Source organism: Taudactylus pleione, unplaced genomic scaffold (assembly GCF_031769625.1).
Source record: "Taudactylus pleione unplaced genomic scaffold, aTauple2 ptg001314l, whole genome shotgun sequence".
Lineage (NCBI taxonomy): Eukaryota > Metazoa > Chordata > Amphibia > Anura > Myobatrachidae > Taudactylus > Taudactylus pleione.
Genome location: NW_028285714.1, coordinates 5,872,000 through 5,944,088, shown reverse-complemented (window position 1 = coordinate 5,944,088; position 72,089 = coordinate 5,872,000).

The window sequence follows — 72,089 nt, the reverse complement described above, 5'->3', positions numbered from 1 at the left end:
GACAATTGGATTTCATAGGACCATCGGACAATTGGAGCGCCGGTGGTCAGATTTACGGCGCCGGTCCCCACACCTGCTTGCGCATCTTCGGAAGAGGATCCATTGGCGTAAGTGGATATTTAAATGTTTATATATCTATGACAATCTGTTGTTACTTTTTGTATTTGCTAATTTAAATTTGCATTAATGCGTGTGCATGTGGCATTATGCATTTTTTTTTGGCCTAAATGAGATCTTGTTAATGAGTTTGTTTTTTTTTTCTTTTGGGTTAATGTTTTACATTTTAATTTTTTTTTTGAATACATAATTGCTAATATTCCAAACTATACATCATTTAGGTGAGGATCGGATCCAGAGACGGAGTCGGAGGCCTGCACAACCCCTCTCCCCAACTCCGACCATCTCCTCCCCTGCCCACTCCTCCCAAATTTCTCCACCCTCCCCTGACCTGGACATCCCTATTTCCCCTCCCTCTCCTGCTCCCCATATCCAAATAACCCCTCCCTCCCCTGTCCTACCCATCCACATTCCCACACCCTCCCCTGATGCTTCCACTCTGGTTTATACTCCCTCCCCTTTATACCCCCTGGAAATAAACCCACCTTATTCAGATGTCCACTGGCCCACTTCATCTGAGGATGAGGATCAGGGCCAACCTGGCCCTGAAGCTGCAGGTATTTTGTTTTTCATGTGTGCAATTAATGTGTGAAAAGGTGCCCTATATGCATACACTGTGGTATCCCTGAATACAATCTAAGGCCAGCCCATTTTTTTTGGGGGGGGGTTAAATCATCCTTTGTTTTTTTTTGTTGGGTGCTAATTATTTAAATTTTGCAATTCAAATTTTAACATTGAAATGTATTCATTTTTTATGAGTTGTTTTTTTGGTGTTATTAAATTTTGCCGATTGTCTGCATTTTTCATAACAAAATAATTTATTAAAAATCCACATATGCCAAAGCCAAATACAAGTTTCATTGTGCTTTTTAGATTTTTGGTCTAAAATTAGAAATCAAATTGTGTAAGGATTATTTCAGATGCCAAAGTGATTGTTCAACCCACTATTCTCATGTTCATGTTGTTGTTTTTTAGTGCCAATTGGCAATTTAGGCAAGTTCATGTAACCACTATATTTGTGTTCAAACTTTAGCATGGTATGTTAACTAATTTTCGTTGAAAATCATACTTTTTTTTTTTTGTGTATTTTATTTAAAATTTTAATTAAAACACAGATTTTTCTTTCAACAGACCCAAGGAGGCAGGAGCATCACATTTTGGGCCACATTTTAGCCATGAGGGGTCATTTGGTGCAGCTACTTGTTTCAATGGACCATTTAATTTCTTTTTTGCGGCATTAATATGTTTTTCTTTTTCGTTTTTGTTAATAAAAATCAAAAATCTTATTTATTTGACTCAAACATTAGCTCACAAGGTCAATCAATGTGTTTGGTTTTGTTTTTTCTTATTGGGTTTTTGAATTTGCATATGAAAATGCAAACAATGTTCCAGACTAAAACATTTTTATTCTAAAAAATAAAAGAGGGGATTACCAGAAATTGTAGACATTTTTTGTCATTCCAAAAATTGGGTAAATTGACATTAACTCCATAATGTTTCGCTAGAATACCCTTATGTAGTTATTTAATTGTTAAAAATGTATAAATGCAACTCCCAAAATATGAAAATAAAGAGGAATAAAGGTTGGGCAAACTATGCCAACATGTTGTTAATTTTTAGGTTAAAATTACAAAAATACCAAACCCAAAAAATTAAAAAAAAAACTTGGAAATTAATTCCAAAGGTACTGTCCATTTGTGCAAGGCTTTTGTGGTTTTTTCATGTCAAACAAATTAAATGTTAAAACAAAATTGTTTATTACACATTAGCTCATGAACCAAAAAATATACACACAAAATTTTGCAAAAGAAAATCAAGAACTGGTTGAAGATGGTGCATGCCAACATGTTGTCCAAAATCAGGTAAGAAACACATTTGTCCAGGTGTAAAGGTGATTTGTGAGTCATTATTGTCACAGGCGATCAATTTCAGGAAGTAAGCAGGTTGTTCTTTGGATTTTGCCCAAAAAAAAATAAAAAGGTTAAAAAGCAAAACATAGGATAGTTAACACACATAATTTTCCTTATTCCCAATGTCAACAAATGAAAAAAAATGGAAAATCAAATACCTGAAAAAGCATGTAACTACCTCATCACGTATGGCCCCCCCTGACACTTTCCTCCAACCAACCTCGGGGGGGCCATTCACAGGCAAGGCATCCTCTGGCTGCATTGGGACACCACTCCTTATGGCGATGTTGTGAAATATCCCACACAGGATGACAATTTTGGAAACCATACCCGGCAAATACATGAGGTCGCCACCAGAGAAGTGGAGGCATCGAAATCGTCCTGTTAAAAGGCCAATGCAACTCTCCACCACCTGCCTGGTGGCAGTAAGTGCAGAATTATATTGACTTTGTGGCCCTGGTGTAGGAACCAAAGTCGTGAGCAGCCAGTGCATGCAAGGGTAACCACTGTCTCCAGTGAAAATAAAAAAACATTCAGTACCATTTCTAAGTCAACGGTGTTTGTTTTAAAAATTAAGGGTACCACTTACCCAGAAGCCACGCATCACCAGCTTGTAGGTTGTTTAATTTGTGCCAAATCCCTGATTGCCGGATGACAAATGAATCATGCGCACTTCCTGGAAATTTGGCATTCAGGGACAGGATCTGGAGGGAGGCATCACATACCACCATTACATTCATTGAATGGAAATGTTTTCAGTTCCTAAATATTTCCTCCAGCGCTGCTGGAGGCTGAAGTGATATGTGAGTGCTATCCACAACCCCTATGATGTGTGGGAAGCCTGCAATTTTGAAAAATTTCTGCTTCAACACATTAAGGGACCCCATATCCAATGGCATATTAATAAAATGATGGAGGTGCTTAAAGAGTGCACAGACAGGAGATGAGCAAAATATACGCAATACATTTCGCATTTATTATGGCAAAAAAATAATTTGCCAAAAAAAACAAAATTATGTACACCTATCTGCATAGTGTGACCCCTTAAATAAACATGAAAAATTAATAAAAATAACAGGGTCTAATGTATGACAAAAAACACTTACCGCACAAAGACGGTCACAACAAAATAAACGCGATCCACAACACGAAAGGAAAAAAAAAAAAACTAAAAAAAAAAAAAGAAACTCGTATTAACATTAAAAAAGAATAAAATATTTGCAAATATAAATCGACCAAAAAATCGACCCAAAAAACTTACCTCTCAAAAAAAAAACTGTTAGAAAAAAAACGCAAAAATACGAAAGAAAAAAACAAACAACAGAAAACTCGCACAAAATCCAACAAACTCCGCAACCAACCACTGCTCCGAAACAATCTCAAACTCCAACCACTTCAAACAACCCACCCCGAAACAAGGTCACAAAAAAGCTTTAAATAGACCGAACTTTCCCGCTCAAATCAATGACGCACAATAGACGCGCCCGTATAATGCACACGCATCTATAAAACATCACGAGAGCCCACAATGGGTCTGCTGAATTCAAGGGTTTAATCATGTCCACTGAACAGCAGCAAAGCCAAAATCCAGGACCTCACGGTAAGTAGCTCCAAAATGAAAGTTACCACACACAAAAGAAAAAAAAAAAATTTTTGTCATTTTTTTGTAAGGTGTTGAAACTGACAATGAGGAGGCTGCAGGGCCTAGTACCCAGGCCAGGGCCAAACACAAAAGGCAGCCGCAATTCACAAGAAAGGAGATGGAGGCTTTGGTGCAAAAGTGCATTGATAACCTGGCACAGGCACCCCGAAATATGGGTGCAACCCAGAGATGGAAACTGTGGGAGGAAATAGCTAGTGCTGTCAATGGGGTTGGTGATTTTGTTAGTTCAACCAAAGAGGTCAAACGCTGGTACGTAAATGCTGTAACCAATTTCCTAATTTTTAAAAACTTAGGGAAAAATCTAACCATACATTATTAAACAACAGATGGAGCAACTTCAAATATCGGCTCAAACATAAAATGGCTGATAGGGCTAGGCATGCAGGGGGGACAGGTGGTGGGTCAAACCCTGTGTCATTGGAGCTAACAGATTTGGAGGAGCTGGCATAGGGGTGTGTGCAGGAAGAGGAGGTGTTTGGCGTGTCCAACATGAACACAGACATGCCTGACTTTGCGGCTCCATATGTTGCTGCAGGTAATTTAGTTAAAAATGATTGAAAAACTTGTTTAAGTAAATTTACAAATGTACTAATATTTTTATAATCTCTCTTTTTCACACAGGCACAGAAGAGGACGAGTCTGATCCAGAAATGAGGTTTGGCTGCAGTAGATCTGCTGGCTCCGCAGGGGAGGAAGCAGTATTTCTGGCTGGGGACCCTGTGGCAGACAGTCCAGGGCCTTCCCCCTCGCAGGCAGTGGCCCTACTCACAGATCTCAATGATAAAACGGATAAAAACACCGAGATTCTAATGAGGATGGATGCCAATCTGCTACGGGTGGCGGACACCCTGGAGGAAAATGCTGCGGCCAATGTAAGAATAGCTAATGCCCTGGAGCGGCTCGTCCGCCTGCGCATGTTGGAGCAGGCCTCCCTTTCTGCCAGAACATCAGGGCCGTCCACCTCTGGTGCAACATCGGCCATCCCTCCAAATGTGCCTAGCGCTATGCCTAGGCCAGAGGAAACACCAGCTACCTCTGGCCAGGCATGCCGTACAACCAGACAGACAAAGTCATGCTCCCTCCTACATCAAGCCAAGCGGGGGAGAAGGCGTTGACAGCACTGACTAATTTCCCCAAATTCCATCTCTGTGTTTGCCCCATATTTTTGCACCACAAAACCTCCCTCTCCTTTCTTGTGAACTGTTTTTTTTAACATCACTTTATATTTGGGATGTAAAAACAAAACAAAACATTTTGCTGATAAAAAAGCCACAAATTCCTACCAAAATGTGAACATTAAAGTTTTGAAAAATAAAAATCCCTAAAAAAAATTGTGTGTCAAATTCATTAGCTAATGGCTAAAAGGGACAGGACTATACAAATATAAAAAAAACATAACAAAGGTCATATACTTTAAAAAATGTTTAATTTAAAAAAAACATAAGGTAACAGGTAGGTAAACAATAACACAAGCAAAGCAATTAGTAGCTGATTGTCTTTCTGTATTGTAACCAAAATGTAAAAAAAAATATAAAAAAAAAAGGTGTTGGGCTTTTTAAAAACAAAATAAATCTGACAAATACATGCGAATGGAATATAGCAAAAACATCAAGCATTTTTACCTTTATTTAAACATTTATTTTGTGATTGCTGTGATTTCAAAACACAAACAAATAGGAACACAGCATGCGTTCCAAATTTAGCTAATAAATCATGGCCATTGCAAATCACCTTCTTGCAAGTGAACCAATTATTAGGTGATTGGTCTTGAGCCTTGTAAAGGAGAATAGCAAAGCATCGATTCGCTAAGGGAGCTACGAAGAGACCATCGTCTTGGCGAGATCCAATACCCTACCACAAGCTGAACGAGCAGTCATAATGTAAACTGGATCACACAGTGACGTATCCAAAAGACCGTCCAAATTGGACTTTCGCACAAGGTAATACATGTACGCCCAAAATACGGCTTGCCACGCCTGCGTTTTCTCATCTCCACCCCCGTTACCACCCGTAAACGGAACATTCTGTCAATCAAATTACATAGGTCACTTCCTGTTCGCTGTGTATACGAGCGAACAAAAAATTACCTCAATGATCAGGCCGCACATGCGCAATGATAACTGGATGCATGCGTGGTTTAAAACAATCGAATGCGTACGAGCGAACGGCTGATTGCATCCGGCTCTGAATCAGGCCCCTAATTCAGAGTCTCTCACTAGCGCTGTGTGCTTGCAAGCGGCCCGATGGTTTGCATACACGTATGTGCATGCTTCGTTCTGCACGTGCGTGAACTACTCTGTGCGATGGCAGGCTGTTCGCTTGCCCAGCAAAGACAGCCCAGTCAAATGAGTGACAGGGAGGCCGTTTGTGTGTGGTAACAGGGGCATGACACTAATAATGGGGAAGTGGAGGTGCGAACGCAGACGTTCCTGAGTGTTTCAATGCCATTTTAGAGGCGTGCATAATTAAAATGCAACACCATTGTACACGTCACATGCCTGTTTTTTACACTGAAGTCCTCCCAGTGCTTTCGGTAGGGTAAGGCAACCACAAGCGCTGCGATTGCTTCCGATTGTCCTCGATGTACCAATGTTTTAATACACTTCCTGGAGATGATGTGTGCTGGAGGGTGGCTCTGCCTGTGCGATTGGGCATACACTTGCCACTCACTGAGACATGGTGGGCATGCTTATACCTTGGTGAGCGATCACTTCCGTGGCATCACTTTGACAAATATGCATAGGCTGGGGGTGAGCAATCGCATCTAGTGAGAGGCTCTGAATGAGGTCCAAAGTCTGTGACACCACCACCACCTCAGATGCTGCACTTGTCACATGGCAGCCAGGTAACAGCACAGGCAGCTACTCACTGAAACTCTGCCTTAATTACACAAGTCACAACTCTCAGTGCTGTCACTGGTTGTGACTGTCATGCATTATATTGCATACAATTACAGAGAGAGTTTGAATTTTATACATAATGCTGCCTTGCCAGGAAATGCTGAATAAACCACACAGGGCACCAGGCTGCATGCCAAATAGTTGCCAGCCTCTGTGGCTTACTGTGGTGATGGTGAAGCATATAGCACAGTCTCCTGGAAACTAACAGTGTTATTTAAATCATCTTTGCACTTTTATATTCCTTGCTATACCTCCTAGGCCAGTAGTGTATTTCCAAACAACCTTCCAATAACCTGGACCAAGTATCTAGTGAGTGAAGATACTGTGTGGCATAATGTTATAAGGGACATTATTGTGTGGCTTAATGTGCAAGTGGCATAACTGTGTGGCATAATGTGTTATAAGGGGCATGACTTAGTGTTCAGAAAAAAACCTTCCATTGGCCTCGGCCAATGTGCAGCAAGTGATTCGTTTGTGGGGCACTCTTTTATAATAAATTAATTGATTTAATTGATATCAGGAAATATACATAATTACAGTATAACTTTTAATCGGATCCTTCTTTACAATAAATTGGGAATTATTATGACTCTGATTCTGAAAATATGATAGAGTCACCCATCAATAAACACACATAAATATCCTATCCATCAATAAGCAAACATAAACATATTAGACATTCTGTAATGGTGTCTGAAATAATTTCCTTGTGGTGATTATATTTTATCATTAACAATATATCTCCTAATGGGTAAAATAGGCAGGTTTAGCAGTTAGTATATTCACTCCCTTTCTTCATTTATTAATTTATGTAGTAGCACTATATGCAACCAACATACACATAAATTAGAATTTAAACACAATAATGCTTCTAAAAATGGTTTTGATAAATGTTGCAGGCATAGTATATACATACAGGACAGATATATTCTCAATATACTTTTGTTATATGATAGTTTGTTTTATCTCTGTCTTTCTCTCAACCATAAATGCCAGCAATTCAGTATAATGTATTAGAAACAAATAATATACATTAAATAATAAATAAATGACACATTTAGTCATGTATACAATGTTGCAGCCCCTGTCTCCTGTGATTATTAATTATACTTCATGGAAAAACATTTTGGGGAAAATACATGAACACTGCTATTCATAAATGAGCTGGTAGCAAGAACTAAAAAGGTTCAAAAAGGACAGATAAATGGTTAGGTATGGTGTGAGGGTCCAGTTCCTTCTGCTTTCCCAGGTCTTCAAATTGAGCGGACCTGGGATGTGATAGGAACACACGGCAGCACTGTTGGAAACAAAAGAGAGTCGTGGGGGACAGTGTGCCCATGTATGGTGTTAGTTGGGCCCTGTTACTTAAAGTATTGCAGGAGCTGGAAGTACCATCGGGGTAAGTCGTGACCCACATGAAAGAGAAATACCTGACTTGAAGAGAATCCATCTCAAAGTAGCCTAATGCCTTCCGCAAACACTCTCCCTCTGCAGTGGAGAAGTGTTAGAGAGACATTATGTATGTTTCTCCACAGTTTGGCTTTTTTACTTGAGGCTGACAGGTGAACAAGCCCAACTGTGGTGAAACACCTTCTTTTCTCCAAACTTATACAATGATCCAGACAAGGCAGCTATGGCCAAAGCTAGCCTTTGATCATTAAGGCAGCGATAGAAAGTAGCAGAAGACTACTGCATAGAGTTCCACAAGTGGTAAGTGGATTAAGAGTAAAATGACCCAGCACTTTGTAGCAATTTTCATCTGGGCCTTTCTGATCAGATAAAAGACATCCTTGTTCAGTACTCAGTTCCCAAAATCCTGGATGGACTAATTCACCTGGCCATCCATATTGACCATCGGACTGGAGAAAGAGTTGCCGACCACTTCTCCACGATTTCAAGTATGGGTATTTCCTCCTGATCAAAAGGACCGTATGCAGCTAGGGGCTTTCCATCCTTCATCTGAGGGAAAGCACATGAGACAGTCTCTTGGATTATGTCTGTTCTGCGATGGAAAAGGACATACCGCTGGTGCTTACCCAGGCAAGTCGATAAAAGGCAAGCTCTAGATGTACTTGGGGAGCTACATCTAGGCTTTGCATTAGTCTCTCCCAGTAATTATGTTCTTATCCCCACAGTAATCCGGGTTTCTGATATAGAGATGTCCATTACCTCTTTCCTGGACAGTGGTTTAGCGGAAAACTCTATGGATGTTTCATTTTTTAACTCTTTAGGTTTAGTCCCTGAATCCTTGCCTCAAGCAGTCTCTGTTATTGGATTAGATGGCAATCTCATATAAAACGGTGCAGTCAACTCCCATTCAACTCCCATCCAACTCTCTATTGGAGCACTACACTCAGAAAGCATAACATTCCTTTTGCTTCATTGTCCCCTGGCTCCTATTTTGGGGTTGCCATGGTTTAGGAACCATAATCCAGTAATCAACTGGAAATCTGGTGAGATTCTTTAAATGGGGTCCTTCTGTTCATCACAGTGCCTTGGACTTCCTGTACAAACTGTTCTCATCATTCAATCTGATTCCTCTTCTGCTATTCTTGCCTCATATCCTGACCTTTCTGAAGTCTTCTCTAAGAAGAAAGCTAATTCTCTTCCGCCTCATCACCCTTATGACTGTGCTATCGAATTACAATAGGGAGCCAAACTACTTAAAGGCAGGTAATATGCTTTGTCCTTGCCGGAGAGTAAATCCTTGAAGGAGTATGTCCAAGATGCCTTACATAAGGGCTTCATACATTCTTCCAAATCTCTGGTAGGTGATGGATTATTTTTTGTGCAGAAAAAGATGGGTCTCTGTGACCATGTATTGACTACCGGGGATTAAATAAAATTACCCTAAAAAATTCATACCCATTACCATTAATATCAGTCCTTTTTTACCAACTTTGTAAAGTATCTATCTTTTCTAAAGTTTACCTTTGAGGGGCCTACAACAAGATCTGGATTAAAGAAGGAGATGAATGGAAGACCGCCTTCAATACTCATTCAGGCCATTATGAGTACCTGGTTATGGCTTTTGGTCTCTCAAACACTCCTGCTGTCTTCCAAGACCTCATAAACTATGTACTTTGAAATTTCCTTGGAATTATTATTAGTTTACCTAGACAACATTTTCATCTATTCTAAGTCTCTTGAATAAGTGTGAGTTTGAGTTGAAAGAGGTCTTCTTCTTGGGATATGTCATCTCCTCACAGGAATTCTCCATGGACCCTAGTAAAATTAAAACCATCTTGGATTGGGTCCAGCCAACCACACTAAAAGCCATCCAACACTTTCTCAGTTTTGCAAACTACTATCGTAGATTTATTAAAATCTTTTCTTCCATTATGGCACTTATTGTGGAACTGACTAAAAAGGGGCTAACAGTACTAACTGGCCCATAAAGGCAATACAGGCCTTTATTTCTTTGCAATTAGCTCTCATCTCTGCTTCTGTACTTCATCATCCAAATCTGGATCTTCCATTTATTGTAGATGTGGTTGCTTCCGAAGTTGGAGTTGGCACCATTTTATCCCAAAAGGACCCCAGGATAACAACTTTCATCCATGCACCTTTTTTCTAATGCAAATTTGCTGTTGCCAAAAATAATTATGATGTAGGTAATTGGGAATTGTTAGCCATCAAGTGGGCTTTCAAAGACTGGAGGCACTGGTTAGGAGCAAAGCATCTGATTACTGTCTTGACCGACCATAAGAACTTATCGTATATTGAGACTAAAAAAGAGTAAATGCTAGACAAGCACATTTATTTTTTAGCCATTTCAATTACATTATTTCTTTTTGGCCCGGTTCCAAAAATATCAAAGTAGATGCTCTTTCATGAAGTTTCCAACCAACTTCAGCTTCTGAAGAAACCATCTCATATTCATTTGGCCTTGGCTCATAATCTAGCCAATGCTCTTCATGCCTGTCAGTCTGAAGCTCCTTCTGGAAAGTCACCAGGATTACTCTTCATTCCTGAGAAATTTTGTAAAGCAGTTTTGACATACTTCCATTCCACTAAAGCCATTGGTCACCTGGGCATTTCCAACTACTGAACTACTCTCCCGCTCGATATGGTGACAATCTTTATTTCAGGATGTTCGTGAATTTGTCTTGACCTGTGATGTCTGTGCCCATAATAAATCTCCTTGTACTGCTCCTTCTGGCTTCCTTCTTCACCTTTATAATTTGTCTAAACCCTGGACTCATATTGCAATATATTTTTATTGTTGATCTGCCTTCTTCTCGATGTTTGGTCATTTGGACTGTAGTAGACCATTTTAGTAAAATGGCACATTTTGTTCCACACTCCAAACTGCGTTCTGCCAAAGAATTATCTGTTTTATTCATCCAACATATTTTTTGACTTTATGGACATCCAGTGGACATTGTTTCAGACCGAGGAACTCAATTTATTGCTCGTTTTTGGAAAATATTTTGTTCTTCTCTTGGCATCATCCTCAGTCTTTCCTCCAGATATCATCCTCAATCCAATGGAGCAGGTCAATCAGTCCTTGGAGCAATATCTCTGGTGTTTTGTCTCCAAATACCAAAATGACTGGGTCTCACATTTTCCATTGGCAGAATTTGCTTTCAATAACTCTTGTAATTCATCTTCCTCAATTTTCCTTTTTTCTGTAACTCCGGACTGCATCCTATAGTTAACTTTTTCAAAACTAATTCTAGAAGAACTTTATTTTCAACTTCATTCTCTAGGCTCTGTTCCTTTTGAAAGAAGGTTTGTCCTTGTCTTCTCAATGCAACATTCTGCTGTAAGACATTGCCTGATAGACAATGCAAGCCATGCAGGTTCAAGGTTGGAGATTTGGTATGGCTGTCCTCAAAGAACATCAAGATTTGCCAACGTTCACAGAAGCTGGGTCCTAGATAGATTGGTCCTTTCAGAATCATCTCTCAGATCAACCCTGTTGCCTTTCAGCTGAAGTTGCCTAATACATTAAAATTAACAATACCTTCCATTGCTCCCAACTCAAACAATTTTTTCTACCTCAAGGTTCAGTTGCAGATGTCCAGCTAGACTTTCTCCTGTACTTATCCAGGGTCATCAAGAGTTCATTGTGGAGAAAATCTTAGATTCCAGATTCTCACGTGGAAGTTTACAATGTTTGGTGCCATCGTGTCTTGTATGACATCAGTGCTCTGGGCATCTTTTTGCACCTTTTGCTAGGAGACAAGCATGCCAGAATGCTATTCTGTGAGGTCCTCCCACCTGACTGCCCTGTCAAATCTGCCTTGCTGTGATTGGATCCTCTTCATTTTCACCACTGCTGGTTCTCTGCTCTGATGCCAGCTATAGAGTCCTGTACATGTCTTCAGGTTCCTGTATGTGGAATTCATCCTCGTGTTGTGTTCCTGCTCCTCCTTTCCAGCTTGTCTCCTAGCCATCTCAGCTGCACTGCTGCATCTGAGTGGACTTTGTCATACCACCTCAGCAATCTCTGCTGTACTGCAGTGTCCAAATGTACCCACGGTAATATTACATTACGGCAGCACCATAGCTTGCCCTAACCTACAGTGTATGCCATCACTGGTTGTCTCAGCCGCACTGCAGCATTAAGTGAAGTTTTTTATTTACCATCACTGAGCCTTTGATGCACAGCAGTGTCTGATTACCTATATACATCATGGAGCCTCAGTCGCATTGTGGCATCTGTCTACCAACTATCCTCCATCACGATAGTCTCAGTCGCACCACGACTGTAAGGCCATACCTTAGTAAAAAAAACTCTCATGACTGTCTCAGTCACAAATTGGCCCAAGGCCACACCTCTGCCAAGTGCACATCAGCCCTCAAGGCTGCAACTTGGTCTCAAAGCTGCACCTCAGCCTCAAGACCACACCACAGCCCAGTATGCATCAGCCCTATAGGCTACAATTTTGCCTCAAGGCACACCCCGGCCAAGCTCACTTCAACCCTTACGGCTGCAACTTGGCCATATGGCCACACCTCAACCTAGTCATCATTAGGCCTCCTGGGACTCATTATTAACTCTAGTCTGTGTGAATCTCCCCAGGGATTCTTAACAGAGATAATGTGAAGTGTCCTGGAGGCTTAGCCATAGTTTTGCAAATATCTGCAACTGATATCTCTGAATTATCTACCACCATGTAGTTTTTCAAATCTTATTGCTGGAGAAATACTTTTTTCTGTTTATTGTATAGAATAGCCCCTCTCTTACATGCACCTGAGTGATGTTACTGATGTGATTGAGCAGCTACCAACATGTATTGCTGTTCTGAGAGGCATAGATGGAACCAGCATTTGGAGGGCATGCTGGTTCTTGTAGTGCCATTAGGAGGACTTAGAGGTGACTCCAAGGTAAGCTGGCTCTCAATTCAGATATAGTTGTGTATGTGCCATTATCATGTGGCCATATATTGGACAATTGCATGACCCAAATTGGATACTGTTATTAGTTTTGGGGATGAGTTTGGGGTGTGGCTGGTCTCCTCTGGGGTGGCACACTGTAACAATTTGTTTAGCACTTTAACACCTTCAAACTATTTTTCTGCGAATACTACATACTGTTATTTTTTCTTCTTAGCATTTTTTTCTTAGCATTTTAATTACACCTTTTATGTGTGCATCATCTTTTTACACACAGTTTTTGCTTTATTCTTATAAACACTTTCAAACACTTTAGTCTCTCACTGGTATGCTTCCCTGGGATGGCTGGCCTTTGCTGGCTTTTTGTGGTTTTGCACCCCAGACTTTGACTAAGTATTAGGGACCTCCAGTAAGCAGAGATGCCGTGAATGGCCTTTAGGCTTAGCCATATTTTTACAAATATATGCAACTCAGATCTCAGAATTATCTACAACCATGTTGTTTTTAAAATCTTATTGCTAATTTCATTCTGAGTGCTGGGGGGTATGAGCCATGAGACAGAGATATGGAAAGTGGCATCTACTGTATTAGTAGCTCGGTCAATTTAATTTAACCACCTTGACTCAAGCATGGATATCCTTAAAATGTACACTGTAATGGTAGAGTTTGAGAACCTCTGCATTACAGTACCCTCCACAGTATGATGCACTTAAAAAACTGTACCTTTTTTATTGATGTGTGTATAAAGACCATGAACTGTTTGTCCTTCTCCACATAACAGCACTGTTAAGTTGTTCTGAGGCAGTGTTGGGTATGGTACTGTCAGAAGCTTGCTCTATTGTCTGTTTGATTACATTCATTCATGCCTGTATTCTTAGCAACCATAGCAGAGCATTCAAAGAATATTTTATCTTCTTTATTTTCTCCTTTCCAATCCTGAACCACTTCTGGCATCTTGATAGTATCCCTTCCTTTAAATTGTTGGGTATGGAGGTTTTGTTCTGCTAACAACAAAGTTGACATGCTTGGCCCACTTCAAGTACAGGTAAAATGGCACATGTTCTTGGAAGAGGATTTGTGCATATCTATTTCTACTTGCCCTGTGATGCACTGTACAGGCTGTTGTCCATATCAGTGAAGATGATATTTAGGTAGATATAAGATATATGGCCAGTGGTGCAGGTGTGCTAAACTCATGGGTTCTACAAGTGTGGTCTTCAAGCCTTCTTTGAGACCAGCTATTTCTGCCTGATGAAGACTTACCTTTTCAAGACGTTATCTCACCATCTTAGCACAGCTACATGTACAGTCATTCCGCTCTTTGAAGGAGTGTCCTACAAGGTAAATGTACCATGTTTTATGCATGTGTAGCATCAAGCTCCAAGAAGAAACCTTCTTGATCCTTCCTATTCAGCACATCCATTAGTGTTGATGTTTCCTCATGAATAACTGGGATCTGAATGTTAATTGCTGGGTCGATATCAATGCTAGCAAAAGAAGGCACTGCAGAAAGCAGTGACCTTTTCTTTGCCAATTTTTCTCTGCTTGACCATGTTTTTCTTACCTACCTTCTTAGAAGACTTTTTATCGCAACCAGTGGTACTGTTGCAGCCAGTCTCTGTGCTAGTGAGAGTACACTGGAACTTACTCCATGGTAGAATCTTGCAGAATTCATCTTTTAGCTGTATATTACAGTCTAAAATAAAGAAGTACCATATAAGGATAAATATCAAGCACAATATGGGACAAATTAACTTTGCAAACTATTAAAAACAAGTGCACATACAGTGCTATACTTTACAGTACTTTGTTACAAGTCCGTCAGCATACAGTAACTTACAGTAGATGAAGTTAATAATGTACATTTAACAACAAGGCAAGTCGACTATTACCCGAGGCACCTGCCATGTTGAGCACACTTTTCCGCTGGACACACAGTATATGGTAAACCTACGCTATTGTATACCTCATAAAATCTCCTACTTGTTATCTCCACTGTGATATGAAAAAATGTACTAATGGTTGCAGAGACCAGCAAAATTCAAATAGAACAAAATGGCCATGGACCGTTATGACCAGCTATAAGGCAACAAACCACAGGGAGCTATAATCATTATATAGTACATTACCAAAATGTGTCATTACTCAGTGCATCTACTGTAAGTAGCAGTTAATTCCATAATATTGTGTCTACAGTAAGTACATGTGCCTTTTAAATTATGAGGATGGCTATTGGTGGGATTAAATATTTAGTTTTTTTCACCGCTCTAATTAATGGGCACCATACTGTATGCAGCAATTCTATTGTTTCTAATATTTTGCATATTCCACCAGGAAGATGAACTCTACTAAAGGAGAATTTATTTAGGAAGACAGGTGATGAATGCTTTGGTGCACAGAATAGACAGAAAAGCAGCTGGTATGGTAGATAACAGTAAGAAGGTTTCCTCACTCCTTCACCTACAGAAATGCAATATAAAAATAGAAATCATTCAACCAGCACTAATATAAATATACAGCAAAAGGATGTTTCCCAGCCAATTTCAATGTACAGTATCATCCACCAACAGTATTATGGGATGGTCTTCCGATGTAGTACCCTCATAGGCCCATAATCAAGTACCAAAAAACAGAGGAGAAAATAATATAGTGAAGTACAATTTAATATATCCTATAAAAACAATCAGGCATTCAACACATCAACATGTATCCCTAAATGGCTGAAAGGGTAACAATTACCTGGTAGAGGAAAGAAATGTCAATTGACAGTCCTTAGAGCACTTGTAGTAAAGTATAGTGTGGCAGTGCTGGTCCTGGATCTTTCACAGGTCCAATTTCCAATCACCTTATGCCGAATTCTGTATTTCAATTGCTACCTGGTTTCTCCTTTAGAAAAACCTATGTGTTTCAACCCTCAGATAGGGTCTTTTTCAAGGTTAGTCCGAAGTGTGAAATACATTAAGAGCTCTAAGGACTGCCCATTGACAGTTCTTTCCTCTACCCAGTAATTTTTACCCTCTCGGTCATTTAGGGAAATTCATTTTTTTCGGGTGCCACTCTAATAAATTACATTCTCCACAGCAATTCTATTGTTTCTATGCACTAAGTCGCACCAAATGTATTAGCAACACACTGCTGAAATTTATACTGAAGGTGGCTCCATGGCTGGCCCTAAAAGTTGGTGGCCATTTTGTCACTGTTGATTCACCCTATTGTATTGCTGCATAGGCCTGTACTGCTGTTAACCCTATCCTTACCTTGTACACATTTCTGTATTCAGTCGCATCTGTATGTACAAAGTCAAAACCACAGTTCTAGTGACACCTGTCTGAAATATATGCCGACAGGAGCTCCATTACCCTTGGTTGACTTGTGGCTGGCCTTAATGGTTGGTGGCCATTTTGTCCCTGTTCATTCACCCTTCTGTATAGCTGCATAGACCAGTATCGCTGTTAGCCATATCTGTACCCTGTACACAGCCCCTTTATTTAGTCACATCTGTATGTTCTAAGGCCCTGATTCAGACAAGGACGCTAAGCTGCGATCGCTCTCTATAGGCAATTGTCGCCCATCTCCTCATGCGTATGCATCACAGTGCGCTTGCATGAGCCAGTCACGGTAATCAGGAATTGTGTGCTCATAGCTCAAAGACTGAGTGCTACCTTGAGTGACAGATAGTGCCGTTTGTGGGTGGCAACAGGGGAAGCTGCTTGTGAACAAGGGAGTGGTGGTGCGAATGCAGGCATGTCTGGGCGTCAAAATGGTGTTTAAAGGGCGTGCATAATTTGCATGGAGGCATCATTGTACACTTCACCTGGTCGTATTTCATTCAGTACTGATTGCAGTGCTTGCAGCTGGGAAGGGTCTACCTCAAGCGGTGTGTGCAGCTCTGATGGCTCTCAGTGTTACCGATTAATCATACACTTCCTGGAGATGACGTGTGTTAAGAAAGGAAAGTGGGCATCTTTATACACCAGCATTCGCTCACTGCTGTCACTCTTTAAGTCATAGAGGACAGCCTTACGCCACACCGTGCGATCTCGGAATTTGCATACCCATCCCCTTTTGGCAGCGAGCGATCGCAGATTAACGTCCGGGTCTGAATCAAGCACTAAATCACACCCACAGTACTACACATTATTCACAGACTTTATTTAATATTTTTAATTTGTTTTTATTTTTATATAACTGCTGCAGCATACTATATAGTTCACTTGCTGATATATCTAAAATTAACATTTAAAAAAAATACTGTATATAGTATTTATAACAAAATCAAGATAAAATTATTCTTCAAAAGCCCTGTTCTCAACAGGAATCATACCATAGGTTAAGGCTATGCTATGCAGTCAAAAAACAAGTTTACCACAGAAGCCAATCACTGTATTCAAGTGCTGCGCACTCGCGATACCCGCAGTTTACAATAAAAGAAAGTCAATTGCTAAATATTATTGGGCAAATCACTGCGGGGAGTGTTTTTTAAAAAAATGGGGTAAAGCCTGTACCCTAAAAAAATAAATATTGGTTAACAATACTAATGGTATTACTGTCCCAAAGAAAAATATATTTTTTAAAAATGCATAAATGGATGTTTAGTGCAATTTTTTTTAAATACAAAAAACTAAAAAGCTAACTTTTTCCAGTTTATTACAAACAAATAAAATGAAAAATACAAAAAAATTTAGAAATTTTGGGATACTGTGAGGCCAAAAAAAAATTAGATACTAAAGCAATTATTTTTCATTTAAATAAATGTTTTAATTAAATTTGGGGTACAAAAATTAATGAACATTTTTAATGTTATGTAACCTATGGCCATTTTTGGTTTTAACAACCAATAATGACATTTAATTATAGGACCAACTAGGCTAATTGAAAACTTCAAATTGCCAGAATAGTCCAAGGGGTCATGAAGGGGTCTTGGAGATTTTTAGCTTAAAATATATGGATTTTTTTTTTTAGACCTGTTCTGAAAATACAGCCTTGGTAATTCCTATAGAAATTAATACCAATGATTTTATACCCAGCGATAGAACAGAAAAAATCTTGCAATTGCGAGAAAAACCATGGTTTTTTGAATTTTTTTCCCTGCAATTGGATATCTAGAATGCACTTTTGTTTTATGTATTTATTTTGACTCAACCTCACACTGTCAGGTTCAGAACCATATATCAATATTTTAGAACTAAGAGCCTGATTCAGCAGTGTATGCAACTGCAACAATGTATGCTGATATGCAGATTGGCCTATTCTTCAGCACTGCACATGCGTATGCACCACACTGAGCACGCACTGCAATCGCACTGCGATTATGCATGCACATAGGAATCCACCACAGAGTGAGTGACAGGCCATGAGCATTTGAGGGTGGTGATGGGGGAGTGGTTGGAGAAACATAGGAGTGTTTGTACGTATTCACTGCGGGCAACAACACTTGCAGTTTCTGCAACTGGTCAGACCCGCTGTAATTGTGCATGACGGGCCGATATGCTTCAATTGTACTGATGTATACGCAGGGCTATGAGGTATTACGGATGTGATAAAGCAGCAGTGGGCGTCTCTATGCTGGTTGAGCTGTGGCAGGCATTAGCATATTTTCACAGCTGCGATCGCAATTGCGATCCATACCGAAGCACGCCCTAAGACAATAAGTGAAAAGAAAATCTAACCAAACTAAGAGAGTGTGGGGTAATTTAAATAGTTTCACTTGAGCTGCACATATCTATCAGCTGATTGTGCCATCTATTCCAAATGTCCTGGATTATCACCACACTGAACTTTGACCACACTGTATACTATAGAAATTTGCTTATTTCATCAGTTTTGGTAATGACCTGTACATGACATCACAGTTAAGTTATCATAATTCCCTTTGTTTCCAACAGGTAAACTAATTGCAGTTACATGTCTACTATTGTGTATTCTAAGGACTTCTAGCAGTCTACATTTTCCAAACCACCTATTAGATGCAGAGGTGTATCGACAACTGCAACATTTTAAAAATCCGCAGATGACCTTGAAAATATAAACTGATTGAGGTCCTCAGTACTAGGGTTGAGAATCACTGCATTAGGCCAACACTGTTATTTTCATGAAGATACAGTATATCAATCCTTTGAGAGAGATAAATTTGATAAGTTGCCCATTGCAACCAATCAGCTTACAGCTAGCAATTATCAATCACAGCATATAAAAGGACAGTTAGAAGCTCATTGGTTGCAACAAGAAACTTCTGATCCCTTTCTCTCTCAAAAGTTTGATACATCTACACCACTGTGTCTAGAATCGGCCTGATTCACTGCGGATCGCAATTCTGCTTAAACGCACACACTGCAGTTGCTAATATCAGCGGTGATATTTAAATGTTTGCAGTCACATTGCAATAACATCATGACATAAGGATGCCCACTTCCCCTTACTCACATCTGTATACTAGGGGAACATAGCGAAACAATCGGTAACATCGAGTAACATTGGACCCATATGCACACTTGCACAAGCCCTGACCTTACTCAAAAATTGCTAAAATCCACACACGCTATCAGTGCTCTGGCTGCTTATACCCATACAATGGATAGTTTATGAATGCCACTGCAATTGCATTGAAACACAATGGTATGCCTGCATTTGCCCAACCACCCCCCCATCACCACCTACAAATGGCATTTCCTGTCAGTCACTCTGCTCTGGGTCTGCGTAGACTCTGCAATTGCAGTTCCGATTGCTATTGCAAGTTCGTCTACTGCGATGTATGTGCATGAGCAGAGCACAAACATCGACCGATTGCGTAAGCAACTGCGTTCCTTAATGAATACGGTCCAAATTTAGCTGAATTAATTTTACTACAGTGCAAAATAAGCCTTGAGGGTTACCAGGTTCTTGTACAGATCAAATAGCTGTGTGAATTACTTATCTAAATAATAACAGAGAATGATAGGCAATTTTCTGTTGAATTTTCAATTTAAAAGATCAAAAATAAATCACTGGTAAGTTTGGACACAAAGATGATAATATAAAAACATATAGATGAGATGCAGTGAAGAGATTTATCTTGCATTAGACTGTCAAAAGGAATTTAACAATTTTAACAGTATTTTTATAAACGTGTTGTGACACCTCGGGGGCACATTTATTTGCTGAACAATTCAATAACCATTCACTTTGAAAATAAAATGCCTTTTCTTCATTATATTTTGCAACTATTTTTCAGTCTGTATTGACTGACAATTGTTTAGATTAATAAGGATAAGCATCAGTAGTTTCATATTTTCTATCTTGAATGTGTTTCCTAAACTAGTAGGCAATATTTGTTTTTTATTGCTGAACATACTACTTTTTCCATTGTTGTTTCCTTTGTATTTATTTATTTGTGTTCTGTATGCCTTCCAGAGGACATTATAGCTGGAATTAGGAGAAGTACGTAAATCTGACTATTCAGATGTCACCACAGACATTATATAGGGTACTTGGTCTTAGTGCTGTCTAGTGGCCTTTTATGCAACAGGTAGAGTATAAATATGTAAATAAATTTTAATGTTCTATTGTTATGGCAAGATGTAGGCAACCAATAACAGAGTAAATTTATGATGTTTTGTCTAGTCACCTTATAATAGGAATATCTATTGGCTGGATGTTTATACATGGCTGTCAATTGAATCTTTGTTGGAATTTTTTTGTTACTTTCTCACAAATTAATGATTGTACTGATTTCAAATGTGAAGAGTTTCCTGATCAGTGATGGATTATAATTATTTTTGACTATCGCCTGTACATACATACATCTTGAACCTTGACCTCACATACAAGCATTAAATACATGTTCTTACTCTTGACAAACAATATCATCCCTTTATCTCCATGCTCCGTCCCCTTTTCAAACATTATCAACGTCACACTCTCTCCACTTGTCAACCATCATATGTGGGAGAAAAGGTGGTTTTAATCCCAAACTCCCCCATTACAGTCCATATTTTAAGTATATCAATGCTTGAGCACAGGTAATTTATTTAGTACCTCGGTCAATTGGATTTAATTATCTGGACTCATACATGGATAATCCTTAAATCTGAATTGCAGTGGTGAAGTCTGGGATCTTATGATATATGACAATTCACTCTGCTGTGTGGTGTAGCTCAGGTAAGGCCGGAAATATTTTAGGCAAATTCCATTGCACATATTTCTAACTTAGTGGCCAAATGACAAACGAGATGAACATTGTGAAAATAGTGTTTAAAATGTTGCAGATCTTTAATGAACATGCAAATCTACTAGAGTGAATGAAGCAAAATAATTAGTTTGCCCCTTTGTCAATAATTTTTATTGTTCAAGTATGGATGTTAAAACTGAGATACATTTATTATTTTTATATTTTATATTATCAGAAACACATTGAATCTGAAATAATGCAACAATATAATAAAATAATACAAAATATATATATTGAAAGCACTTGTAATTCCTCCAGTCAATTCTCAGTATAATATAAAGTCACAACATACAATTTCAGCTTTCCTGTTCTAAAAGTATTTAAAGTACAGGATGTTGCAAAGAGATTTATAATAGAATGCTTTAATCCAGTGAACATAAAACCCCATATTTTTTATATTAGAAATATTTGCTTTTTGTTTGTAGTGATTATTACAAGCAGTTATTTATATATAAAAAAGAGAGACTTCAATAAAAAAAGATAATACTCTGCTCACATTTAATATCTACAAATAAGAGATTTGTTTTAGAGCTATGTGTCAGTTACTGCACTAGAAAGACTTAAGCCCTTAGGGAAGGGACACTCCACTCGTAGCATTAGCAATCTCATCAGAAAACAGATTATAACTTTAGCCTTAGAATGAAACCATTCCTTTCAAGTGCAGATGCCCTGCAGCTCAACGAATAGTGGAATCCAGCTTTGAATGGGCTGAGTGCTATCAACATGTTTCTGAGCTGCATAAGACAGTTGTGTCTTAATATCCAAAGACTCTGCAAGACTAGTTAATACGATGGTAGCACACTAGAGCGAATCAAAACACTCTTACAGTAAATGTCTTTGAATTCATTTAGGGTGGCTATGATTTTTACTTAAGTCTATCTCCCTATAGCTCAAAAATGGGATATGGATTATCTACTCTTGAACAGTTACAGTATATCAATAAATTGCCTACCAGTTCTTTAGTGCAGTTATGAGAAATATTTAATTTTTTCCACAATATTTGGGCTTCTATGTGTAGCCATATTTTAAATTTGAAATAAGCAGTACAACTGGAAAGGCTTACAGTTATCCACTATAACACTGTACACTTAGGGGGCAAATATGTGGTACACTCTAAGAGGTCTATTTACTAAGCAGTGTTAGTAGACATTGTGAAAAGTGATAAGAAAGTGATAAGGTGCAGCCAATCAGCTCCCAACTGTCATCTCACAGGCTGTGTTTGATAAATGACAGTTGGGAGCTGATTGGTTGGCACCTTATCACTTTTCATTCTGTCACCTAACACTACTTAGTAAATAGACCCCTAAGTAATGGGGCACATCCACTAGGTGACTAGTGAAGTACTGAATGATAACGATATCATTATCGTTCATTTGTTCATTAAACTGTTCAGTGCCCACACTGAACAATATATCGTTCAGTTCAGGCACCCTCCCTCATCCCTGAACATGGCCAATCAGTCATTATTGGCAGACTGACCAGCATGTTCAGGCGATGATTGATGTCAGAAACTACCAGCGGGAGTGCGCATCTCTGGTTGTTTCCGACATTTTCATGACCAGTTTGTGCACGATTAATGAGTGATTGAATGATAACAATATCGTTATTGTTCAATCGCTCATTTTAATTGGCAAGTGGATACCTGCCTTAAGACTGTTGATTTTGTTTATTATTTTTTTTTTTTTTCCATTCATGAATAATCATGAACTACTAAAATCGGTTAATAATATAACATGCCTTGAAATAGCTGAAATAATAAATTAAATTGATATACTATTTGTATCCTTTTGCCATTGTGACATTTCCACCATATTAAACAGAGAACATTTTAGTAGCAGTTGTGAAGTTCTGAGGAAAGTTTCTATGGTTGGGCTGGTAAACTTTATCTCCGGGTGTGTATAAAAGTTCATGAGCATCAGACTTGAAATGTGGTTTTATGTATAAATGCACTATATTTTATAACCATAATTCCATTCTCAATTAGAAGCAACACAGTACTAAGGTTGAAGCTATATATTTACAGCTTTCCCCATGATATATTATGTTTGTGACAGGAAAGCTGATTCAGCATGTCAAATCATCTTTGGCATAAAGCCATAGAAGTCCAATCTGGAAATAAAAATGCTACAATCTAGGTTTAATATAATTAAGGCAAAAAATAATATAGTAATTAAGAATCATTTGTGGGTACAGAAGCCTCAGGCCTCTCTAGGGGCTCAGGTGAGCAGGGAGGCATAGAAAACACACAAGATGGCATGACCAGGCCCACATCAGGAAGCCCTGCCACTTGGTAGTAGCACCTACTTTTACAAAGGGTCCCAAATGGGTCACAGCCATATCCTTTGGCGTAGCCACACCAAGTTTCACCAAGTTTGACATAGCTCTTTGTGCCTACTGCCTGCTACGTGTACACAGTATAGGCAACTAAGACCCAGTGATAAACATTCATGGCAAAAATTCAAAATTAGAAACCACCATGTATTAGTGTCATGAAAAGGCTGCTATCATGAGTTTAATTGTGTACTACAATTGTTATGTGGGAACAGAGCTATTATAACCCTAGTGCTTCTATAATCTGTGTGGAGATAATATTATTATTTAATCAGTGCATGGATTAAACTTTGGTATAATTAGTCTGGTAATGCTGCTATAATAAATATGTTCAGCACTGCTGGTATAATTTAAGTGTGGAGCATTGTTGCTATAATATATAGATAATTTTAAAATTAACATCCTTTTTTGAGCTCTATTTGATCTCAATTTGTCTCCTCATGATTTATTCTGTGCCTCCTTTATGACACCAGAGTATGACATGCATACAATAAAGGTCAATAAAATATATATTTTTTCATTATCCTTGTAAAATAAAATCCCTGCTAATAAATGAGACTCAAGGTGCTGGGCTTCCCTTTTGGGGCCCGTCTGTACCTTCTGTGCCCTCTACGCTCTACCCAGGCTTCTCACGCCATAATCATCAAGTGTCAAGTTTCAAACTTACACCACAGATGACAAGATGACTGCATTGTTATTACGGCATTCATGCTAGCTGCAGTAATACACAATCATTTGCTGTATTTTTATATTAACCATACACCTTTGATGCTTGTTACTTGTCTTTATAAGTGCTATGGTTATCTATAGGTCATCCCATAATGGGCCTTATGCAGCGTTAGATGGAAATTGAGTATGTATGCTTTTGCATGACAAAATATTTGTATATTCACCCATATGTAGAGAAGTAGGCATTTTTCAGTGCCCTAGCCCCATAATGGTAGGCTTGGTTTTCTATGTCCTCAGACATGCAAATACTTTATATTACTGTAGGTTCAAAATATAAGTCAGTTACTAGTCTTATTTCTGCTAATATCCACCTCTGTATAGCAGAGAGCAGTTTAACTCCCCATAATTGAGCTATGCATATCTGAGAATGCTAGCTACACCTCTTTACACCTCTTCACCTGTGTATCACTCATGCTGGATGTGCATGAAATGCTCCACAAACAGGTACACTATCAACTACCCACTGTGTGCTAATTTGTGCTTGCTGCTTTCAAGAGCAAGAGGAAATCCATAATGGTTATATCATTTCATGATAGAATTCCAGTGCTCAGCATGTCTATTGTGCCTTCATTCTACACTGCCTATGTGCCTCTACATGGCTTATTGTTTGGACTAGCAGAGTACTGGATGAGTGACAGTATGTATATCCTGACTATGCTATTTTAATGCTATTGTGACCAACCTGCTGCTGGGGAACACCCATAATCCAAGCTTCATGCCAACTGGACGACCTCTGATTTTATGGCTCATGTATTGCCATTAACCACTTATTGCATCAATCATGTCTCATATATTATCATGCTATGGCTTTGCCAGCCCTGCCCTCTTCTGTTGAACTGTGCCCACTGGCTATCTTTGTAGGATGCAGTGTGGAACCTGGAGGTTAGTCATTCATCATTCATCATACATTAGGGGAAATTTATTAAAAGTTCTAAAGAGTAGAGAAGTTGCCCATAGCATAAAATCAGCTTCTAGCTTGCATCTACAAAGTACATTCTATTATATGTTAAGTAAAACATATGGCAGCACAGACGGTGTAATGGTTAGCGTTACTGCCTCACAGCACTGAGGTCGTTGGTTGGATTCCCACCACGACCCTACCTGTGTGGAGTTTGTATATTCTCCCTGTGTTTGCGTGGGTTTCCTCCGGGTACTCCGGTTTCCTCCCACACTCCAAAAATATACAGGTAGGTTAATTGGCTCCTAACTAAATTACCCCTAGTGTATATGTGTGTGTGTGATAGGGAATATAGATTGTAAGCTCCACTGGGGCAGGGACGGATGTGAATGGCCAAATATTCTCTGTAAAGCGCTGCGGAAAATGTGTGCGCTATATAAATAACTGGTAATACATAAATAATAAAAATAATAAGTAAAACTGATTGCTTGCTATGGGCAACAAATCCACTTTTTTTTTAGGAGGTTTGATACAGTAAATCTCTACATAGTTTCTTGTCTAATAATTTGATAAGAATGAACACTAAATTGATTCTACTGTTGGTCATGGGGATGACTAAGTACCAGCAAACACATATGGGTTGATTCTGAGGTGGGAGCAAAGCAAAAAAAATCAAGTAACGTTTGCACCTTGGCAAAACCATATTGTACTGCAGGAAGGGCAGAGGTAAAATTTGAAGATAGATTTAGATGTGAGAGGGGTGTGTCAAGACTCAAATCTAAATTGCTGTGTAAATATAAAGCTGATCAGTATGTGTGGGCTGCAAACAAAAGCAGCCAGTATTTACCCTCAATGCATAAAAAATATTTCAGCCCTTGCATTGCAACATGGTTTGTCCAGTATGAAATTCATGGATATTTCACTCAGTAGAGTGGTCAATGATGCAGTATTTGTGTCCTTAAATAAGAGTCACAATGCAACTTGTCCATGTTAAAACAAATAAAACAATGCTTTAATAATGTCATCATACAGCAACAGAAAATAAGAAAACAAACTAGCCCCAATTCAGGGCACTGCCTCACTTATTCTGCCCTAATTACCAAGGGCAGCTAGTCTACACACAACTTCTTGCAAAGTCTCAGGCCTACCTGCTTCCAGCAGGTATGGCCCACTGGCCTGGCCTCATGGCATGACTTGGCTGCCACACCAATACCTGGGCTTTATCCTCTGGGCAGAAGATAGGTGTGGTAACATGCCTTTTTAAACTTGATAAAGTGTGGATCCCAGCACAGATTCAGTGGCTCACCAATGCCACCTAGCTTCATCTGACCACATATCCCCCAACCCAGCTCACAACCCTTGTGGTTAGCATCTGGGATGACACAGTTTCAAGGCACAAACCTTCATTAGTTTTCTCATAAGGGCATTTCATTCACAATCATACAGACTCTTATGTCATCTGGTGGTCTTATCCTCAAAGTTCCTGCATGTCTTTTATTCTGACTTTATGTAACTTTATATGCTTATGTGAATCATTCAGTAGTTGTGTGGCAATGCTTTCAAAGTTTGCAACAATTTTCTACATTTTAGCTAATTTAAGATAAAACCTTTTGTGCTTCATCATCCATTTCAAAACTTCCAATTCTATTTGTTTAACCTCTGAACCAACATTCCCTATAACTTCATGTCTTTTTGGCTGTACTTAAGAACTTCAATAATTTTACCCACACCAGAAGGCAGGCAGTTATGATCTTCGCTATGCACAATTTTTGTGATGCCTGGAATTAAAGAAACAAAGCCAGAGACCGTAAATGTCCCCAGGAGGTCAGACCTTCCAATTTATCTTAATTTCCATGATATTCATAAACAGTTCAAGTTATTTTGGTTAAGGACCCAATGAGCTTTGAGCAGCTCTACAGTGTCACATTGCTGACCAAGACACTGCCATCAGAAGCAGATTTTTTTTAGACTCTCTCATTGCAAATTCTGATTTCAGAGGTTGGACTCTTTGATTAAGGAAGTACCATAAATCTCAAGATAGTTTCTATGGGTTGCCCAGAATTTTTGTTTTCTGCAGCAGGTTTGACCACATTGCATTAAATATCCAGTACTAGAAATTCATTATTAGACAACATTTTAGGCTTTGAGAACTCAAAGTAACTTTCTGAGGATCTGTCAGTTGCTTTCAAAGAAGTCTTCTCTTAGTAGTCATAGTCTAGGTTACATTAACATCATCAACCTGGTGTTCTCATGCAATATCCAATGCACAATTCTTGGCTTTTTTCCCATTACAGTTTCTTTACTCATAATTTGACAAGGCTCTTCTTTATATTGGAATCTTTCAATCCTTGTAGTGCAAGAGATATTCCTCACAAACAAATTCAACTATATTATAAGTATTGCCATGGTCACATGAAGGCACTGTGAGCAAATCTCTACACAATACAGTTAATATGAACTCCTTCAAAGTTCCTTTATTCAACTGCAAACATTGTGTGACTTGGTCATATCCAAATTATTCTGTTCACATTTAAACATTAGAGTCTTATTCTGGGAAGCCTTAGATATGTTTGTACTCTTCTGTTTGTCTTTACCATTGTCTCATGGGGCAAAAGACATCTATTTGTATTTGTCAACTTCATATCACCAACTTTAGGAACAGATTTATCATCAGAAACTGTACATCTTTGGGATAACTGCACATCTTTAGACATAATGGGGAGTTGAAGGTCACTGCAGTGAATTTCAATTTATGTAACATATTATTTTGGGGTGTTTTTCTGCTGTGTATCACTAATAGTAAATTAATCAATTGTATCAACCTGATCAGTATTAAATTTCAGAATGAGTCCAACTTTTTTCCTTTTCTTCTCTTCCCATTTCCAAATGGTTCTTTTTCTTCCAGCTGGGTAATTTTCCCCAATGTGCTTTTGAATTTGTTCTGAATCTGCAGAGGATTACTCTCCATATCTCTAAGTTTAACAAGTCCCAATTTTTCTTCAGCTATTTCAGATTCTGCAACTTTGTATTTTACCCTCAAGCTCTTGTTCTCTGGCACTCATTTTCACCTGTAGATTGTGTAACTGTTTCTGTGCAGTTGGTACACATTTTTCAAGGTCAATGTTTTCTTTTTGCAACTCTTCAGTCACAGCACATACTAGAAATAGTAAGTTATTTCTCAAAATCTTCACATTGTTCTGCTGTTTTATACTGTATATACTCGAAAGTTGCTCTGGAAGTAGCAAACGTAGACTGAAATGTGTTTATTTGCTCCTTAAAACTTGCTTGAAGACAAACAGTCTCCATGACTTTTGCCTACCTCTCTTTTGATTCTGCAGCATATGGAGATATTCCTCTTTTTCCCCAGAGTATTCATGCAGCTTTTCAGTTAGACAATATCTCTCTAATTCACACTCTGTAAGTTTTGCATATGTAGGCAAAATTAAAGAGTATTTTTCTTTCAGCACCAGAGCTAAATTTGTCACTTTTCCTTGTGAGTGCCTTGCATTACTCTGATGTCCCTTTACACATTATTTAAATGTTCCACTTCCTGCTTAGGTACCACACATTATGGGTGTAATACAATAGTATATTGCTCTTTCTCTGCAAGAAGAACATCATCTTCATGTTTTCAATTCATCATAAATTCTTTCAACACTTTAATTTCCTCAAGAAGTCTAGACATAACTGCCAGTTTGAAGTCTGTCTCTTTAAGAGCTTTACATTTCTTATTCATTTTATTTACTACTGTCTAAATTATATTTTTAAAGGAGATAATTCATTTTGTAGCATTTCAGCAAATTGCTCATTCAACAGTTCTCTTCAGTAGACTTTTTATTTAAGTTACTTATCTGCTACACAAATTCAAAAGTATTTCATGCAAAATGTTATTCATATGGTCAAATTCTTCCATGCTGACATAAAGTATTCCTCTCCTAGTGGACCTGGCATCACACACATTGTTAATTTTACTGTTTTTGCATTTTAGATGTCTCTTTTTCTGGAACATCACTTTGCAACACATCTTTAAAAGAGTTATCCTCCATCATATTACAGTGGAGCTCAAAAAACTTTAAATCCCCTCCTTGCAACATATTTGTTTAATTCTCAGACTTTAGTCTCATCCTGGATGTGTAACTCTCTTTCATGAGGCTGACCCTTTTTTTTTATAAAACCTGCTCATCTAGGCATGTACTGTATCTTATCTTTGTATTACCAGTATTTATTTGCACATAATATATACAGCTTTTCTTGTTTTATAGTATCACATTTTGTTTTAAAACCACTTTAATTGACACTGCAGCTGTGGTACTACAATTAACAACATGTATCACAGTAACCATCCCTTTAATTGTATTTTAAAAAGGTATATTGTTGTGCACCACACCCAACTCTAATGAGGCAGATTAAAACACTTGTTTTCTTCATCATAAAACCACTTGGGTTTTCCTCTTTTAACTCCTTCTCTGACTGCACACTGCTGCATCACTTCACAAACACTTGCTTTAATTTGCAGCAACATCTTTGTATACACCTTTTATTTTTCTTCCTCTCCAAAGAAAAATATAACTGAACATTTGAGATTTAATACACTTGCTTTCTAGCAATATGTGCATGACCTTTTTGCATCATCATATATACAGATTATTTTCTGTTTAAATAGCACTTCACAACAGGCTTTTGTCACTCACCACCTCCTTGGGCTTCATGTTGGTGAGTTCTGTTGTCTCCATTAAGTTGCTGCAGCAATCCAGATATTTCTTAGTAAATCTCAGTTGCTTGCCTTCAACACCATAATGTGACATTCCGGGGTATTTTGCACAGTAGAGTGATCAGTGGTGTAGTATTTTGGTGCTCATCAAACAACATACAGCTTATTCAGGTTAAACAAACAAAGTAATGCTTTAATATCATCAGTATGCAGCAACAGAAAATAAGAAACAACCTAGCTCACATTCAGGGCTCTACCTCACTACTTCAGCCATAACAATCAAGGGCGACAAGTCAGCGCATAACTTCATGCAAAGTCTTAGTCCTAATGATATTCTTGGCACATTTGGTCTAAAATTCACAAACCACCTGACCTCATCAGGTGGGCCCTTAACATTCCTAAGGTTCAATTCCAGAACATGGGACCCCCCGGGCCAATACACCCAAACCACCAGTAGTGAGTGATACATAGTAAAAGTGTTAAAAAGTTTTACATTAGTAATAAGTAGCAGCTCAGGTGCTAAAAGGAAGAGTTGTGCAATGCCATCCAATTAAAATGCAAATGCAGCAGGAGGTGTCTGTAGGATATAGAAACCTCCTGCATGCATCTGCAATCTGAGTGCAGCATCCATTGATGCTTCCTGAGATCACCATTACGATTGTTGTGCTTTGGCCAGGCTGCATAAGCTGAAGCTCACTCAGCCTGGCCTCAGCACTCCCAAGAAAGGCCCCTGTTGCCAGGAATAAAGCCTGGCACCACCCCCTCCCCACCCCAAATGGCCTCACCCTGTCAACCAGGATGTGGCTCAGGGTGCACTGTGACCATGATCGCAGGACCCATTCTGCACATGTGCAAAGTCCTGCGCAGACACCCCACCATCGGATATGTAAATAAACATTCGGGTTTACTTACATATCTGATTCAGGGCATTAGTCCCATTTGGGCATTAAGCAAGTTTGTACCTCATTAAAATGTAAGGACATTTCTAATCAATTGTTTGCAGTATATAAATTGTAATGTAAAGTTTTTGAATGCATTTCAAACAACTTATTTGAATCTTTTATTAGAGCAAAAAAATCTGTTGGAATATATTGTGATCCTGCCCCAAAAGCAAACTTGATTTTCTTGTCAATTCCACCACTTAGTTTTATAAGAATATCCTAGACCCCAATACAGCCAAGATTCTTGGCTACCTATGTAAGTGCCCTAAATATTATTATTATTATTATTATTATTATTATTATTATTATTATTATTATTTGCACTGATCCTTGTGTTTTGGATTTGGTTTTGGATCCGGATTCATCTTCGTGTTTTGGTTTTGCCTCACATGTTTTTGTTTTATGAGTCAAATAACCTTGCACATTTTATATTTAATTCAACTTACTGTACACTGATCAACCAATTTGGAATAGTTTCTTATTATGTCAGTGAGGAATCTTCTCCTGACTTACACATTATAATTAGTATATGTGAGAGTGGCGATAATGAAATCAGTTTTTGCCAGCTATTGCTTGTAAGGTAAAGCCGCATTGCATATCCCTTACTGTTGGATATCATGTAACTGTCTTTTAAAGTATGATTTTATTCATTTTCATTCACGATAGTGTAAAGTATATGTAGTTATTCAATTATGCATGAAAGGTATCCAGCTTTCATGTTCAAAAGCCAAACTATAATATACAGTATTAGACAAATCCTGCTTGTACATTGTACACAGCCACATACTATGGTCTGTCAAGATAGCAGCAGATTGTTTATGAGCTATACTGCGGCATGTACAGTATCACATTTTGTTTATTAATACTCCTGCAATGCATGGCAAGCAAGTAATATATCATGAGTTTCACTGCAGTGAAAATTATATTCTGTCACTGCCTTTATGGTAAACAAATATTGGCATCTATGCGTACAGTGCAAAATATAACCTGTCGTAATTTTAGTTGGCAACTGTCTTGAAGTCACTTAAATTTTATAAATGATCACTGCTGTGTAAAATGAAAGAATCTTATTTTAACTTTTTATGTTTTGTTTTTACATTTCAAAATGTCAAATTAATTAAATAAAAGTCCTGCTATAATGTGCTTTTAAAGACAGCTATTTGTGTACCTGCCGAATAGTAAAAATAAGCTCCTTGAAATTATATTCAAATGATGTGAGCTTTGATCTAAAAGTTTCACTGTTCTAAGATGGATTTGTAAAAAAATAATAAAAGGTTACACCTTTTTGAAATTTAGACTCAACTATATTATATAAATAACAGTGATATTATATGAATCAGTGGTCAAAGTGGGAATTTTAAAGTGGGGGTATGAAAGAACACTGTGTGTGCGCACAGAAGGTGTGCTGAAAATGGGCATGGTCATATTGCATGAAAGGTATGTATCACGAGGGGGTATAGCCACTCAAAATGGGTCGTGTCAGCATCTGTCTCTTACTCCTTCCATCTCTCACCCTTTGCACCTCTCACTATCTCCTTCCTTTTCTTGCCTCTGCAACTCTCACTCCTTCCCCTGTAACCCCCTGCATCTCTCACTCCCTGCTTCATTTTCCTCCATTGAATTGATAAAAACAAACAAACACATAGGCCCCCACAGGAAATAAAGAAAACACATAGAACCCCATTTATTAATAATAGCAATTGCAATGCAATTTGGGCATTACATTACCACATTGCAATCTGCCCCTGTCCGGTACTTTTCCGGTACTTTTTTTACTTCACTTTTCTTATTAGAGCGGTGCCTTGTGGTGGTTTAGCTGGGCTAGTTTGGCGGTATCCTGCGCTCTGGATTTGAGCCCTAGTATGTTAGGGACCTGCCCAACAAGAGGTCACCCAGATATGGTGGGCAGGCCCATAACCTTGGCCAAGATTATGCCAAAAACCTCGATTGTATTTACTGCAAAAATTTTTTATTTATATATAATCAGTGAATTTGGAGTTGTGCACTTGCATTTCTTCTTTGTGTATATAGCCTCCTGAGGTGGCAAGAAAAAATGTGTGAAAAAACCATGGATTGGATACCAAAACAGCAGTGCTTCTTGGTGCTTCAAAGTAATGGGTGCCCAAACAATTGAATTGCTCCATCGGGCGCACATTACTTTAAAAACAACCCAGAGGACTTGAATACCCCCGTTTACTTTGCATGAAAAAAAACCCCAACACACATTTGCATGAAAAAAAAACATACATTGATGACAGGAAAATTAAGAAATACATAGGCACCCAGAGGAAAAACACACATACACAAAGGGGTGATTTAATTCAGTGTGATGTGATTAGTACCGGGAAGGAGTTCCTAGAGCTATTCAATTCCCCATGCTGGTATGTCCCAGTAAAGAAACTTAAGTCGAGAATGATGGAGTGCACAGAATTGGTGAGGCACACAAAGGGGTGGTGGGGTACACAAAGATGATGAGGCACACAGGGGTGGTGAGACACAAAGGGGTGATGGGATCACAGAGAACTTGAGGCACACAGAGGTGGTGAGACATTGGTGGTGGAGTACACAGAGGAGGTGGGGTGCACAGAGGTTATGAGGCACACAAAGGGGCGGTGAAGTATAAAGAGATGATGAGGCACACAGAGGTGGAGAAACACACAGAGATGGAGAGACACACAGAGGAGTTGAGGCACACAGAGCTGGTGAGACACACAGGGGAGGTGGGGTACACAGATGCGAGGTGCACAGGGGTGGTGGAATACACAGTGGAGGTGAGACACACAAAGATGATGAGGCACACAGAGGTATAGAGACACAGGGGTAGTGGGGTACACTTAGGGGTTGAGGCAGGCAGAGGTGGTGAGATGCACAGGGGTGGTGGGGTACACAGTGGTGGTGGGGTGCACAGAAGTTATGAGGCACACAAAGCAGTGATGGGGTATACAGAGATGATGAAGCACACAGGTGGAGAGACAAACAGAGGAGGTGAGGCACACAGAGGTGGTGAGACACACGGGGTGGTGGGGTACACAGAGGTGAGACACACAGGGTGGTGGTGTACACAGAGGTGAGACACACAGGGGTGGTGGGGTACACAGCGGTGGTGGGGTGCACAGAGGTTATGAGGCACAAAGTAGTGGTGGGGTAAACAGAGATGATGAGGAACAAAGGTGGAGAGACACACAGAGGTGGTGAGACACACAGGGTAGTGGTGTACACAGAAGTGAGGCACACAGGGGTGGTGGAATACACAGTGGGGATGGGATACACAGTGGAGGTGAGGCACACAAAGATGATGAGGCACACAGAGGTGGAGAGACACAGGGGTAGTGGGGTACACTTAGGAGGTGAGGCAGGCAGAGGTGGTGAGATGCACAGGGGTGGTGGGGTACACAGTGGTGGTGGGGTGCACAGAAGTTATGAGGCACACAAAGCAGTGATGGGGTATACAGAGATGATGAAGCACACAGGTGGAGAGACAAACAGAGGAGGTGAGGCACACAGAGGTGGTGAGACACACGGGGTGGTGGGGTACACAGAGGTGAGACACACAGGGGTGGTGGGGTACACAGCGGTGGTGGGGTGCACAGAGGTTATGAGGCACAAAGTAGTGGTGGGGTAAACAGAGATGATGAGGAACAAAGGTGGAGAGACACACAGAGGTGGTGAGACACACAGGGTAGTGGTGTACACAGAGGTGAGGCACACAGGGGTGGTGGAATACACAGTGGGGATGGGATACACAGTGGAGGTGAGGCACACAAAGATGATGAGGCACACAGAGGTGGAGAGACACAGGGGTAGTGGGGTACACTTAGGAGGTGAGGCAGGCAGAGGTGGTGAGATGCACAGGGGTGGTGGGGTATACAGTGGTGGTAGGGTGCACAGAAGTTATGAGGCACACAAAGCAGTGATGGGGTATACAGAGATGATGAAGCACACAGGTGGAGAGACAAACAGAGGAGGTGAGGCACACAAAGGTGGTGAGACACACGGGGTGGTGGGGTACACAGAGGTGAGACACATGGGGTGGTGGGGTACACAGAGGTGAGACACACAGGGGTGGTGGGGTATACAGCTGTGGTGGGGTGCACAGAGGTTATGAGGCACACAAAGCAGTGGTGGGGTATACAGAGATGATGAGGCACACAGGTGAAGAGACACACAGTGCTGGTGAGACACAGGGTAGTGGGGTACACAGAGGTGAGGCACACGGGTGGTGGAATACACAGTGGGGATGGGATACACAGTGGAGGTGAGGCACACGGGGGTGTTGGGGACACAGAAGAAGTGGGGTACACAGAGGTGGTAAATACACAGTGGAGATGGGGTACACAGAGGTGGCGAGACACACAGGGGTGGTGGGATACACAGAGGAAGTGAGGTACACAAGGGGTGGTTGGGTACACACTAAGGAGGAATAAGACCGGCATAAACTGGAAATCACTAATAGTGTAAAATTACCTGTCCCACTCCCAAGTGTCTAATTCCATGCAAAGTCATGTTTGCATGTAGTTGTGGGCCGTGGCTGCTGGGAGAACAAGCACAGGGGCAGGGCCAAATTCCAGTCTGTGAGTTGCAGGCAGCGACTCAGCCTATCATAACACGGGTCAAGAAGTAAACAGAACCGGAGGATTTCTAGGGCTACTGACAGTAAGAGCCCACTTTCTACAAGCCTATTCCTAATGTATTAGGGTGGGATCCGGCCCTCCAACCCTCTAGCTTGCGGCACAGTGACAGGCGGGTGCCGGACCTGGCTCTGACAGAGATACACTTGCGGGCAGGTGACGGAACACTGCGGGGCCCTGTAGCATTAGTGCGGCTATCCTTAAGGGCTGTCCAGTCAGGGTAGCAGGCGGTGGCAGAAACAGGGCTCCAGATTGTGCCTGAGTGAGACTGTCACTCAACTCTTAGCTTCCCCGCTCTCACTGAAGCAATGTGAAACTTGCAATAAAATAAAAAAAAAAGTTATTGCTTGAAGTGCCGGTATTTCATACCGTTGCATACTGGCACACTTTGAGCACTGATATGAATTAGGGGTGAGCGGGTTCGGATTTCTGAAATCCGAACTCCCCCGAGCCCCCCCGATCCGAGTCAGGCTAGACTTTTCCCGCCTGACTCGGATCTGAAATCGAGGCAAAACGTCATCATCCCACCTTCCGAGTCTCGCGGGTTTTGGATCTTATATAAGGTACCGGCGTCGGCGCCATTTTCTCACTCGGATGTGGACAGTGAAGAGGGAGGGTGGGAGTTAGGGCTGTGTAGTGTAGTGTAGTGTAGTGCTGCTGTTGTCCACTACTTCAAAGTCCATAGGGGCTGGCTGTGTTGTGCTGTGCTGCTGTTGTTAATAGGGGCTGTGTCCACTACTTCAAAGTCCATAGGGGCTGGCTGGACTGTGTTGTGCAGTCAGTTCTCCATAGGGGCTGTGTCCACTCCAAAGTCCTGTGCAGTGTCCCAGTCCTAAAGGGGTGCTGTAGTGTTGTCCAGGGGGTGCTCTGTCCATCAGGGGTGCTCCCCCCAAGTGCTAAAAAAATAATATATTTTCTGTGTTTGTGAATTGTGTGCGCAGTAGCCGCACGTGCATCAACAAAGTAGTGCCAAGCGTGCGCCTGTGTCATAAGTAAAGGGCCGGCTGGCTTGACCGTTAAAGAGTGCTGTAACCCCCGAAAGTACACTCCAATCCAAACCAAAAAAAAATTATTTTCTGTGTTTGTGAATTGTGTGCGCAGTAGCCGCACGTGCATCAACAAAGTAGTGCCAAGCGTGCGCCTGTGTCATAAGTAAAGGGCCGGCTGGCTTGACCGTTAAAGGGTGCTGTAACCCCCAAAGTACACTCCAGTCCAAACCAAAAAAAAAATTATTTTCTGTGTTTGTGAATTGTGTGCGCAGTAGCCGCACGTGCATCAACAAAGTAGTGCCAAGCGTGCGCCTGTGTCATAAGAAAAGGGCCAGCTGGCTTGACCGTTAAAGGGTTCTGTAACCCTTAAAGTACACTCCAAAACAAAAAATATATATTTTCTGTGTTTGTGACTTGTGTGCACTGTGGCTGCACGTGCATCAACAAAGGAGCAGCGCCAAGCGTGTGCCTGTGTCCCATAAGTAAAGAGCCGGCTGGCTCATTTCTTAAAGGGTGGTGTAACTCACAAAGTGCACTACTCTCCAGCAAAAATAAAAAAATATTTTCTGTGTTTGTGTGCGCTTTAGCCGCACGTATATATCAATATAACATAAATGGAGGACCAAACTTTCTCCGATAAAAATAAAATAGGGAAAGGTCAAGAACCACTTCCTCCTAGTGCTGTTGCTGCTGCTGGGAGTTGTTCATCATCCCAGAGAGGAAGTAGGAACATCACTACTTTTACTAAACAATTGACCCTCCAACAGTCCCTAGCGATGAGGATGAAGTACGACAGCAATCATCCTGAAGCAAAACGTATAACTGAGGCCTTGACTGCTATGTTGGTGTTAGACGTGCGTCCGGTATCCGCCATTAGTGCAGTGGGATTTAGACAATTGATGGAGGTAGTGTGTCCTCGGTTCCAAATCCCGTCTAGATTCCACCTGCATCCTCAAAGCAGCAGCGACAAGCGTGCGTTTGTCTGTTAAAGGGTGGTGACACCCTCAAAGTGTGCTACACAAACAATTAAAATATTGTTCTTTTTTTTTCTGTCTTTGTGAATTGTGTGGGCTGTAGCCGCACTTGCATCTTCAAAGCAGCAGCGACAAGCGTGCGTCTGTCTGTTAAAGGGTGTTGTAACTCTCAAAGTGCTCCAAAAAATAAAATAAAAATTTTAATGTGTTTGTGACTTGTGTGCGATGTAGCCGCACTTGCATCCTCAAAGCAGCAGCGACAAGCGTGCGTCTGTCTGTTAAAGGGTGGTGACACCCTCAAAGTGTGCTACACAAACAATAAAAATATTCTTCTTTTTTCTGTCTTTGTGAATTGTGTAGGCTGTAGCCGCACCTGCATCCTTAAAGCAGCAGCGACAAGCGTGCGTCTGTCTGTTAAAGGGTGGTGACACCCTCAAAGTGTGCTACACAAACAATCAAAATATTGTTCTTTTTTTTTCGGTCTTTGTGAAATGTGTGGGCTGTAGCCGCACCTGCATCCTTAAAGCAGCAGCGACAAGCGTGCGTCTGTCTGTTAAAGGGTGGTGTAACTCTCAAAGTGCTCCAAAAAATAAAAAACTATTTTTTTAATGTGTTTGTGACTTGTGTGCGATGTAGCAGCACTTGCATCCTGAAAGCAGCAGCGACAAGCGTGCGTCTGCCTGATAAAGGGTGGTGACACCCTCAAAGTGTGCTACACAAACAATAAAAATATTCTTCTTTTTTCTGTCTTTGTGAATTGTGTAGGCTGTAGCCGCACCTGCATCCTTAAAGCAGCAGCGAAAAGCATGCGTCTGTCTGTTAAAGGGTGGTGTAACCCTCAAAGTGCGCTCCACAAACAATAAAAATATTCTTTTTTTTTTCTGTCTTTGTGAATTGAGTGGGCTGTAGCCGCACTTGCATCCTCAAAGCAGCAGTGACAAGCGTGCGTCTGTCTGTTAAAGGATTACATCGGTGACAGCATCCAAGTAGGCATGTCAGACAGTCCGTACCTGTACTGGCAGGAAAAAGAAGCAATTTGGAGGTCCCTGTACAAACTGGCTCTATTTTACCTGAGTTGCCCCCCCTCCAGTGTGTACTCCGAATGAGTGTTTAGTGCAGCCAGGAACCTTGTCAGCGAAAGGCGTAGGAGGTTGCTTCCACAAAATGTGGAGAAGATGATGTTCATAAAATGAATTATCAACTCTTCCAGGGAGACCAGCCTCCAGAACGTACAGAGGGACCTGTGGTTCCAGCAGGGACGAATTAATACTCTGTGAGGATGAGGATGTACACACTGAAGAGGGTGAGGAATCGGTGGAAGAGGAGGATGAGGATGACATCTTGCCTCCGTAGAGCCAGTTTGTGCAGGGACAGATTAATTGCCAGCTTGTTTTGTGGGGGCCCAAACGAACCAATCATTTCAGCCACAGTTGTGTGGCAGACCCTGGCGCTGAAATGATTGGTTTGTTAAAGTGTGCATGTCCTGCTTATACAACATAAGGGTGGGTGGGAGGGCCCAAGGACAATTCCATCTTGCACCTCTTTTTTTTCTTTGCATTATGTACAGTTTGGGGCCTAGTTTTTCAAACTGCCATCCTGTCTGCCACTGCAGTTTCACGCCTAGATGGGTCACGTGTTTGTGCCACCCACTCGTGTCGCTTAGCATAGTCATCCAGCTACCTCGGTGCAACCTTTTGGACATAAAAACACTATTGTGAGGTGTGAGGTGTTCAGAATAGACTGTAAATGAGTGGAAATTAAGGTTATTGAGGTTAATAATAGCATAGGAGCAGAAAAACCTACAAATTCTGTGATTTTAGCTGTTTTTATGCTTTTTTAAAAAAAAATACAGATCCAAAACACAAAACCCAGAACCCAAAACACGGAAGGGTGGTTTTGCAAAACCAATCCAGATCCAAAACACGAAGAAAGATCCAGATCCAAAACCAAAACACAAAACACGAAAAGTGGCCGGTGCACACCCCTAATATGAATATAACTCCCTACAAACAATCAATGTTTAAGTTGAAATGTTTACCGGAGTAAGAAGCTCTGTTACCCACTTTTTAGTACTTCTGTGACACCCAAAAAAAAGCCTGATGTTACCTGACAGTACAGTAGCTAATCAGAAGAGATCAGCTCTTGTAACATCTTTTCTCAATGGCAACACTCTTGCCTTTACCATTGTTCACACCACAGTAGAGGGGCTGTGAACATGTTGTCATGGATGTCCATTATCTCCACTTTGTGTCAATACTGCAGGGTAAAACAGGGACATGCAACCAAGGTAACATGTTGATACAATGAGGGTCATGAGAACAGGGCTTTAGATAGTGGTCCCTGGCCCCATTACTATTGGTGGAGCATGGCCTAATCACGAAAGATATGACCACGCTCAGGGTCGGCTCTTGGGGTGTTCGACCTGAGTGGTCAAACAGGGGCACCACCCATAGAGGGCACAACCCATAGAGGGCACAACCTTCCCCAGCATCCCGATTTCAGCAGGACAGTACTGTCCCGCTGTTCCACTCATGGCCCGAAGTGGCCTGCAGTTGGTCAGATTGGGGGGTTGGGGACCCCGGAGTTTGAATGGATGCAGGGTGCATGCATGCAGCATCCATTCAGTGCCATGAGAGAGCTGGGGGAAGCCCAGCTAGTGATGCTACCCCCACCCTGATGTTATTTGGAGACATGCCATGTGGGCACGCCCCTCAGATAATGTTACGTTAGGAGGTGTGGCCTATGGTAATTAGGCAATGCTAACAATTTTGGTCCACGCACGATAAGGAGCGCAGAGCACTCGGCCAGCACAGGGTGCTATTGGCCCTAGAGCCAGCCCTGGCCCCGCTTCTTTAGAAAAATAAAATACAAACCCTATTTGCATCCCTACGAAGCACACTATGGGCTGGGGATGGACGAGCTGTAAGCCCCTCAGCCCAGCGCAAATCCAGGGGGGTGTGATCAGTGTGGTTGCTTCCCCCCACAAGCAGAGTAGAGGAGACTGTTGGTTTCTGACTGCAGCCCTGCACACAGAAGCATACGCTGATCTGCTGACATGTAAGAGGGAAGGGGGTGTCTCCATTAGGCAGCTTTAGGCATATGCCTAAGGGTGCTGGGACTTGATGGGGAAGCCTGTTGAGGCTGCCTAGGAGAAAAATAAAGGATGTCTCCCCAGTTGGCAACTACAATGCCCACTACCCACTCTCCATTCCCCTCTTCTACCGCCAGCACCAGGGAGACAGAAAGCACCCAGAATACAGTAACATATCAGGTAGTAACAGCAGCATAATTTCCTTTGAAAGTCCTGCATTATCTCCAGCCACTGGGGACCTGCTATAGAAATAGAGTGGACGTCAACAACATCTGCTTGTTCCCTGCATTAACCTTAGCTTCCAGAGAGACAGATAGTATATAGATGTCCAGGAACATCAGCAACCATACACCCTTTGTAAGCCCTGTACTACCATCGGCCTCTGGGGACCCACTGGACCAGAACCACAATTTACCACAGCTGATTGCCCTCTCCCCATTCCCTGACTTTAACATCACCGCTGGAGGGATGGAGGGAGCTTAGAAGTCCAGGAACATTGGACTTATACCCTGTTATAAGTTTAACCCTGTTTTACTACCATTTATTGGGAATCCACAGAGCCAGAGTTGTAGTTTACAACAGCAGAACAACTGAAGCTGAGACCCATAGCAGGTAGTGCATGGGGAAGGGGGGCGGTAGTAGGCAGAAGTTCAGTATAGGGTGTTGGGATGCCTTGCACCGGTCCTGGTGACATCAGACCTGAGCCCCTGATGGTCCTTTCCAACAAGTCTGGGCCCGGGTAATTAGTACTCACTCCCTCCCTTCTCTGTAACCCAGCATGGGAATACAGTAGCTAGTTATTTGCTGCTGTGAGATAATACAAAGATAGACCATGATCATCAGCAAGAAGAAGGCACATATGAGGCTTTGTAGCTTGGATTTAGGGTCAGTGACATGGCCCCTGAATTGGACCTCTGATGAATGATGGTGGAATATAAAGCATAATGAGGAACAGATTGCATGTAAAGAGGCATGAGGGGTATATTTAGTAGAGTGGTAAGAAAATAGCCTGAAATCTGACAAAATGGTTTTAACCAGACTGCAGTTTTAATCTGATTTATATATTTTACTTAATAGTAATAAATTATACCTGGCTTTCTAGTTATAAAGAGACAACAGTCTTCTTTGTCTTCATTGTCTATTTTACAAAAATGTATTTTGCACTGCAAGCACATAAACATGGCTATTATAATGTATAGTATAAAGTGAAAATGTAGGAACAAAAATCTGTAGAACTGATGAAAAAAAAATACCAGTGAAGTTGATGTTAGTCTCTAAACATGCATAACATGTATCTGATACTGATGGGAACTGTCTCCCACAGGACTTCGAGCATCCATTGCCATGGCAACAGTTTAGAATATGATTATCTGGAAGGTTTCATTGTGGTGTGGTGTTCATAATAATGCACTGAATATGACATATTATGATTACTGTAAATTCTGCAATAAACAGTAGTGGCATAAAGAGAAAATGTAAAACTGTGCAGTTAATGCTGGTGCTACTGTGCACATTTTTTTCAGTTTTGCAATAGCACAAAAGAAAAAGATATGATAAAATATATTTTGTTGAGTGTACAGTATATTGCAAGCATTATTTCTCTATCTCTAACTGACATATCCTAAGGTTTATTCATACAGGCATATCTCCTGGTCTAACACTGTATGTTTACTTTTGAAAAATGTTTGTCTTTAATTGTTTCCAGGTTCAGCACACATACAGTAGCATTTGGACAATTTGTTAAGTGTTGATAGGTTTTACATTCATGACATGTAAAACCTCTGTGGAAAGTCCCTGTTTTGAGCACTACAGACATTTCATACCACTCCTAACTCATTATCATGCAGTTGGTTCCTATGCCTAGGCACAGCCTTTAATATGATAGAAACTTATTTCCTAATTATTAACCTATATATTGGAGCTTTTCTGTATCAGTTGTTGTAAAGTCATTCTTAGTTACAGAATCGGTATGTAATGCCTCCTGTCAAAATACCGACAGTGGCATCCCGATGGTTGGTATCCTGACACGGGTTGGGTTAGTATACTAACTTTCCCTTCTTGTATCCTAACCCTAACCCTCCCCACCCATACCCATACCCTAACCTTAACCCTCCCCGTTAGTGCCTAAACCAAAGTCTCCCCATTCATGCTAAACTAACCCGTCCCCCTTAGTTCCTAACTCCCCCAGTGGTGCCTAACCCTACCCCCTAGGGGTGCATAACCCTAACCCCCCCAAAACAACCCCGCTAGGCTACCTAAAACTCTCCCACTGCATTTAACAGCTAAGACGCCCTGAACTTAACTGGTTCGGGCAGGCATCTGTCTGTATTCTGGCGTCAGTATTTCTGCCAGTCCGCTAACAACATCCCCTTAGTTACTATCACTGCAATCCAGCTACTGGAATTCATGATTGTTTTACAGAATATATGAACTATAACTTGACTGCTAAAACACCTGACCTCTGCTTATTTCTAGACTCTCTCTCTTTGCTCCCCTGCTTTAATCTGGCTCCAGACTAGTTATTTAGAAAAATAATTAGAAAGTTTTGGCAGAATATCAATCTTGCCTTATGCACAGCATGAGTGCTCCCATGTGCAATCCTCAGATCCTGTCATTTATATTGCCATCTATTTTGACTTTTGCTACCAGTGTGTTCCTTTGTGCAGTTCTTCCCTCCTATGACAGTTTGCTGTGATTCTAACCCTGTGTACAATTTTCAGCTTTTGCAAATTTAGCCACCAGCACAAAATCATCAGCCTTTATGTGCAATCCTTAGCTATCATGAATTTTGTTTCAACCATGCCTCTGCGTGTATCTCCAGTACCTGCATTGTCAAGCCAGCTACTACAGTACTACTCAGATCTAATTCAAGCATTGTCTGTATATCTTGAGACTTTACTGCCAAGTCTACAACTGATGGTTTAATTCCATTCAGGTCCCTAAACATGTCTAATTTCTTATTTTTTTATCTAAAGAATTGTATAGAACAAAATGTGCCTGCAGAAATTCAAGTAAAAAGGGCAGCTTTTGTAACTACATTTTCTTAAACTTGTATCTCATTTTGCTTTACAATCTTAACAATAGTAGATCAAGTGTGGGATTCTCAATGAAAGATAAAGCAAGGGCAGGAACAAAATAAAATATAAAGCCAGTATTCCTTCATAACATTATTTGAAAACTGCAAACTTACATAGAAATAATAATAATAATAATAATAATAATAATAATAAAAAATAATATTAATAATTTTGATAGCTCCAAATTGATTTGTTAGTTAACCACTTAACTGACAAACTCTTTTTCCAAAAACCACTCTGAAATTGTCAGATTTTTTTTATGATTGAATTAGGTCAAGAACATCATTTTAAAACTTATCCAACACAATTTTTAATTAAAAGAAAATTTTTAAACACAGTATTCCATAAAAAATAGCTAATTTTATGATATATTGTATTGATGCCTATTGACAGCTGTACCATCGATAAAAAATTGTTGATTGAGGCCGATGTTTCATTAACACATATACTGTACATACATACACCTATATATTATATATATATATATTTATATATACAGTATATATACTAGGGGTGAGCGGGTTCGGATTACTGAAATCCGAGCCCCCCCGATCCGAGGCTGGCTCGACTTTTCCTGCCTGACTCGGATCTGAAATCGAGGCAAAATGTCATCATCCCGCCTTCCGGGTCTCGCGGGTTTGGTATTCTATATAAGGTACCCGCGTTGGCAAAAATATATTTTTTCTGTGTTTGTGAATTGTGTGCGCAGTAGCCGCACGTGCATCAACAAAGTAGCACCAAGCTTCTGCCTGTGTCATAAGTAAAGGGCCGGCTGGCTCATCCGTTAAAGGGTGCTGTAACCCCCAAAGTGCACTCCAAATAATATATATATATTTTTCTGTGTTTGTGAATTGTGTGCGTAGTAGCCGCACGTGCATCAACAAAGTAGTGCCAAGCGTGCGCCTGTGTCATAAGTGAAGGGCCGGCTGGCTTGACCATTAAAGGGTGCTTTAACCCCCAAAGTGCACTCCAAACAAAAAAAAAATAATTTTTTGTGTTTGTGAATTGTGTGCGCAGCACGCCAAGCGTGCGTCTGTCTGTCATAAGTGAAGGGCCGACTGGCTCGTCTGTGAAAGGGTGGTGTAACCCCCTAAGTGCACTCAAAAGAAAATAAAAAAATATTTTCTGTGTTTGTGAAATGAGTGCAAGGTGGCTGCATCAACAAAGGAGCAGCGCCAAGCATGTTTCTGTGTCCCATAAGTCTGTTAAAGGGTGGTGTAACCTCCAAAGTGCACTCCACAAAAAATAAACAATTCTTTTGTTTCTGTGTTTTTGTGTGTGAAATGTATGCGCAGTAGCGGCATGTGCATCAACACAGCAGCAGCGCCAAGCGTGCGCCTGTGTCATTTGTCAAAGGCTGGTTTGGACATGTGGTCCGGACTGAAGGATGTGCCAACAATTTCTGACATGTCTACTGTCACTGCATATGATACTGTCACCACTGACAGAATGGTGGAGGAATAATTTTCTGTGTTTGTGAATTGTGTGCACTGTGGATGCAAGTGCATCAACAAAGGAGCAGTGCCAAGCGTGCTCCTGTGTCATAAGTAAAGGGCCTACACAAAAATATATCAGGTGTCCCACCTTAGCGCCTGCTCCAAAGAATGATCAATTAATACTTAACTTATATGTATCACGAATATCTTTGGACTTCTTATCTCCAAATCAAAAATGAGGTGTAACCAATGTGTATCGTAATATGTGAAGAAAGACAAAAGAAGAAAAAAATCTAGTGCAGATTGTCTCACCATAAATTCATAAAATACAAATAGAATATTTTCCAAATGATCCTGATGCTATATGCAGAATAAATGCTTGTGTGAAAAATCCTTAATATATAACACACATTTATTCAAAGCACAAATTAATATAAGCACATACAATACAATATACAAAAGGAGCTTCTAGATGAATAATGAGCCTCCTTTGAAACATCAATTCACCAGAATTACAGGTGAAGTTGGCCTCCTACCAGAATCCAGGTAAGTAGATGCATATAATAACTGGGAAGATGTAAAAAACCCGGGTTCAGCCTCAGCTATTTGTCCTCATCTGTCCCACACCGGTTCTGGATGGATCCTATGGTCCCTCTTTGCTGCCAACGCGTTTCTACCATTAAGGTCTTTGTCAAGGCAATGAGGGTCTAGTAATGTGGGCCACCTTAAATACCCTTATCAATCAAGAACTGGATTACTGGGAGGAGCCACCTTCTTTATAATATATAATTCAAAACATCAATTCATGTATCACAATATATATAATCATTAAAATCCCCTATACTTATATATTTAAAATTCATAAATTATCCATATTGCACCAACCCAGAATTTTTCTTTTTAGAACTTAAAAAACGGCATCCATATCACTTCCGGTAAGCGGGTCCACGTGTGTCCTATCGCGGCTCCTTCCAGTGTTTCACGTGAGACACACAGCACTTTGGGATAAGTAATTCCTTCCCCAGGTGTCCAATAACAATATAGGTGATGTCCGAACGTTATGTCCTTACGACGGACACAAAGTTCCGTCGCTCTGAGCGCAATGGCCGGAAGTACGCGTCACGCGGCCTTAAGGATTCTGGGATTTGTAGTCAAAAAGTCCCGCCGATCCCGGAAGTCCACGTAACACTGTGTGAGGATGCTTGGGGCTTGTAGTAGAAATGCCTCACTAGTTCTTAAAGTGACATATCAATAACCATGCCTTCCATGTAAATCAATACATTGTCAGTGCTTTAATAACAGCTGAAGTTTATGGTTTAGAAAGTCCATTTATCCCATATTAGCCTATCGGTAAAATATATTTTCTCAGGTTGGGAAGTTCTCTCCTAGGCTCCTGAGCGTCTGCAGTGATATAGTGAGACATTTTGTGCTGAACATATTTATATCTGCATTAGCTTTTTTGCAAGCTTTGTTTTATTGCAATCCTCATAATGTGTTGCTGTCTATGGGATGTAACCTTTTCTGAACACCACTTTCTGTTTTCTTTTGGTTCTCTATGCTCAGAGTACCCTCGCGATGCTGTTTGGTTGCCTAGGATACTGTGACCATGGAACCTCCGACGACGCGACGTCATCACTGAGCGACTTGGGTGATGGGACAGTCTCAACACACTTTTTCACAGGCTCCTGAACCTTCTTTAGGTAAGCTAGTTTTTGTATTTGTATTGTATACCTTGACAAAGGGGCAACACAGCCCCGAAACGTTGGAATATTTAATTACATGCATATGACTTTTGCAAATCCCGGAGGGCCGCTGTTTTTCTTTTCTATACTGCATGATGTATCCGGAGGGCACCTGGGTGTTATGCTTTAAGGAGGAGAGTTCCGGACTGTACTATACATACAAATTTATATAACCACATATACAAATATATATACAAATATATTTTTATATATATAGCCATACACACACACACACATGTATATATTATATATATATACACACACACATGCACATGCACACACATATATATATATATAAATAAAAAAAAATATATATATATATATATATATATATATATATATATGAGAAACAGGGCTCTGTTCATGATGACACATACTTGGAGGGGTGGCAGGGGACAGCATGCTGCTTACACAGTAAATAGCGGCTGCAAAGAGGACAGTGCAGCCACTGGTGGATTGGTCCCGGCTCCCTCTAACTAGGCTGCGTCTGTGGCGACACCAGTGGAGCGGCGAGAGGTGAGCGGCTTCTATTTTCCATGTGGCTGCTCCAGCGGTGAGGGTACAGTAAGTGGGGAGGTAGTGAGGGATTTGTGGAGGCCAGTGGGTTAACTTTTTTCCTTTGCTGCTGCACCATCCACTCTGCAGCAGACGGGTGTTGGATCCGTGGAGCTGCCTTCTCTATTTGCCCGGGGAGCTGCTCCGGGACCAGTGGTGAGGGTAAGTTGGGAGGTAGTGAGGGATTTGTGGGGACCAGCTGCTTAACTTTTTTCCTCGGCTGCTCCATCCACTCTGCAGCAGCCGGGTGTTGGATCCGCAGTGCTGCTTTCTCTAGCCAGACTGCAGGGGGCTAGAGGACAGTGTCTGCATTTTCCTAGTTGCTTGGGGTCTGCTGCTTCCTATTGCAGATGCTGGTGTGTGTACTTCCTGGCCTGTCAGGCAACGGGGGCATAAAGCGGCTTGTCACTTTTACTTTATCCGGCGGCTGCTCCATCTCCTCTACAGCTGCCGGGTGGGGGTGTGCCAATACTGGCTTCCCGATCACTGCTTTCTAGCAGTGATCAGAACAGGGGGAGGAGCAATGGGTGTAGCGGGACCAGGAGGTCCCTCTGAGATGGGCAGCTGCTAGAAATTTACTTCCAGCAAGCCGCCCATTGGGCATTTCTGACTGGTCGCATCAGATACAACCATGTTAGGGAAAGCCAAGCCGTAGTAGTATCTGATATGACTGTGCAAGGCAAGTGGTTAAAGCTGTTCTTCATCTATAATTACTCTCCAGTGCAGAACTGTAACTAGACATTTTTGTGCCCTGTGCCAGAAAGAGATTTGGTGCCCCCCCATCATAAACAGGTACAGTGCATGCCACAGTCCAAAAAACAGGCATGGTCTCATAGAGAAGGGGTGTGGCCACACTATTGTACCCCCAATTAACATTATCCCAGACAGTAGTGCCCCTTTTTTTACATTACACTACATACTACATTACACTACATACCTGTAGTAGTGTCCCCTATATACATTATGCTAAATTGTAGTAGTGCCCCTTACACATTACAGCACACAGTAGTAATGCCCCTTACACATTATGCCCACTGTTCAAATTCCCCCATTATACATTATACCCACTGTCACGACCAGCCGGCCGATTCTCCAGATACCTCAATCTGAGAATCGCCACCAGTGACTTATGGTTACCTCAGCACGTGCAGTTAGTATAACATGGTTCTGCCACCACCAACGAAGTTAACGGGAGTCGTTAGGTTCTCCCTTTAAATCTCAATATGCACACTCACTTACTTATAGGTACGTAGCTTTGACCTCACAGGCTTGTGAATTCGACAAGAACACGGAGAATACACTGGATTAAGAATGTTTAATCCGAAAAATATTTCCAAGGTTATTGATTACAGAAAAAGGTAGTACAAATATGGACAATACAAATATATCACAAATAGGTTTCAGAAAGTAAAAGGAATTAAAAATGAAAAGAACCCAGAGTCTTTACATCTAGACTCAGTCGTGAAGGAGACACAGGAGCATTGGATTCTGGCCAGTCATCAGGACTCTCCTTGGGCACAAGAACACTTATCACTGAGGGAGATGCATAGTTATACCCTCACAGCTGCACTAGCCCCCACCTTTGGGTTTTTCACTCTTTCATTGCTGTACACTGGTCATTAAGAAATCGGCCACACCCTTCCATATTGTCTATAGGAAGTAGGGGGTCTTGAAACAGTGTGAAGGGGGTCTTTAGAAACCAATATGCAGGTAACATACCCTACATTCTTGTCATCTCCCTTCTAAAGGATTTTATATCCCATGACCTGGCTTGACCAGGTCTGACCATCTGCATTAAGGATGTATCTCTCCCCAAACTTTATGGCCTGTAGAGAGAAGAGATGGTTATCTAGATGCCTGGTTCCAGGAAGACAAATCTCCTCCAAGCTTTGTATTCCTACAGGTCAAATACAGGGCACTGCCTAGAAACCATGTTGATACACACATTTATATATATATATATATTTACATGACATCATTCCTGGCGATTATTCTCTGGAATAAATGCCACACCCACACTACAAATACCCCCTTTTACATATTATGTCAAACAGTAGAAATCCCCCTCCCCAATTACTCATTATGCCACACAGGACAACTCCCACCCTCCCCATTACACATTATGCCATACAGTACAACCCCCATACCCCATTACACAGTATGCCACACTGTACAACTACCCACCTTTTTTCCCTTACACATTATGCCAACATTCAAGGGAATCTCCTGAAGTGTGCCAATAGAAGATTTAAGCACATAAGTTGCACATAAAATGACATACACACCTAACTAAGTGTAGAGGCTCCCAAGGGGAGGTTGAAACTACAAATCCCTCCTATGCCCATTTTAACCAATACACCCAGGCTACTTGTGGGACTGGCCCCAAATAATAGGTAACCCCTTGGTAACTGTAATAAGGGGAGACTTAGACCAGTATTTCTCACCCCCTTGCTGTGGCACTTCTGCCCCCTCATGACATCCAGCACAGCCTGGGATGCAGAGCACCACACCAGGTTGTGCACAGTGGGTGCCACTCCCTGGTCAAATCAATGAGGACCTCTCCTTCACAAGGTTCCCCATGGCTCCAGGGTTTCTTCAGTGGGTGATCAATTTGTCCTGGCAACCAGGTATCCAGCAATGGAGTCATCTAGTCCTTTCTGTGCTGGCCCCTCCCCAGTGCACTCACAGGTGGCATGATCCTCTTCTCTAGTGGCAGCAGGTACACAAAGCTCCAGTGGGGTCTCAGATCCTCTTCACTCACCAGCAGTCAGAAGGCACCAGTGGGGCAGATCCACCACCAGGGTCCTCACCAGGGCTCAGTCCATGGTGGGCAGGCTCCACTCCAGCAGCAGTCTATTCAGTCTTCATCATTCGGCAGTGCTCCTCCTTAGCAGCAGCAGGGCATCAGCACCTCCTAGCAGCAGAGCTCCCTCTCTCCTAGAAAATATCAGCTCTTTTCCACCAGCAGCAGGACCATCAGCAGGTAACTCTAGGAGCAATCATCCACCTCTGGGGTCCTCACATCATGAGCAGAGGTGTCCACAGTGGGGTCATCAGGAGCTGAACTCTGCTCTGTCCCAGTGACACTATGCAAGGGGGCTGTTAGTCTGGCATTACCCCTGCTCCATCCAGCAATCACCCCCCACTATTATTCATGGTAGTTTGCAGCCACAGTAGATGAGAGTGAAGCAAGCTAGGTGATCATGGGTGGAGCCAGCCGGTTCCTCCCACAGTGCTTGTGTACTCTGTGCGGGCACACCAGCCACACCACCCTAGTTATGGCCCTTCTCCAGGGATCTGTAAAATTGTTGTTAGAAACTATAGATGTGCTCTGACCCCCGTGTTTTGGTTTTGGATCTGTATCTCCTTCAAGGTTTTGGATCTGGATTAGGTTTTACAAAATCACCCTTGCGTGTTTTTGGTTTTGGATCTTTTTTTTTTTTAAATGATTAAAACAACTGAAATAACATAATTTGGGCCTTTTTTTGTTCCTACAGTGTTATTAACCTCAATAACATTTATTTCCAGTCAATTTTGACCACCTCACAGCTCACAATATTGATTTCATCCAGTTTAGGCAAAAATGTTGCATTGAGCTAGCTGGCTGACTAATCTAAGCAAAAGCAGTGGGTGGCACTAACGTGGCAGTTCACCTTCCAACATGGCATAGAATGGCACTGCAGTGGTAGACAGCAAGGCAGTTAAATAAACTTAACTACCCCATAGGAAGTTTAAAAACCAAGGATATTTTCATTAATCAAGAACTAGGTCAGAGGCCCTAGGGAGTAGGAGTATGTATGAAGTTGAAGGCAGGGAAAGGAAAGTCTGATTAGTAGTAAATTTTATTAATTTTTTTTAATCAAAATCAAATTTATGAGTGGGGAGGGGAGGAGGGGAGGCATTTACAAAAAAATATTTAATTCATTCACATTAGTCCTTGCCCCAGAAGAATCTTTGAGCGCAATGCATGCTGCTGCTGGGAGTGGATCTTCATCCCAGAAAGGGACCAGGAAGACAACTTTTAGTTTAAAAAAACAATTGACTGTTAAACAATCCTTTGCAAGGGAGAACAAGTATGACAGCAGTCACCCAGTTGCACAGCGGGTCACTGACACCATTACATCTTTCCTGGTATTAGATGTGCATCCAAAATCTGTCAATAATGCAGTGGGTTTTAGACTGTTAATTGAGGTCCTGTGTCTCTGCTACTAAATCCCATCTAGATTCCCCTTCACTAGAAAATCAATTCCCAGCCTTTACAGCTATAATAAAAAAACTAATGTAGTCCAATATGCCATTGTTCCCACTGTTCAATTAAACACAGATATGTGGACAAGCAGAACAGAGTAAACACAATATTACATGACTGTAAAAGCCCACTGGGTGTATAACCATCAGTGGCACCAACAGCAGCAGCATATAAGAAACAGCTGCTCATTCAGAGGCAGGTTACTAAGAGGCATACCACTGACAACCTTTTAGAAAAACTCAGGGAAGATATTACAAAATGGCTTACCCCACTTGGACTCTCCACAAGATTTGTGATTTCTGATACTGACACAAATTTAGTGAGAGCATTAAAGCTGGGTGAACTCCAACATGTCCTATGTTTTTCTCATGCATTCAAATAGGTGGGGCAATTTTTTTTACATGACAGGGCCATGCAGGAGATGCTATCTGTGGCCTGAAATTTCTGGACATTTTTGACATTCAGCAGGTGCATTAAGAAGATTGCAGCATCTGCAAGAAATGTTGAATTTGCCCTGCCACCAGCTGAAGCAAGAGGTAGTTACACCCTTTATATGTTTCAGCGGATGGAGGAACAGCAAAAATCCATCCAAAGTGAACTTTGACATAGGAAAATGAGGGGGAGTTTACCTTACTCAAGCTCAGTGGAAAATACTTTCTATGTTGTGCAAAGTGCTGAAACCCTATGAAGTAGTCACCTATGAAGTGAGTTAAGATACTGCCAGCTTAATTCAGGTAATTCCCCTAAATAGACTGTAGGAAAATAAACTTGGGAAGCTGAAACTAAGCAATTCTGCAAAGTACATTGGACTTGTAGATCAAGTCCTTTATATGCTTCACCAGGATCCAAGGGTTGTTAGGACCTTCCTATCAGATAAATACATTTTTGCGACAGTGCTGGATCGTAGGCTTAAGTCATATGTTGTGTCTTTCTTCCAAACAGACACAGAACTGAAGAGATGCAATGACCTGCTGGTAAGCAAATTGTCAGCTAAAGTGGCACATGATGCAGCAATGGCTCCTCATTCAGTTTCTACAACAAGTGTGGCTGCCAAAAAAATCTAAACTTTCACAAAAGACCCACTGGTGATGTAGATGAGTCAACACAACCAAGTTTTGACATCTGGTCAGGTCTAAAAGAATTGCGTACAATTAAGTTAATGAGACCACTACCTTGATTCCATCTAATATGGTCACCATTCAAAGAATGGTTAAGAACTATTTCTAATGATATCGTCCAAATAGGCATGTTAGTAAAAAAGGCAATTTGGAGGCCCTTTCAAAATTGGCTTTGCTTTACTTGAGCTGCCCACCCTCCAGTGTGTACTCCGACAGAGTTTTCAGCACAGCCTGGAACCCTGTCAGTGATTGGTGCAGGAGGCTACTTCTTCAAATTGTGCAAAAGATGATGTTCATCAAAATGAACTACAAATTTCACAAAGATGATCTTTACAACCAATTATGTCCAAAAATTACAGAGGCACCTGTAATGGTGGATTTCAGTGGGGACAAATTAAAATTGTGTGAAGAAAGATGGTGTAGACACTAATAAGGTTGAGGAATCTGATGATGATGGTAACAACATCATGCCTCTGTAAAGCCAGTTTGTGCATGTAGAGATCATTGCCAGCAATGTCAGCTGCCCATTTGTAGATTATTGTCTGGGTGCCAAACAAACCACTACGTGATTGAAGATATTGTTGATGAAGATGTTGGTGGTGAAGATGGCAGGTGTTTGGATCTAGCAGAGAGAAGGGAGTTAGCTGACACTGGACTGGTTGTTGTTACTTTTTTAGCCAATATTTCTGAATTTTACAAAAACTTTTAGGATGGATGCACTGCAGATGATGTAACAGGGAGGAGGTTCCTATATGTTTAAGGTCCCTACCTCTACTTACTCTGGCTTTACAAAAGGTACAGATGGCTTGAATATTGTTGTCCTGATTTGGGTAGAAATTATTCCATATATAAGAAGTGGATTTTTTTGTCTTATGCCCAGACATGACAATGGGCTTTTCCTTATATGGATAACAACTGGTTATTCCACTGGTGCCTGATTTACACAAACAACATCCTCATCAACAACAACATCATCATCAACATTCTTATTATTGGGGTCAACTAAACAAATATCCTCCTCATCCTGGTGCACTTCCACAGAAGCATCTTCAATTTCTATGTCAGCATCTTCACTTGTTTATAAATCATCATAAGAGGCAGAAACACCAGTCATAGCCTTAGCCTTTACTTACCACTTCATGTGGTGAAAGGCATTTTGCCATTTTTATGTCTTTCTGCAGATAACTTTCCCTTTGATGTTTTTTTCTTTGCCACTGTTAAATATTGCTTCTTTGATTTTAGATGCCCTGACTTAAGCTCTGTATGCCCTTGGGCATCAGCTTTAGTTGATGATGTAGACAGACTAGTATCATCATGACTGGTGGCCCCTACAGCAGTATGTGGTTCCTGCTTTCTTCTCAACTGATAGTTCTCCATATAAACAAACATGAACAAAGTGGGGTAAAGCTCACAAATCAGTTTGTTCCAATTTAAAATATTACACTGCAGAATCAATGACTAACAGTGTCACAATATTTTTTATGAATAGTTGCCTGCTTTACCACATAGTGTCACAGTAATTTTTATGAAAAATACACTGTGTTTCCATTTTCAGTGTCATAAGATTTTTTTATGAATTAAAAAAGAATAACACACTTTGCTACCACTTGCAGTGTCACAAGATTTTTTATGAATTAGAAAATAATAACACACTTCACTACCACTTACAGAGTCACAATATTTTTTATGAATATGAAAATAATAACACACTTCACTACCACATACAGAGTCAAAATATTTTTTATGAATAAGAAAAAAATAATACACTGCGTTCCTACTTAAAATGTCACAATATATTTATGAATAAGAATAAAACACTGCGCTACCACATACAGTGTCACAATATTTTTTAATAAATAAATAGAAAAGAATAACACTGCGCTTCCACTTAGAGTGTCACAATATTTTTTTATGAAAAATAATAACACACTGCACTATGACATATAGTGTCACAATATGTGGATGAAAAAGACAATGGGTCCTAAAATGGCGCTAATTGTCATAAAGTTCGCTTACATTAGAATAAGTCAATGGTATCAAAGTCCGTCCAGTTCTGTAATGTAAAAAATCCCTGTTGTAGAAATGTGTTGGACCGGTGTTCTTATAAATCGAAAATTCTTCATTTAATCGTGCATTTCAAAGAAGAAAAGAGAAAAAAATCATAGTGCAACACTGTAATCCAGAAAATACATAGGAATTTATTCAAACATTACACTCACATGGTTTAAAAATTAAAACAGCATATAGCCACAAAAAGTGGTAACTCCAAAATAATGTCTGCTGACAAGAGATTTTTTCACCGTAATTGATACTCCAAATGTATCAGGTTCTCACCGGTCCTGGGCAGCCAGGGTCCCTGAATGTAATGGAGGATGGTAAATCAAATGGTGATCCAGCAGTACACATAGAAAGGCCCTTTCTCACCATGGGCTTAACATGTTTCGGACGCTCTGGTCCTTCCTCAGAAGCCTAATGGTGAGTCTTCACAATATGGTTTAAATACCCCATAAACCACTCCCCTGGGGTGTATCCATTCAATTTTCCCGCACTTCCGCTAACCGGAAGTGCGTCATCACATGCATCCTGCGAACCGGAAGTGCGTCATCCAAAATGGCCGCGGCACTTCCGGTTTCGCAGAGATCCTGCGTTCCATAAACAGGAAGTGAACAATTATGAACACCAACCCAGCATTCAGTTTCCATGGAGACGAGGAGTATAAGGCTGCTTGTTTTTGTCTTTTGCGCAATTTGGGATTCAAATTTGTCTATACTACAATATGTGGATGATAAACTGCGGTCTGGCCAGCAGTGTCACTAAACAATAATAGCATATCTAGCACACACAAAAAAAATGAAAAAAATATATATTTATTTTACATTTTTGTGAAATTATAATTTTATTTAACTTTTATTTTTTTACACTAGGGAATGGCACCTCTGTATTGACAGAGTTCATCTGATTGACATAGTACCTCTTAATGTACTGCATCCCTAGCCCCTTGAAGGAGAATACAATGGAGCATCACCCCTTTTATGTATTGCAGTTCCCCTTTATGTACTGCAGCCTCAGCCTCTTTATGGACAACACAGCAGAACCCCTTTATGTACTGGGGAAGAACACCCATAGATTGACAGAGCACCCTTGGTTGACACAGCACTCCTATATGTACTGCAGCCCTAGCTTCTTTATGGGCTGCACAGCAGTACCCCTTTATATGCTCTAGCCCTAGCCATTTGAAGGGACTGCAGCCCCAGCCTCTTGATGGACAGGACAACACAGCAGCACCCCTTTTAGTACTGCAGCCCCCCTTTATGTACTTCAGCCCCAGACCATTTTTGGACAACACAGCAGCAGCCCTTTATGTACTGCAGCCCCAGCCACTTGATGATACTGCAGCCCCACTCCCTTGATTGACAGAAAAACAATGACAGCAGCCCCAGCCCAACAACATTGCTCCCTTGAAAAGTTGATAGCACGAGCACAGACAGAGCAACACATAGCTTGTCTGCTCTGTACACTCTCCACAGCCGGAGTGAAAGTGGCTCCGATCAAAGGGACCATTATAGAATTCAAAACCCGTGAGAATCAGATAGCGGGATGATGCTATTTTGTCTCATTTTGGATTCTGAGTTAGGCAGGAAAACCTGAGCCGGACTCGGATCCTTCTCATCTCTAATAGAAACCACCTGGATAGAAGTATTTTTTTACATGAATACCCTAGCTAAATTTATCTGAATAATTTTAGTTTGGAGAATCTTTATTCAGTTAGATCATTAAAAATATATTTTTATCTAAAGGTTGTTTAGTGATTCAGCTGCTTTTGCAATGGACTGTATACCTGTTGTCCTCATGCTTTAGCAGTAACCAGCTCTGACTGTAGCCCTGGTGCTGGTTATTTATTCTGGAGAATTGGATTTTAGAATTAATAATATACTGAAAAATGCAAAACAGTAATGTGTATTCATTATTAAATTAAATGATATCATAACATAAATTTATGATTCTAGTTATATTTGTATGTCATTCAGTTTAAGAAGTCAAAAATAATTAAGTTATTTTTTTTTTCATTTAAAGATGCAATCTCGTTATTTCTCTTTGATGATATATGAATTTGTGTTTCTCTATTTTAAATGTGGCCAGGTGGGTTTTGGGTAACTATCAAGAGGGTTCCTTTAGTGTGTGTTTTAGGTGGGTTCAAACTGTAGGTGTCCATCCACTAGCAGACTTCAAAATGACAATGTAGTAATCATGCAGTCGTTTGTCAGTCTGTGATGTGCCTACACTGAACGAGCAGTTATTCAGTGTAGGCACAATCAATCATCTGCAAACATGCTGAGCCTGATATTATCGTCAGGTTGTCCAGCATGTTTGCCAGATGACAGATGTTTAAACAACCAGTGGGAGCACACATCGCTGGTTATTTTAAACATTTTTGCAAACTATTTGCAAATGATTTATGAACGATTGAATGATAACAATATCATTATTATTCCATTGCTCAACTTAATCGTCTAGTGGATGGGCACCTTTAGAGATCACAGATGGGTGGATTCCCATAAAAGATACTTAAACAAACAAATTGAATAAAAAAGTGTCAATTTCTTATAATACTTAGCTACGATTGTCGATTAATTCAATAGATACAGCAATCACATCAGCAAATACAGGAGTCCTTCTCTCAGCATCTAGAGACTGGATTATGTTCAAATGTCTTAGCACTTCTGCAATTACTGTTGTTCCAGGAATAAAGCTCCTTCTACACTGACAAATTACAGCTTATATAGACTGCAAATAGAAAAACTCCTGAGTAGGCATTTTAACAAGTATAAAGGTAATTTTTAGAAATATACATAAATATTAATAAACAGTAGGGGGCACTGTTGCCTCAATTATGAATATTGGAATAAACATTTCAATAACTTTTATGATATGTATTTTGTATTAGCTAAAGGTAACACAATGTGTATTTTGGATTAAGTATGTCTGGTCACATAACTAAACATTTGTAATAGCTAACTAGTTAGCATTTTAAAACATATTGACATAGAGTGGACTTTGTCACAATTTGTAGATGATGCAAAACCAACTGAGAGCACTGAACAGAAAAATGGCTTGTCAACTCCATTTTGGTCACTCCTTGTACACTCCACCCTCGCTCTTAGGTGTTATTGCATGATAGACCTTACAAGTTTCTCCTGTATCTGTTATCATCAGGACACGATTTAACATTTTCTATACTAGAACAAAATTTACCTAATAACCATATACCACTTTTAATCACCAAATATTTCACTAAAAACATTATCAAAACATAACCTATTAAATGTAAGATTCCCATGAACCACCCTTTGATCCCAAAGAGCCAATTAGCTGGAACTAACCAGGATAGAAATCATATACCATCTAGATCATACTCTGGGTCATTATGAGCTTTCCTAAACTCCTCCTTTAAGTTATGTGCTTTCTTTAATATGTGCTGTTTTAGGATTACTGAAACTGTCTGCAATATAATTGGCACATACCTCCTTGAGCTGCTTATGTCTAGTATATTTAAAATCTTATCAGTTACATTGTCAAATAACAATATATTATATGCATTTCAACATATTACCCATAGAGAGTTAAAGCCATACTCATCTTCTTATACCAAGGTTTGAAGACCAAATCATTAGTCCTTTCTTTATTTTGTTTCAGAGCCCTCTTATGCATCATATGAGCAGGCATTGTTTTTACATCTAACTGCTTCTGAATCCATGTTGCAGGTGATAAATGGGCCATAGCACAGCTACCAAATACTCCCTATGGTAAAAACTTATATGTCTGATGTCCACATACAAAATAATATCCTTTGGCTAATCTCCTCTGCCCACCTTTCATTATTTCCTTCACATACCACAATTATTTTGTAGCATTTTTACTGGGCATCCTTTTATTAAATACACCTTACTTTGATCCTTAGACGTACACTGTACATGATTTCTAGTAGTATTCCATACACTTGAATGATTCAGATACTGTATACATTTATTATAACTAGTATTATACGTGATCTGTTGTGAGTATACCAGTGTCCCACTGATATTGTAAACCAATGGTTTAGCATAAAACATTACATTCACTTCAAAATTAATAGTCCCTATGTCAGGGTTCAGCCTAAGATCGGCTGTCTCTCACCTTTGTGCTGGCTTCCCTTGACTTCTCATTTTGTCAGATGTCTGGTGCAGTGATGGGCAAAGTGCTGAGCATTCTGCCTTAGGTGCTTGTGAACTTCCAAGGTCGGCTGTGTGTGTTAGGGATCGGAGTTCCTAGCATGGGAACTGCCATGACAGTTCCTATCATGTGACAGCCTCCCAACCAATGATAGCATGATCTCGGTCACCTGATGCTGTGCTCCAATCAACTGCTACCCTGGGTATACAGTATATCCAGCTCCAGAACTCCAGGAAGTTGCCTGAGCAGTGTTGTCATTTTCCAATGTTTGCTGATGCTACTTCATTCCAGGTCTGTCCGTGTGTTACTCCTGCGATTGCACAATAAAAAAGATGTAGTTCCCCTCCTAGCACTCCCCTAACACCACATGCACATAGGTAATAAGGAAAAAAAATAAAAGGATAATCACCATAAATCAACTCCACTTGTTATGGGATCGTATAACCATGTAGATAAATCTTGCAACCTTTTGTTATTTGTAAAACATTAATTTTTCTTATCCTCCAATGTTTTTAAATGCTGGTCACAGCAAATCTCACATGTGGGGATATAAAAAGGAATACAAACATAGTGTAGATCCAAATAAAATAAGATATATTTTTAATCATAAGTAGCACTCACAACTTACAGATAAAAATCAAGCATATTAACATCCATTCAGCATGGCACAGCAGCAGTATGTACGTGACCTTCCTCCTTGGATTCCTTAGATAGTATAAGGAGGGCAATAATACCTACTCCGGATGCAGTCTTATGCCCAAAGGTAAATCAGGTACAGCCAGACCTCTGTCAGTGATGGATATCGTCCTTAGAGCCTACGCTTAACGCATTTCAGACCTCTTGGTCCTTCCTCAGAAGTGTGTTTAAGGCTCAGTCTTTGCAGCATATATATACCCCATCTAATGAAACTAACATAGCTCCTCATTTACCACTAATCGGCACTGATTAGTTTAGCACATGCGTAGTTGCATTCATATCCCAGAAACAAGATGGCTGTGCGTTCCACTCGAAAGGAAGCAGTCATGTTATGCGTTCCACAGCCTCCATGCATCCGGAAGTAACAGCTTTATTGTGTTCATGCCCCGGAAACAAGATGGCTGTGTGTTTCACTCGACAGGAAACAATCATATTATGCATTCCACAGCCTCCGTGAATCTGGAAATAACAGTTTATTTGCATACCAAGTGTTCCATCTGGAGTCTATTAATCTAGTCCTTCAAGCGGAGATCAAAGGAATAGATTTCATAGTATTCATATCACCAGGAATACTGCGCATCAAGCATTCCAATATTAATAGATGTAAAATGAATAATCTCCAGGGTTGCAACATTTCATGATCAGAATGACATTCATAATACATTATTAAATTAAAAAATGTCCTCACTCATCAATCCCATCAGGGAGATATCAATGGGTCCTTAAATAACGTCCATATATGGATGGGATAAAAAAAAGAAATAAATACAAAGATTAAAAAAGTTAAGAATGAATTAAAAAAAAATCAGTATAGCAGCACGAATAATAAACATGTAAAATGGCAGATTAATAACATCAATTTAAAAAACACTTCAGTTCAAAGTCACCATTTAATCCCCTGGGTACAAGGGTCTTTAATTGATGGATCCATTTCATTTCAGATTGAGACAACTGTTTATCTAGGTCTCTAGTACGCCACTTAGGCATAATAACCTATATGCCTAAGATATTCTTTATATGGCATTCCTCTGAATTATGACATTGTTTAAAATGTTTAGAGACAATATGGGTCTCTAGTCCCTTACGGATGTTATAGATATGTTCTGACCATCTTGTTTTCAAATTCCTACTCGTTTTACCCACATAATATAGGCCACATGATCATTCCAAAATATATATTGCATTTTTAGAATGACATGTGACAAATTCATTAATGGATTACTTTGCACCATTTACTATAAACTCAATAACTTTTTTTGCACTTGATTTTACTGTTTTGCACATCAAACAGCTTCCACAGTGATGAAAGCCCTTAGTTCTTATACTTTGTCTTAACTCAGTCTCTATACTAGTTTTGACCAGTTTATCCTTCAAGGATGGGGCCTTCCTATATATTAATTTCGGTCTCTCTGGTATTTTATCTCCAATAATTGGGTCTTGTTTAAGTATATTCCAATGTTTTTTTACAACTTTTTCAATTTCTTTATAAGAGGAATTATACTGTGTGATAAAGGCCCATTGGAAGTTCTCGTTTAAATTACCCTTTTCTTTTTCCTTAATTAGATCTGCTCTCTGGGTTGCTTCTACTCTAACTCTTGCTTTGTCTAGAAGTTCCTCTGAATAGCCTTTTACTTTAAAATTATCTGAAAGTTCATCCAACTGTTGTTGGCAGATCTCTTCCTCTGTACAGTTCCTTTTAATTCTTAGGAACTGACCAAAAGTAATACCATCCAACCAATTTGGATGGTGTTCACTAGTTTTTTCAATGTATCCATTAGAATCGGTTAGCTTCCTAAAAGTCTTAGTATTAATAGATCCATTTTTGATATAGATAAGGAGATCTAAGAATTAAACTTCTAAAGTGCTATGTGCAAATGTAAACTTTATAGAAAATGTATTAATGTTTAATTCTGTGCAAAATTTAAAAAGAGCTTCCTCACCTCCTCTCCAAATAAAAAATACGTCATCTATATAGCACTGCCATGACACCAGGTCCGCCACCATATTACCATCAATCCAAATGTGTTGGTCCTCCCAGTACACCATGAACAAATTAGCGTAACTGGGGGTGAACCTGGTGCCCATGGCAGTGCCGACAACTTGGAGATAGAACACCCCATTAAAATAAAAATAATTATAAGTTAAAATGAATTTTATACCATCCAACAAGAAAGACTTCATTTTACATCCGCACTACATAAAATATCTCCTTCCTGCCATTTTAAATTTGAAACCGTACGTAACACATCACTTGTGTCTTTTAAATATGGATGGTGGTTTTTTTCTGAATAAAGAAAAGGAAGGGGATTTGAGCCAAATGCAAAATACGGATGAGCAATCAAATTTTAAACCACCTTCCACGTTTAATCCTGTGCACTCGGGAGGGAGTTTTGTGGAGTGTTTTAGCAAAATGGTATGTGACGGTATAGAGAACATTATAGAAAAACCTAATATAGGTGCCAAACATAAATTAAATCTTACTAAAAAAGAATGTGAGGCTTTGCGTATTTTTTATTTGGAGAGGAGGTGAGGAAGCTCTTTTTAAATTTTGCACAGAATTAAACATTAATACATTTTCTATAAAGTTTACATTTGCACATAGCACTTTAGAAGTTTCATTCTTAGATCTCTTTATCTATATCAAAAATTGCTCTATATAAACTAAGACTTTTAGGAAGCTAACCTATTCTAATGGATACATTGAAAAAACTAGTGAACACCATCCAAATTGGTTGGAATGTATTCCTTTTGGTCAGTTCCTAAGAATTAAAAGGAACTGTACAGAGGAAGAGATCTGCCAACAACAGTTGGATGAACTTTCAGATAATTTTAAAGTAAAAGGCTATTCAGAGGAACTTCTAGACAAAGCAAGAGTTAGAGTAGAAGTGACCCAGAGAGCAGATCTAATTAAGGAAAAAGAAAAGGGTAATTTAAACGAGAACTTCCAATGGGCCTTTATCACACATTATAATTCCTCTTATAAAGAAATTGAAAAAGTTGTAAAAAAACATTGGAATATACTTAAACAAGACCCAATTATTGGAGATAAAATACCAGAGGGACCAAAATTCATATATAGGAAGGCCCCATCCTTGAAGGATAAACTGGTCAAAAGTAGTTTAGAGACGGAGTTAAGACAAAGTATAAGAACTAAGGGCTTTTATAGCTGTGGAAGCTGTTTGAGGTGCAAAACAGTATGATCAAGTTCAAAAAAAGTTATTGAGTTTATAGTAAATGGTGCAAAGTATTCCATTAATGAATTTGTCACATGTCATTTTAAAAATGCAATATATATTTTGGAATGTTCATGTGGCCTATATTATGTGGGTAAAACGAGTAGGAATTTGATAACTAGATGGTCAGAACATATCTATAACATCCATAAGGGACTAGAGACCCATATAGTCTCTAAACATTTTAAACAAGTCACAATTCACAGGAATGCCATATAAAGAATGTCTTAGGCATACAGGTTATTATGCCTAAGTGGTGTAATAGAGACCTAGATAAACAGCTGTCTCAATCTGAAATGAAATGGATCCATCAATTAAAGAACCTTGTACCCAGGGGATTAAATGTTGACTTCGAACTGAAGTGTTCTTTAAATTGATGTTATTAATCTGCCATTTTACATGTTTATTATTCGTGCTGCTCTACTGATTTTTTTTTAATTCATTCTTAACTTTTTAAATCTTTGTATTTATTTCTACTTTTTATCCCATCCATATATGGACGTTATTTATGGACCCATTGATATCTCCCTGATGGGATTGGTGAGTGAGGACATTTTTTAATTTATTAATGTATTATGAATGTCATTCTTATCATGAAATGTGGCAACCCTGAAGATTATGCATTTTACATCTATTAATTTTGGAATGCTTGATGCGCAGTATTCCTGGTGATTAGAAGGCTATGAAATGTATTTATTTGATCTCCGCTTGAAGCACTAGATTAATAGACTCCAGATGGAATGCTTGGAACGCAAGAAAACTGTTATTTCCGGATTCACGGAGGCTGTGGAATGCATAATATGATTGTTTCATGTCGAGTGGAACGCACAGCCATCTTGTTTCCAGGATGTGAATGCGACTGCGCATGTGCTAAACTAATCAGTGCCGATTAGCGGTAAATGAGGTGCTATGTTAGTTTAATTAGATGGGGTATATATATGCTGCAAAGACTGAGCCTTAAACACGCTTCTGAGGAAGGACCAAGAGGTCTGAAATGCCTTAAGCGTAGACTCTAAGGACGATATCCATCACTGACAGAGGTCTGGCTGTACCTGATTTACCTTTGGGCATAAGACTGCATCCGGAGCAGGTATTATTGCCCTCCTTATACTATCTAAGGAATCCAAGGAGGAAGGTCACGTACATACTGCTGCTGTGCCATGCTGAATGGATGTTAATATGCTTGATTTTTATCTGTAATTTGTGAGTGCTACTTATGATTAAAAATATATCTTATTTTATTTGGATCTACACTATGTTTGTATTCCTTTTTATATCCCCACATGTGAGATTTGCTGTGACCAGCGTTTAAAAACATTGGAGGATAAGAAAAATTCATGTTTTACAAATAACAAAAGGTTGCAAGATTTATTTACATGGTTACACGATCCCATAACAAGTGGAGTTGATTTATGGTGATTATCCTTTTTTTTGCCTTATCACCTATGTGCATGTGGTGTTAGGGGAGCTCAAGGAGGGGAACTACACCTTTTTTATTGTGCATGATTTGTTGAGTAGTGGGTGTTTACTCGATTGTACTTTCACTCTTGCTGCACCCCTGAGTTTATTGCGCACTCACTATCAATATTGTTGTAAACTCCTGTGATTACCAGTGCCGACTCTTGTGCTCCAGTGTGTTCTGAATGTCTCTCCTGTGCTTGCAGCAAATACCTTATCATTGCGCTCAGAGAGTGCAGTATATCTCTCCTGTGCTTGCAGCAAATACCTAATCATTGTGCTCCAGTTTGTTCTGAATGTCTCTCCTGTGCTTGCAGCAAATACCTAATCATTGTGCTCAGTGTGTTCAGAATATCTCTCCTGTGCTTGCATCAATTACCTAATCATTGTGTTCCAGTGTGTTCTGAATGTCTATCCTGTGCTTGCAGCAAATACCTTATCATTGTGCACAGAGAGTGCAGTATATCTCTCCTGTGCTTGCAGCAAATACCTAATTATTGTGCTCAGGCCCTCATTCAGAGCCACTTGTAAGCGGCCGTACGCTCGTAGTCATCCGATGTTGTTAAACCACGCATGCGTCGGTGAAACAGTGCGCATGTGCGTACCGCTGATTCCGATCATTTTTTCAGTCGTTCGTCGAATAGCGAACACGAAGTGACATGTCAAATGTGATTGACAAAACTGTCGGTTTTGGGCGGTGACTGGGGTGGAGATGGGAAAAAGCAGGCGTGTCGAGGCGTTTTTTGGGCGTACATAAATTATCTGATGTGAAAGGCCAATGTGAACGGAAAAAGTGTTACATCACTGTCTGATCCACTTTCCATTAAAAGTGCTCGCTCAGCTTGTGGTCTGGTATTATCTACCGCAATGACGATGGTCTCTTCATTCTTCCCGTGGCTCATCGATGGTTTCCTGATTTATCAATTGAGGCCTCAAAATCAATCAGTTTTGAATTGCAAAAATGCTTGTAAGGTGTTTAGCAAATAGGCTTTTTTTAGTAGCAAAAAAACGTACGCTGGTGAACTACTCAGCTGCTAATTTCTGGGTTAGACAATCAATTAGTTTACAAATTTATTTTCAATTTGCGTGTTTTTGCCAAATTTGTTTTCTTCTTTTTTTAGGGCAACAATATTGTACACATGTTTGTTGTTTTTCTTCATTTTTTAGGGGCCAAGAAAACAATCGTCCTTTGGTTTTTTGCTAAGTGTTAATTAAAACTCATAAATTGTTTTTAACCCTTGGATTTTTTTTTCAAAAATAATGTTTACATTTCCGTTTTAACCAGTTTTGGAATAAATTAACAATAGAATTGTGCAGCTTTTCAACATGATTTTATTTTTTGTTCTTTTTTTTATTAAATTTTTGGGAAATAATAAAAACTTGATAACGTAAAAACAAATAACAAATGATTTTAGAAACACACAAACAAAATAAGTTGCAATTGAAATCCACAAACAAACACAATTAATAAAAAATTCACAAGAAATGAGAGGGAGGTTTTGGGCATTAAGGAATATGGGGCAAACACAGAGAAGGATTGTGGAAAAATTAGCCAGTGCTGTCATCGCCTTTTGGCCCGTTTGGCCGGGGTAGGGAGGAAACCTGTACGGGTCCGGGATGTCCTTCTGCTGGCCTGGCCAGAGGCAGATGTTGTGGCCTCTGGACTAGGTATAGGGCTAGGCACATTTGGAGGGATGGCTGTTATTGTGACAGAGGTGGAGGGTCCTGATGTTCCGGCAGGAAGGGAGGCCGGCTCCAACATGTGCTGGTGAATGAGCTGCTCCAGGGCATTTGCTATTCGCACATTGGCCCCAGTATTTTCCACCAGGGCCTTAGCAATGGTCACGTTGGCCGCAGCACTTTGCTCCAGGGCGTCCGCCACCCGTAGCAGATTGGCGTCCATCCTCACCAGAATCTCGGTCTGCTGATCCGTTTTAATATTGAGATAAGTGAGGAGGCCCACTGCCTGCGAGGGGGAATGCCCTGGACTGTCTGCCACAGGGTCCCCAGCCGGATCTACTGCTTCCTCCCCTGCAGAGCCAGCAGAAATTCTGCGGCCAAAGCTCCCCTCTGGAGCAGACTCATCTGCCTGTGTCTCTGGGAGAAAAAAGAGAAAAGAGTAACATTATAATCTAGATATTGTCCCAAACACATTTCTGAGTTGTTAACATTGCAACATTTACCTGGGTCAACATGAGGAGCCACAAAGTCTGGCATGTCGGTATCCATGTTCGACATGCCAAACACCTCCTCATCCTGCACACACCCCTGGGCCATCTCCTCCAAATCTGTGAGCTCCAGTGACACAGGGGTGGGACCCCCACCTGTCCCCCCTGCATGCCTAGCCCTATCAGCCATTTTTTGCTTAAGACGATATTTGAAGTCGCTCCATCTGTGGGGTAAAAAGTTGGCATTATTCCTGCAGTATTTGGACCTGTAAACACTTTTTACTAAAATGTAGTTTTTACATACCGGCGTTTGACCTCCCGGGTTGAACGTTCCAACTCACCCACCCTATTGACACCACTGGCTATGTCATCCCACATTTTCCATTTCTGGCTTGCACCCATATTCCTTGCTGCCTGTGGCAGGTTGTCATTGCACATTTGCACCAAAACCTCCATCTCCTTTCTTGTGAATTGTGGCTGCCTTTTTTTTTGTTTAGTTGGCCTACTAGGCCCAGCAACCTCTTCCATGGCATCCTGAACACCTTTTTTTAAAATGGGACTAAAATTTATAATGTAAAATGTTCCCAAAATTATTGTTAAACATAATCCTTTTGCCCAAAAAAGAGAAATACTTACCTGGCGCTTCTTGGCCAGTGCTTTGCTGCTCTGTAGTCATTTTGAACTTTCAGGTCTCACTACAGCAGACTGATTTGGGTTTTCAGTGACGTTTTTATACATGCGCCTGCATTATTCGGCCGCATCATTGACTATGCGCTTCTATTGTCCGTCCTTAATTTGAGCGGGAAAATAAAGACTATTTATGGCTTGGTGTGACTGGAGTCGATGTGGCATGTTGTTTGTTGGAGGTTTGGTGTTGGAGTGGTTTTGAGGTTTAGTGAGTAGAAGGAGGACATTTTTGGAGCGTTTTTTTTGTTTTTTTCTAGCTTCTTTCATTTCCGTTGGTTATTTTTAGGATTGTTTGGCTATTTTTTTGTGATTTGCTGAGTAAGTATTTTTAAAAACCACCCTAAAAACTCATAGTAAATAGTTTACAAATGTTTTTAATATTTTTGGGGGGCTTTACAGTTATTTTGGCATTGCCCCAGTGAAGTTTTTGAACTTTGGGATATTTGTCTGTTTTGGGTAAGTGTTTTTGTTTTCATGATTTTACAAATTAGATGTGTTGTGCTTAGCATATGTTTGGCAAAGTAATGTTGTTTATTTTCTGGGAACAATCATGTCTTACCACTAAATGTAGCGTACTATTTTGCGAACTAATGTGCCTTGATTTAACTGTAAAAGTAGCGTACTATTTTGCGAACTAATGTGTCTTGATTTAACTGTAAGAGTAGCGTACTATTTTGTAAACTAATGTGTCTTGATTTAACTGTAAAAGTAGCGTACTATTTTGTGAACTAATGTGTCTTGATTTAACTGTAAAAGTAGCGTACTATTTTGCAAACTAATGTGTCTTGATTTAATTGTAAAAGTAGTGTACTATTTTGTGCAGGAATGTTTCTTGATTTAACTGTAAAAGTAGCGTACTATTTTGCGCAGTAATGTTTTTTTAATTTTTTCTTGTAAAATCATCTCTTACCACTAAATGTAGCGTACTAGTTTCTTCACTAATGTGTGCTCCCTTCTCCATTTTTTCTCCAAAATAATTTGTTTACAATCCTATTTTATAAAATTAATCAAAAACATATTTTCTACATTGGAAATGTAGGTTGTTCTGCACATGACACGGCCAATGCATGTAAGCATATTTGGATTTCTTAGAAAAGATAAGTATATTTTTCTTAACACATTTGTCTAAAACAATAACTACCTGGCTTACCATTTCAGGTTGATTTTGGTCATATTATATTGGCCATGGTTCCAGAACCCGACCAACCTCAACTTCGTCCCAGGCATAGGCCTCGTAGGCATGCAAGGCCCCAGATATATAGAACACGTGTCACCCTTTTTGGAATGCCAGATGATGAGGTATTAAGGTGATACCATCTGCCACCCCAAATCATCATAGACACTCTCTCATTAATAGAGAGTGATCTTGAATGGCAAATTGACAGTCCTACAGCAATACCACCACTTACTCAATTAATGTCGGTGTTACATTTTTGTGCCTCAGGATCCTTTCAAACCACTGTGGGAATAGTTGCAGGAAAATCCCAATCCTCCTTTTCAAGGATCCTGAGGCCAGTGATGGAGGCCCTTTTCAAACACCTCCATCATTTTATTAAAATGCCATTGGATATGGGTACCCTTAAAGTGGCAAAGGCCAATTTTTACCAAATAGCTGGCTTCCCACACATCATAGGAGTTGTGGATGGCACTCACATACCACTTCAGCCTCCAGCAAGGCTGGAGGCTATTTTTAGGAACCACAAGCACTTTCATTCACTGAATGTAATGGTGGTATGTGATGCCTCCCTCCAGATCCTGTCCCTGAATGCCAAATTCCCCGGCAGTGCACATGATTCCTTCGGCATCCGGCAATCAGGGATTTGGCACAAATGAAACCACCTAAAAGCAGGTGATGCATGGCTTCTGGGTAAGTTGACACCTTCTGTTGCAACCAATGCAAAGCTTGTTACACAATGGTCCTGATGTTTGTTTTAATTTTTTCACAGGAGACAGTGGTTACCCTTGCATGCCCGGGCTGCTCACTCCTTATTTGGTTCCCATACCAGGGCCACAAAGTGAGTATAATTCCACACTTACAGCCACCAGGCAGGTGGTGGAGTGCTGTATTGGCTTTTTAAAAGGCCGATTCAGATGCCTCCACCGCTCTGGTGGCGAGCTCATGTATGTGCCGGCTATGGTTTCGAAAATTGAGGTCCTGTGTGGGATATTTCACAACATCGCCATAAGGAGTGGTGTCCTAATGCAGCCAGAGGATGCCTTGCCTGAGGATGGCCCCCCCGAGGTTGGTCAGAGGTCCCTATGTGGGGGGCCATACGCGCTGACATTGTGGTCAGATTTTTTAGGTAATTATTTTCAAAAATTCAGTTAATTGACACAATGTAGACATGTAAGATTTTAATTTGTGTTTTATATTTTTTTGTCTTTTATTCCATAAAATTAACCTAAAAAATGATGCCTACTACCTGATCCAAAAAATTTACTTCATGTTGACACATTGGATATAACTTCGGGAACAATGATTTCTTTGCCTCATTTGTGGATTCATGTTGGCATGCTACTTCTTCAAACAGTTCTTGATTGTTGTGGTTATTTTGTTCTTTTTGGTTTTGGTTGGATTTTTGTGTGTGTTTTCACTGTGTGAAATGATTGTGCCAATTCACTTTGTGTTTATTATTTGTGTGCATTAAATTTATTTTTAATGTTAAACAAACATTTCCTTGTTAAATTACAAGCAAGTGTAACCTGGACCAAAAAAGGCAAACTTGCTTAATGGCTAATCCTGTAATGTGTTAAATTGTAAAGTATTTTACCCTGATTTGTGGCTAAAAACAAACACCATAGGTTTTATGGTGAATCAGTATGCTTTCTAATCTAGCCCAAAGCAGGTTTTATTTAATTTTACATTACCCACAAAAAAATAAAAAAAACATTTGCAGTTAATTCTACAAACCTATTGGTATTGTTAGGTATTTAATGTGCCAGCTTACATATTTACTTGAGCTTTCTACAATCTAATTTACATTACTTAAAAACTCAACTTATGTAAGGTTCAACAATCTAATATTTCCAGACAAGGAATGAGACTTTAATAAATCAAAATATATTTTATTTTTTAAAACATTTTTTTGGGGGGAAAACAAAAAATTTGTGGAGCAGGAGTGCCAACATATGATCCAGGACCACTAGCATGCCTACTACATGGCCCCTCAACCTCTGCAAGACAGCAAACATTTCATGCATCCGCCTCTGGTCCGCTGTGGGTTAAAAAAATGTGTGGATTACTAAAATGACACCTTAATTTATATGTTACCAAACAACTTAAAAATCAGACAATACAAAAACAAAAGAAAAAAAAAACAACAACAAAAAATAGGGACAACTACGCAAAAATACTACATTTGTTGGTACCGTAAACAAGAAAGACACAAGTATGAGTGTTTGGACATGTGTCATATGTGTAAGGGGAAAACATCCTAGACATTGTTTCACAAAGATATATATCCAAAACATTAGAAAAACTTGACAATTTTAAGCAGCACAGGCAAAAGGACAACATCAACCAAATACCAAAAATTTCTAAAGCAACCATAGTTTAAAAGGGAAACATACCGGTCATTATGCTGACTGGGCCAGGAGCCCCGAAATCCTCCTCCTCAGAGGTGGGCCAGTGCTGGTCGGATGGAGGAGGGGTGATTTGGGAGGTGGTTGAGGGTGAGGAAAAGAGAGGGGTGGGTGGAGGGTGATGAAAAGATAGGGGGGTGGAGGGGAGTCTGAATTTGGAGGGATGAGAATGTGATGAGAGGGAGGGGCATCACGGTCTGCCATGTCTGGGGTGGAGGGGGAATTTGCGGAAGGTTGGGGAGAGGATGTTTGGGAGGGAGTAGAGGATAGGGGACGAGCCCGACATCATATACTTTGTTGACATCGAAGTCTGCACTCAGCCAATAAATGAAGTTGAAAAATTTAAATTATTACATATTTAATATTTTTAAAACAAAATTTAAACACCCAAAAAAAGGGCTATATGGAAAACATGCACACGCAGGTATGTACAAAATAAAGAAACAGGGCTATATGGAAAACATGCACACGGAGGTATGTCCAAAATAAAGAAACAGGGCTATACGGGAAACATGCACACGCAGGTATGCTTACATTTTAAATATTAAAAAAAACACTTACTCTCCATTATTTGCTCCCGCAAACTGTCCAACAGGCGTGGGGATTGGCCAAAGACTTTCTAATTGTCTGATATTTCTGCGGAATCCGATCCTACGCAGGCGGCGCCGCACCTCCACATAGGCGAGCCGCTTGTGGAGGTTAGTGATGGGGGCCAGATGCTCCGTGATTCTCCGGTCCATCACATCTGTGAGGACCAGGAGTTTGCGGTGACAAAAAGCTGCGGCTCTCATGATGGCAATGATTTTTTTTACAGAAAACAGTTTTAATAAAGGTCCTAGAAAAAATTTGATTGGCAAATGTCCTTTGTAAATTAACAGAAAGCATTGTATTGGTTATTGTATGAGTCATGTGACCTACATCCTCACAAATATAATGTGAGTTATGATAGGCTTGATGCAGTGACATGCGTAAGCTAATTTAAATATTAATAAAAAAGATGAAAAATCTGCATATAAAAAAACGCAAAACAATAGTAGCATTCAAACAAACTTTTCATTTTGAACAACCATCCCCTTGGTCCACCCATACATATTCTGCGGAAGCATTGACACACACTAACAATAATAAAGTTTATTGACATTGAAAAATAAAAAGATTGCAAAGATGTGAATGCCAATTAAGCTAATTAATATAGTGATTGCCATTAATCGATTCAAGTATGTTTGCTGAATGAAACAACAGGCAATCGAAAACTGACAAGGCCACTTTCGGAATTGACTTGTGCGAGCGTTCCCTGCAACCAAAGAGGACACGGACGGTCGCTATTTTGAACGTTCGCTAGCTAGAGGAGGGGTTGGGAGACTATTGGGTGGAAGATTAGCTGCGAGCGAACATACGAGCGAGCACTTGAATTTACATGTTCCCGCTCATACGCCGAACGAGCG